General features: G+C 40.6%; 4 protein-coding genes across 4 annotated transcripts; 3 read left to right on the forward strand and 1 right to left on the reverse strand.

Moving 5' to 3' along the window:
* Positions 1 to 17884: 17884 nt before the first annotated feature.
* Positions 17885 to 22467, forward strand: MMP7 (matrix metallopeptidase 7). Its single transcript, XM_064409425.1, has 6 exons — positions 17885 to 18436; positions 18966 to 19189; positions 19296 to 19444; positions 20829 to 20954; positions 21550 to 21711; positions 22251 to 22467. The coding sequence occupies exons 1-6, from the start codon at positions 18320 to 18322 to the stop codon at positions 22271 to 22273; spliced, it is 801 nt and encodes a 266-aa protein (XP_064265495.1). The 5' UTR covers positions 17885 to 18319; the 3' UTR covers positions 22274 to 22467.
* Positions 22468 to 26585: 4118 nt separating this feature from the next.
* LOC135294316 (matrix metalloproteinase-18-like) lies at positions 26586 to 30518 on the forward strand. Its single transcript, XM_064409426.1, has 6 exons — positions 26586 to 26727; positions 27251 to 27474; positions 27581 to 27729; positions 29101 to 29226; positions 29798 to 29959; positions 30496 to 30518. Exons 1-6 carry the CDS (start codon positions 26611 to 26613, stop codon positions 30516 to 30518), a joined length of 801 nt encoding a protein of 266 aa, XP_064265496.1. The 5' UTR covers positions 26586 to 26610.
* Positions 30519 to 40282: 9764 nt separating this feature from the next.
* On the forward strand, positions 40283 to 55372 carry TMEM123 (transmembrane protein 123). The gene is made up of 6 exons (XM_064409427.1): positions 40283 to 40408; positions 45165 to 45233; positions 47292 to 47354; positions 50737 to 50928; positions 52324 to 52477; positions 53570 to 55372. The coding sequence occupies exons 1-6, from the start codon at positions 40345 to 40347 to the stop codon at positions 53592 to 53594; spliced, it is 567 nt and encodes a 188-aa protein (XP_064265497.1). The 5' UTR covers positions 40283 to 40344; the 3' UTR covers positions 53595 to 55372.
* A 3367-nt stretch (positions 55373 to 58739) lies between these two features.
* On the reverse strand, positions 58740 to 68816 carry BIRC2 (baculoviral IAP repeat containing 2). Its single transcript, XM_064409428.1, has 9 exons — positions 68569 to 68816; positions 65206 to 67275; positions 64998 to 65097; positions 63720 to 63798; positions 63125 to 63173; positions 61935 to 62177; positions 60519 to 60773; positions 60323 to 60364; positions 58740 to 59502 (listed from the first exon to the last, which is right to left on the reverse strand). Exons 2-9 carry the CDS (start codon positions 66071 to 66073, stop codon positions 59309 to 59311), a joined length of 1830 nt encoding a protein of 609 aa, XP_064265498.1. The 5' UTR covers positions 66074 to 67275; positions 68569 to 68816; the 3' UTR covers positions 58740 to 59308.
* Positions 68817 to 71300: the final 2484 nt, after the last annotated feature.

Below are 71300 nucleotides of genomic sequence, written 5' to 3' on the forward strand. Positions count from 1 at the left end.
GGTATAGGTTTTCACTGTAATTGGAATTTCCGATTAGTTACTTGATCCTTTCTTCCAGTAAGTGCTCAAAACTACTTGCTGTCCATTATGCAAATGTTCACCCCACACAAACAAGGGTGCACACCTGAAAAGTAAAATCATGTGATTTTTAATGGTGAATCAGAGAACACAAAAGTATCTGTCTTCATTGCCTTTGAGTTCAGCTAAGTCCTTATCAGACACTCCACATAATTAAACTTCTGCATCTTAGAACACAAAACTCAGCATAATTGGATCCCTGTGTTATGCAAAAGTTTCACTGCAGAGCCAGGAAGCACAGCTCATGCACTGAGTGGTGAGACAAATCACACTTGACAAACTCAGATTAGTCAAAGTAAACAGTTTTGAAGCAAACATAGTTTGCTACCTAGTCTTCAACAAGCTGTGAAGAATGAATGCATTCATTAGCAATCTAATGGTTGAGCCTAAGTACACTGCAGGTTTGTATAGAGATCATTTCCATAACAAGGTCATTAAGAACTCCCTAGCCTCATGTTTGTGCAACTTTTGTCAAATCTAGAGTTGAGGAACTGGGCTGGAAAATTTGATTTGAGAATGTGGAGATTCACAGTGGGAAATGTAACCCAGAAATCTATTATTTCAACTACAGAAGGCTGGCATCCTCACCAAATGCTGGTTAACTTAAGTAGTCCTGGGACTTCTCAGGAGGGAATAGGGTTTTGCATGATTAGGTCCTAATTGGAGGAAGTGCTTGCTTCACTGTTTCATATAACACACATAGCTGCACATCTATTGAATTTTCTGGACTGGATTTTAATGAACAACTCTTTGCCATATAATTATTTTTGTTTCCTCCTAGCTAGGCTTTTAGAAAGAGTAGAAGATGAAAGGATTGTTACTCTTCTTCTACTAAATTTGAATTTAAACCTACTAAATTGATGTGCCCCAGTTTCTGTAGATTACATTCTCTTGGCTGCAATGCAGAAAGTAGGGAATAAGATTGTTCTGTGTCTGCTGAGTAGAGGAACATTCAAACAAAAGAACTTGTTTGCCATGAAACACATTGAGCCACATTACGTACATCCAGTACAAATGGTAAATGCAAATATTGCCAATGAAATTCCTATAGAAGAGAAGAGGTGTTGGTGCCTGCATCCAATACACCAAACTGCAGAGAGTTCAAGTTAAGGCTGACTGTCCAAAAATTGCCCTTCTGTGTGGTGTTAGTCTTGCATTCACTATCCTTCCTAATGGTTTAAGACAATGCCAGAGGTACATCCTGTTAATGCACAGGGATGACTCTAAAGATCACAAGGAGTTGAGTATTCAAACCATGTTTTGACATAGCTTCTTGAAGTTTTGACATTCACCTTATCTCATTTCAAAGACAAGGAACTGGTTATACAAACATCAATTTCCAGTCAAAATACCCATTGTCCCAATCAGATCCCTTTAGAAAAATTGTGTACTTTCCTTTTCCAAACATAAAAAACATATTTGAAGGTACATCTTTATTCCAACAAAAATATTCAAATGTCCAAGAATCAAATCCTACAAATATTTACAGTCAGGGTAGCTGCATTAGTAGTAAGATTACCAGATAGGGTGATCAGCTCTAAGTGTTTGGAGCAATATCTCCTCTTGAGTCTCTCATTAACAGGAATTTGCCTTTGGACATCAGATTACAGGTAAACTGGTTTGCGTCAATACTCAAAAAAACACTTTTGTAGGTCTGCTGATGTTTTGGTCAGACGAAATATTTTGTTTGACCTGAAATATTTTATTTGCTTCTTTTAAAATTTTAGATACTGTAGCTTTGGAATATCATGAGTAGCATAAAACTATTTTATCTCAAAGTCGCAAAATAGCCAAATATTTGGGAAGGGCTAAAATTATTTAATGAATTGGGGCTGAGGTCACAAACTGTTCTGTGCAACATGAAAGTGCATTGTTTTAACAGATGGCTCATTTCTCTGGAAGAGTTCAGCCCATTCTGCTCCTTCTGCGATTTGAAATATATTAGCAAAATGCACCCTCTCTGTTTCTGCACTGCAGGTACATTTGCACAAGGTGTATCCACTCATGACCACTTGTTAGTGACAAGAGACAAAGTGTAAATTTGACTGGACAGAATTTTTGTTTGGATTTAGTTATCACCAGTTATGTAGAAGTGTAGAAGAAGACTTCAGTCTTTGAGTACACTCCCAACAACTTTCTTCCTAAAATATTTGATCCATCTCTTGTCATACTGCTATCTCCATAACAGTCTTGGGCTCAGAAGTGGACTCCAGCTTACACAAAAAATAAGTAGACATAAATCACTTACAGAAAGATTGAATCACATCCACAGAGCCAGAGAAAGACAGTGGGGGAAACAGGTTGGGAGAAGAAAGTTCTCTCAGAAGGTAAAAAGATAGCAGTTCAGTTTTTCTCATTTTGTTAAACTCTGGACTGTAATTTTGATTAGACTTGCAATACAAAACTGAAGGAATAACTTAATATGATTTTTCCTCAGCAAAAGGAGATGCAAACTTTCACAACCTGGAAGGCACCAAAATAAAGAAGGCAGGATCTTTGGGTCCCACAAGTGCTATGTGAGGCTCTGAGGACTGCTGCAGACTTTGTGGGCCAGACCCTGATCTCATTGCCCTGACTAAGCTGCAGGACCAAAAGCAGCCCTAGTCAAGCTAATGGAAAAGGGTGGAGAAAGAAGTTATTTATTATCAACAAGAGTTGATGGTATCTATGATGCAGTGCTGTGTTCCTTAGACAGGCAGACCATCTCTTTACGGACAGAGCTGAATAGGCCTACAGTAGATGAAGGGCACTGAATTTACTCCCAGGAATTGATTTGACTCCAAAGGGTTACTTCAGGTTGATTCACAAGACAGCTGAGGCCCTCATAAGTCAAAGTCTGTGGTTATGTTGCAGACATGAAAAAGCAGAACAACATGTGCGTCACCATCAGACAGAAATACCACAGTACTTCTGATCATCCTTTTAGATATTTTGGAATAACCATGGATAAACACTATAGAATTTTATTTTCAAGCATAACCTTAGATACTATAGTTTCCTCAGCTGCATTAAAAGCAGAGTAGCCAGCAAGATAAGGGACGTGATTCTCCCATTCCCCTCTGCTCTCATAAAAAACCACTTGGAGAAGGATGTAGACCTGATGGAGTGAGTCCAGGACACAGCCATGAGAATGGTCAGAGGGCTGGAGCAGGCTGAGAGAGTTGGGGCTGTTCAACCTGGGGAGGAGAAAGCGCTGGAGAAACCTTTGAGACACCATCAAGTACCTACAGGGGGCTACAAGAGAGGTGGAGGGGGACTTCCTGCAAGGCCACATAGTGATAGGACATTTAGGAATGGCTTTACACTGAAAGGGAGGAGATTTCAATTAGATATAAGGAAAAAATTCTTTGCTATGAGGGAAGTGAAACAATGGAAGAGTTACTCAAAGAAGTAGTGAATGTCCCATCCCTGGAAGTATTCAAGACCAGTTGGATGGGGCTCTGAGCATCCTGGCTGGATGGAAGATGTCCCTGGCCATGGCATGGTGGGCTGGAACTAGGTGATCTTCAAGGTCTCTTCCAACCCCAACCACTCTATGATTCTATAAGTACTTGTGAGGTAGGATTTTCTCTTAATGACTGACTTCTGTGTCCTCTGACCCTAACACGTGCCTACTTTCAGGCAGACTGGGTCCTGTCAGTTCCCTGCTGTACTTGCAGTGTCCCTCAGCTCCCTCCAATGCTAATTCTGAACCGCAACTCACATCCAGAAATGGCTTCGTGTCTTTCAACAGGATAGCCTGAGATGTGGGTTGGAGTAGCAAATGTGTGTCTCAGCATGATGTTTCCTCTGTTCCCCAGCCTGCGTTGATAGCAGTTTCACTCATGCTGCCTTCCTTACCCACCACTACTCAGTCACTGTTAATGGAAAATAGAAATGACAAAATTTATATATTTGCTTGTGAATTTGCATTTGACTTTTTTGCCTAAAATACCATTATTCTTAGGTTTTCTTTCAGAGGCAAGACATATTGCCTCTTGTTTTGACTATCTAGTTCCTGCCATGAGCAACCTCTGAACCTGCTGTTTTCAAACAGCAATATCTGCCACAGGTTTAAGGATAGTTCTTCAGGAGGAGCTAAGATCTATGTTCCATGTCTCAGAAATATGACCAAATTAATGCAAACTTTCAGTTTCATATCTCTAGAAAGTTGGATGCTCAGAAACTCACAAAGATAAACAGTCTCACTGTGAAATTTCTGATGTGGAGACATAGCAATTTTCTCCCTCTACTTGGTTTCATATGAATGTGACAGCTTGCTCTTTGTCATCCACATGCACTGGCTGCAGAGCTAATACTGGCTTCATTGCTCTAGAGTTGTAGAATTGTAACACAGTAGAAAGATGTGCTCTTTTGGTAATACGTGGAATGCTTTACTCTGATGAAAATTTAATTGACTAAAAATTTTAGAAACAAAAAAAAAATCTATTCAACAAATAGATTTCTGCACCGTCAGTGTGATTGCCATAGTCATACTCACATAACCTCACATCTTTTGAAATCTCAATGAAACATCAACTAATAAGGGGTCAAAACATACATGCACATTAAATAATGGAAGTGAAAAAGGAAAGAATAACCATGGTGCCCAGCTGAGGACTATGCAGTGTGTCTGTCAGCAGTTTCATGCTGTGATGCCATGGTGTGCTGCTGCACCCCTGGGAGCTCTCTGCTTGGACCTCTCTCATTCCCCAGCCCATTTCCTTCTCCCTGAACTATTTTCTTGGGAATCAACCTGAGCATCACTTCCTGGTCCTGCATTGCAAAAGCATGTGTTCCCATTAGCATTTAATATTTGAATTTTGACCCTCAAAATGGCTGGTCAGAAGACATCAACAACATCTTTGTTTACTTTGTTATTCTGAAAGCATAAGATGATGACATTACCCCAAACATCCATAAAGTGAAACAGACATTTTCCCAGAATTGTCTGAACAATAAAATACCACTGCTTGTAATTCAAAAGCACGAACCCTTTTGCTCTGCCAGCTAGGAAAATGCTGTTATTATAATCCAAAATAAATATTTGAAATAAATCTAACTAAGAATTTTACTTTGACAGAAAGGATAGTAAAAGATAGAGATGCTGAGCATTTTTAGGGGAAAAAAAGCTTTTGACTTTTTTTTTTAAATTCTGCTTCCTGAAGCCACATAGTCAGTCAAAATTCATCCTGGGCCAAGCTTCATTGCTCTGAGAAATTAGACCATTAGGCAATGCTCTTTTAGAACACTCCATTTTATGGTCAATATGGTCATTATGGAACAGATGCAGGCCAAAAAGCATGTGGCCAAAAGCTAATTTTTTTTAACCTATTACCAGATTGCAACCTTTCCTTTATGATATGTGTAGGCTTTGAGCAGTGTTCTATACCTTTGTCACCTCGATTTGAGATTGTAATGCAGCATTACCTTCAGGCTAATAATTGCATATTAAAATAAATGTAAAGAACACATTTTGTGTCATTGTCTTCAAACAATACCTAAAGGTACATTACAGTAACTCTTCAGGATGTGATGAGCACTTGTGGCTTCCTTATATCAGCAGACAATTTTCCCCACACAAAGGGAAATTGCAGTGACAACAGCTTTGGATGTACTTAGTGCTATTTTTATGAGACTTTAAAAAAAGCAGAACTTCCTAGACTGGATAATAAAATATTTGTATATCAATACAGATATTTTTAAACTTTCCTTGTATATAGTAATACAGATGCATCAGGAAGAGGTGACAAATAGTCAAAAGGAACTCTAAGGAACTCAAGGCATGTGACACCTCTAAACTCCTTATAACTGCAAAAGTGAGGACACCAATATCAAAGGAACATTTTCTAAAGGCATTTTATTTCTCTGTGTTTGTGGTTGTTTGGTTTTTAGGTTTTGGTTTTGGTTTTGTTTTGTTGCAGTTTTTCTTTTGTGCATCAGCTTTCAAAAAGAAGGTTTTCTTCTTAGAGAAGTGATGACAATCTTCCTGCTATGTTGATGCCTTAAGTTTTAGCTATCATATTTCCAGATTCTCTACTGCATTAGTAGATATCTCTGAACTTCATATAAAGTGTTAGCAAGTTCTCCTCACAGTTCAGTTAGACAAAACAATCCTTTTCCAGCCTGAGAACCAAGGACACCACTGAAGCTTCAAGCCCAAGAAAGTATAAAGAAAAGTGAATTGAAGAGAGCAATCTGGGACTGCGGAACCTGAAGCTCTAATTGGACAATTAACCTCAATATGTAAATGGACCAAAACTTATAAAAATGTGAAAATTCATGACTTGGTGTCCAACTTGAGTGTAGCCTCAGCTGGGTTCTTGTATTGCCCAAGGTGTATCCTTTGAAAGACTTTTTTATAAATACCTACTTAATTCTTCAACTCTCTCTAGCCTCTGTTCTGGGTAGCCCCTCCAGGCATCAGTGTCACCTTCCCATGCAAGCACTGCTGAGGAAGGACAACTTATTTTGGTCTTAGCATGTACAGGGGATTTGAAAGTAAGTAAAGTTAACAGGGAAGAAAAATACAAGGATTATTATCCTCTAAATTCAAATTACACTTGTTTCTGGTCGAACTGAGAACAAGAACTGCCAGCTAAAATCCAAAATGCATTTTGCTACAGCAACAAGACAACTTTTTCTTTCCATTTGATGGATGTCCTGTTGTGCTAGCACATGCATAAGGATGTGAAGGAGAGGAAACAGGAGACTATACTCACTGAGATGAAGAAGAACTTTGGACACAGACTATGTCCTACAAGATTTGTCATCTACCTCCTACCAGTAAAACTTTTCTGATGATTTCCACAAGCTCTGGATCCTGACCAGAATGATGAAGTGGCAAACCAGGAAGTGTGAAAATCCAAAGCCACTTGCGTTCAGCAGCTAACAGACCTGTCAGTCAGGTAGGTCCACATTGGCCTTCAGTCAAAACTGGGGGTTTTCCACCATGGGTCTTCTACTGCAATATATGCCAAAGGGTTGAAGACCAATCAGTTCAAAAGAATCAGTGGGTTAAAATAAATATGAAGTTGACCATTTTCTTGGTCATGTCCACAATATAGAAATTTTTCAGCACAGAGGAAATGCTACACTTTCTGTTGTGTCCTTGGGCCGGAATACACGTCTTGTATGGCAACTTGAACTGAAATGCTCCCTATGCGTAGGGCTAAACTTCTCTTCCGCTCAAGCACATCATAGTATAATAGCATTTATTCTAATCTATGTATGGATTAGTAATTTGCCAAGGCTTGGAAGTAATATAATAATTATAGGTAAATGGAATATGTGAATGTCCTTTAAGAATATTAGTCCTCATTTAAGAAAAAAAAAATAGCAAGAGTCAGCTTGCCTAGTGAGGACTTCCATGTCCTTTGGAAAATTAGCTCAAGAGTACCTTTCACTGCATAACATTCTGGAACAAATTTAAGTATTTTGGTACATATATAACAGATTGAACAAAAATCCAGAATGCAGAATAATTAATAATTTATATACAGTTATTTTTGCTGCAACAAGAAAAAAAATCCTGCTGTTATGATTACTTGCACAATGACCTTACTGAAAACCTTTAGATTAAGTTCACATTCCTCTTCACAGTATTATTTTCTTCTGTTTCTTCTACTTCCCCTTTAGGTGAGAATATTTACTATATATTGTTGGGAAAGGATAGTTCAATAAACTGTGGACAATGTGCCACCTCTGCAAGCTGGATCCAAAATAATAAATCCCTATTCTGCATTTGGTAAAATTGTCTTAGGCTTACAAAGAGATGTGTGAGCTCTGGCCTATTATTTTTATTTTTAAGGCAAATCTGTGATTTTTCAGTGAGTTTTCATCATTGCTTCAAAGTTTTTCACACCTCTGGGCTCCCACTCTTCAGGTCATCTGTGAATCAACATTCTCAGCAAGCCCCCAGCACTTCTTGACTCTTTCTAACACTACAGGAATGCTCCCAGTAATATGTGAATGAAGGATACAAATGACCTGAGGATCTCTTGGATGATTTTCTAGTAAGAAATACCACGGGAATAGTTACTTGAATATGGGAATAGTTATTTGATTCAGCTTTTTCCATGAGGTTTTGATCCAGTTCTCTCAAGCAAAACTAGATGCAGATTTTTTCATTGTTCTGATGAAATTCACAAAATACTCCAAAGAAATATAGTAATTTTTCTCTGGGATTAGCAGAAAATTCAGGCTTTGAAAGAGGAGGTTGTTGTCAAATGTAATGTTGAGAGAAAAGGTGTAAGTGTAGTAGTTTTTTTACATGTACACTTCACTTTGCAGAATAAACCAACTGGCTCCATCAACCAGCTCTCAGTAACCCCTGTCAATTACTTCCAATGTGCTTGGAACAAAACCATGGTTGTTTTATAATGGCTGTAGACTCTTAAAACTACAAACTGAGGCCACTAACATGCTGCAATCATTGCTACAGAACACAGGGAAGGAAAAGCAGATGTTCCGCGTCCATTTACATTGACATCATGATGGTGTGTGGTCCAGAAAATCAATTCTGGCTGTGTTCCAGCACATTTTATTTCCTTGACCTCAACAATGTTCATAGTCTTACATAATTCATAGGAACTATGAGCAAGTAAAAATCAATTAAGGTTTGGTCAGGGATGTTTCTAGATTTCATTTTTTTTTTTATTCATGACTCTCATGAACATACATACAATTACAAATAGGAAAAAGTCCTGCCTGGATATTAGCATCCAGAAGCATCAAATGGACATCAAATGCATCAAATGCAGATGTTGATATGAATACTGAGCACTCCTTTACATGCATGCAGCTTCAACCACTTGTGTAGTTTGCACAGGTTCTTTCAGGATACTACCACCTCTTGTACTGCAAGAAAATGAAACATGCAAAGTACATTTGGGCAGGAAAGATAGTACTTGAAAAAATCACTCATCTTCTTTTGTACTACAGATCTAAAATTCAGACAATGTAGCTCTGGTTATCTTTCTTCTGTTGGGCTTAAACCCAACTGTTCCTTAGGAATGAAGTTCCAGTACTCCAGAGAGAGTGGTAGACAAATGAGTGGTGTCTTTTAACCCACATTTCTTAAAAGCAGCCTCATCAAGCAATCTGCTGCAACCTCAACTATGTTGGTGTTTGAGCATTTGCCCTACCTGCTAACCTGAATCTATTCACAGCAGACACTTGCTTCCCCTTTGCCAGTATCACTCATGTAGCTGTGGGGTGATTATCACGTCTCTCTTCAACCCTTTCTTCTCTAGAACTAGAAAACCCATTGTCTTCATAATTTCCATGGAAGTTATGTTTAAAATAACATTCCTGTGGCTCAGGTCTCTGCCCCCTTCAGGTGGTTCCCACCTTTTTAGATATATGGTGCACATAATTTTGTGTGAAACTCTCCTCAGAGATGTACCAGCACTTCTTGGGGCAGAACAATGACTTTATTTGTTTCACTTCCGGAATAATGTTTGCCTTTTTCAAATGAGAAAAACACTCTTTTACTCCCATTTAACTTGTGATCAACTATTAACCAGTTACTCATTACGCCTGGTGATGTGCAATATTTAACCACAATCACAGCACATGATTCTAATTCCTTTTAAAACTGCACTGTTTGACTGGATCTTGGAGGTCAAAGGATAGGTTTCCAACTAAAATGTGTATCACGTATCACTGATTTAAAGTGCGACAGCAGATTCTTCAAGTCTCCACTGTTTCTAACTAAGATACTTGTACTTCACATGAAATTATTAATTTAAAAATTAATTATTCATTCAAATTCTCTACTTGATTTTGATTCGGAACTTGACAACTTCTGATTGTCTTATTTTCTGTTACAGTGACTTCATACCAGCTATCTACTACTGTAGGACTCTCCTCCTTCAGTCCCACAGGGATAAATATATTCTATAATCATTAGAAGCTAATGAAGCTATTGGAAAGATGCTGAAATCTGTGAAGCAGCTGATCAAAGTCCTAGTTCACACCAGACCACTTCTAAGTACATCAGAGCAGGTCTTGCCTATCTAGTCCAGCTGCAGTGCTTGTCCACCTTCATCCACCCTGCAGCATAGTAAGCATGCTATAACCCTGCTCTGTTTGTAAGGTAAATATAATTTGAGAATAAATAGTTATAAATATTCAGATTGTTGTATTAGAAAAAACCCAAACAAACTGCTAAGAATCCTAGAAAAACACACCCATTTTGCTCCTGCCTTACCACCAGGCTGCAGCTGCACTCCCTGTCAAACTAGAGCAGATATGTGGGTTTGAGGTCTCTCAGATTCTGCTTCTACAAATCTACAGACTTTTTCTAATTACCAAGTCATCTCATTCATACATTTGAGATCACCTTTAAGTGCTTGAAACATACATCTGATATCTAGTCACCAACCTCAGTCTAGAAGTTCTCCCATCCATGACAATGAAACAAAAGCTGTATTTTATTCTCTTTGGTAATGTTCAAAATATGCCAGTGGCAGGAATGTACGCTTGCCTAGTAGAGATGAAATAAGTAAACCACTCCTCCTCCCCACAAAGAAATTGCACTGCAATGTCATTGTCTGATAGTGGCTAGAAAACAGCTGAAGAAGATACACACTCTTGTTCAAGTGGATTGCCTTCCCAGTTCACTGAGGAAGTGAGGATAGCTTCCTGATCTCTGCAAGGGTGCTTTACATCCCATGTTAGCTCAACAAGTGAAGCATTCACACAGTTCAATTGGTAAGTCAGTAAAGTTGCATGAGGTTGCAACCCTAAAGTGGAAGCTGGCAGAAACTGTTTCAAGCAGATTCATCATTACAGAAATTTTCCTTTTCACAACTCACAAAATTTTTCTCATTAGGCAGAGGCACATTCAGGTCTATTCTCTCCACAATTTCTTCTCCTGTGTACATCCAACCATAAAATCTCATCATTCAAGTAGCATGCTATCCCCTTAGCTGCTCAGTGTATTCATTTCCTGCTTGTTCACCATATGAAGAGTGTATTGCCATCCTGACGTATACTGATGTCACACTTTTTTCCATTCATAGCATTAAAATCGACCCATTTCATTTGCCCTTATATATAGAGTCCTTAATGACAGAACCTCTTTCTATATTGTATATATTCTTCTATTCTTCCATTACACTTGGTTTGCAAGTTAGGGTTGTGCCACTATAAAATTACATGGTGTGAACTGCCCGCTACCATATATGCACTCTATAAAAAATAAGTAAATAACCATATCTTCTAATTTGTTTCTCCTCAGTTCAAGCTCCTATTACAAGACAAAGTTGCGAAGAAATAAGGCACATACAAATTCATAAAAATATTATGTAGAAATTAAGAATCATGGGAAATGTCTGACTGCAAGAGAGTCAAATTTTGTAGAGGTAAAGAGCACACTATAAGCCATAGAATAGGCCAGTTGTACATCAGGCCAAAAACCGTCAATAACTATGAAAAGAGTTGATCAAACATTAAACCAAATTTGCACCTTGAAGAGCTCTGGTTCAAGCATGTGAACTTTGTTTTTATGCAACAATGCTCACAGCTTTGGCTTGTTAGGCATCTCTAGAGCTGTTTTATGATCAGCTGCAGGTTTTGATTGGGCACAGAGGGTTTAGGGGCTTTTTGAAGCCTGGGGGTAGGTGTTGCAAACCATGGCAGAGCTCTCCAGAAGCCCACTTCTGCTCTTACAATTAATGTAATTGCCCTCAGTGTTTTAGGTCAGATGTCCTGAGTGAAATTAGAACAGTAAAGATTTTTATTTCTTTGCAAGGAACAATGATAATAAGGCAAGAAATTAAGTCTATTAATTCTATAAATACTGGTATCACCAAGCACATGATGTGATTGCTCTTTAAAGATCTGTCACTTTTGTCTATATTAAGTGGGAGGAAAGTCACTTTGCTTGCCAAAAACATTCACATTTTTTAAATTGTTGCATATTTCTTGGAATTTGGGAAGCTGTCAGAATCCACAGCACAAAAGGTACAACATCCTATACAGTCCAGTGCTCTGCTCTAACCTGGACAGAGAGCACATCCCTAGGTCAACACTGTTGGTTTTGCTGTACACAAGACATGAATTTCAACTAACTGTAAACTACAGAAAAATAGCTGCATTGCAACTGTGTAAAGCATACTGGATTTGCTTTTTTCCTCCCTCTTTGTCGTGGCACAGCCATGGATCTGTTATTAGTGTGGTGGAGTCAAACTCCTTCCACCATTTTCAGAGTAATAATTGACAACAACCTCCAAAGCAAGGCAGCAGGCTGGAGCAAATTAATTCTGCCTGCAAAGGTGCTGCTCATTTGTAGGAAGAAAAAAAGAAAATAAACCAAAAAAAATAAACAAACACACACAACCCCCCAAAAACATAGGCAAGCAGGCTGGTTTCCTTCTTTCATAAAAATTTAAACTTGCATTATGTAAAAATGCAAACTTGATTTACAGTAAACTTCTGGGACATAGAATGAGGACTGGAGTGAGTCCTCTTTCAACATGCAATCTCCTGTTGTTACACTTTAATGTAATGGATAATTAAGGATTAACATATACAAAAGCCTATTGTTCCTGACCTGTGATCAGCCATAGTCACCTGGCAGTGAAAATTGCCTCTGGAGAAAATGTAATGATGTCAGTTAGATTTTAAAGGGCCAGGGCACTGGGTGTGCTTCCAAGAGTTCCACACCAGACCAGGTGTGTGTTTCCAGCCTTGTAACCATCTGCACTTGTTGCACTTGGGCTCACACCAGGATCAGCTGGGCATGAGCCAACTGCGTCTCTTTCGGATGGTGCTGAGCATTCCACTGAGGATACTCAGCCTGCTGGACCAAACCTGAGCAGGTCTGGGACATTCCCCTCCCACACAGGCACCCAGGCCTCAGCACTCACTGTTTCACCCTCTACAGCCACTTAATGCCTTAGAACAGACAGACACTTTGGTTTACTCAAATGGGGTTTGGTTAAGCAACCACTCAGGCTAGTGAGCAGCTGCATGAAAAAGTTTTCTAAAGTCAGCAAGGCTTCTTTGTGACTCACTCCTCACCATCTCAGTGCTAACAGTCCTTATTTGGCTGTGCACTTTTTAATGGTTGGATTGCTTTTTAATGGTGCCAAAGTAAAAATCCACCATGTTGGAAAACTCAGTGTAATGTGTTTTGTGGGACACAGAGGCTGCAGGAAGGAAAATTTTTGGTGAAAGAGAACGTCAGTGATGCAACCAGATTTACCAGCAAAGTGTTGTCTTTTTTTACTCAGTTACTGGAAACTAGACAGGGCAATAGAAAAGGACCTGTCCCACACGTGGAGTGGTGAGCAGCAAACAGCTTCCAGACATGAATCAGTGCTGGGAATCAGGAATCATTTAAATAGTGACAATAGCATGATGAAACCTGACAACTTCCAGGGAAATGGTGTACAAATTTTTTCACTTGTGTTCACATACAGCTTGTTGTGGTCTTTTGCAATCCTCATGGCTGAATCTCAGTTCTAATACACATGAGATAAATCAAGCTTTTGCACTGATCTTATATTGACTACATTCAAATTCAATCTCGCCTTCTGTACCAGAGTATAACACCATGGAGCTAAGCCTGTAATTCCTCTGGAATTGCTTTACTGCATGTCAATTTGCAATGAAATCTTGTATCAACTCTTTGGTATTTCAGGGCCTTTGAATTTTTGTATAGAAGTAAGATTTTTCAAATCAGGCTAAAAGCAAAATTTTGGTTAATGTCATCTATACTCCCAGCACCTTCTCCAGAGACTTATACAAGTCTATGAGGCTCAGCACATCTCAAGTTCTGCAGTGTCTGTCCTCTCTTTCAAACCCTGTTCTTCACAATCACCAAAGCCCAAACTCACCATGCTGTCCCAGCATGTACAGACCCTTGCAGATCATTAGGGTGAGTCAGGAGGAGCTGCAGACATTGGCTGCTCCTCAGTTTGGGTTACAGTCAGTGTGGACAGGCTGAGCCCAACATGCCTCCCATGCTGTCACAGCTTCTCTTCCTATCTTTGCAAGCACCACTACAAGCTCACTGTGTTTTAGGTGGGACTCTGCAGCTCATTCACAGGGTTCTGCTGCAGGATTACAGGCAGTCTGAAGTTGCATTAGTACAAATGCTAAGTTGGAGGGCTCCTACGTTAAGTAATAGGATTTCATCAAGCCAAGATGCATGCAGTGCTCCAGTTTACATCTTGTTTCAGTCATTTAAAGTATTGAGACAGACATACAAATGGATGGGGATAGCTGACTGTAAAAAGTGAATTCATGAATGAAAGATGACTGTGGGAGGTTATGTAACTTTTCCTACCCAAGAAGGTTTCAAATCATGCTGCAGTGAAATGCAGCTGACTGACCTCTGGAACTCTTCCCTTCCCCATGTCCTGTGCATTGCTTCTGGAAGACAGAATGACTAACTGCATACAAGTAAAGGTTATGTCTTCTATTAAAATGGAGTAAATTCAATTATTACACCGACATTTTTGAGAGATCCACATGTCTGTCAGCTAGAGGAAAAAGACTCCTTATCATTGACCAAAGGACAAGACAAATCTAATAATTGAGGGTGTCTGAAGGTCACACAGGTAGGTTACACTTACAGGAAATCCATTTCCCTTGTGGTTTGTTACTCAAGATTATTATTGTAAAAACTTATCTCTATAATTGTATCTTTTCCCACAAGATGTCCCAATTAAACTGTTGTAAACACAAAGTAATTAGAGAAACAAAGCAAAGCAATTCTAGACACTGTGAGAAGATGGTAAATCCACAAGTTGAGATGTGTTAAGTCTGATTGCTTAACTATTAGTGACATAGATGTGCTAGTTGTCATCACATTGTTTGTGCTGAATCTGAACATTTAATCCCTTCCTCGGGCCTTTCCTTCCCTAAAGCAGTGGGATCTTGCTGAGAAGTATATCAATGCAGCTTGATCCAGCCAAACAGGAGAGAAGAACCGGCTTGTCTTTCTCCTGAGATGAGCTGACGCAATGCCGAGGGGCCCTGGCATGACCCTGGTGCCCGGGCAGGAATGACTGGAGGGTTTTACCATGACCCAGCCTGCAAAAATGATACACAGCCCTGTATCACAGGTGCCAAGGTACTCCTTTGCAGAGAGCCCCCTTGGGTAAAATCTATGGAAATGATCTGCAGAAGCCAGGAAGATTCTGAATCAGACTGCGCCTCACAGGGCTTAGCTTCAGAAATTGCAATGCAAAAAAAAAATTTTACTCTGCAAAGATATTTGCCGTGTTTGAATTTTATTTTTAGTTAGTCAAATTGAATAACCAGATAACAGAACAAAACCAATCATGTGTCCTGCAGATCCTAAGAAAACAGGTCTATCCTGTTTGGTAGGACTTTTTAAATACAATATTGCATAATTCACAAGTGACCCAAAACATTTCTCAGGAATTTTTGGCAATACTTTTTTGCTTGATATTCATCATAGTGGGTAGAAAACAGCCAGCATCTGATCATCCATACAGCCACTTGCTCGCTTCCCATGCACAGTGGGAGAGATTAGGAAGTGCAGACAGTTTAATAAATGAAAGGATGGGGTGGAGGTGGAGGGAAGAGCTGCACAGGCTCACCACCTGCTGCAAAAAGATTGATGTCCAACCAGCTTTCAGGCAATAACCACCTTGGAAGACAACCCTCACTACACCTCCTTCTTCTGCTAGCCCAGTTTTATTGATGAACATGACATTATATCTTATGGAATATTCCTTTGGAGAACTCAGGTGAATTGTCCTGGATGTGTCACTTCCCAGCCACTTTTCCACCCAGCCTCTTCGATACAGTGTGAGAGATAAGTGTGAGCAGAGAAAGTCTTCACATTGTGGGAACACTCTTCACAATACCCAGAGCATGATGGTAGAGCACCATAGATGCTGCTAAGAATAAATTTAATCTATCCCAGATAGATCCAAAACACTCACAAAGATATTTGAGCAGTTCTCGACTTGTATGAACTCTTGTCTGCATTCACACTGGGCAGAATTCAGCTGAGCCTTCTGCCCAAGTCAAATGACCAAGACAGTGATCATTCACTACTGAATCATTCATTTCTACTTCACTTTATCATCCTAGTCATGCTCAAAGGAGACTCTGGTATTACTTTATACGGAAGTATTTTTCTCTAGAACTCAAAAGGTCTGGTGTCTATCAACGAGTTCCACATAGTTTTTATGCAGCATTCCTGATCAGAGCAGGGTACTCTCCTCATGGCAATGTTGTAAGTCTTCTTAACAGAATTTAGAGCAACTTCTGTTATTAAATATCTCTACAGTGTTACTTCAGATCTCCTGGACCTTTGTTTACACAGGTTATACTCTCCAACACAGGTTATCTGCTGAATACGAGTCACATGACTACAATGTCATGTCAAATTATTTTTCCTGACCCATAATATTTTTTATTATTCAAGACCAAGACAAAGCAATAAATTCACACAGCTAAACCTAAAGAAACAGAATCTATTCCTTTTTGATATTGATCTTATCAGAATTTGATTTATTCATGCTGATTTTGAGCCCAAAGTAATGAAAATTCTTTTCACTGAATTTTTTAAATTTCTATTCAAGCCTCAAGTTCTTCAAAATCTTCTCACATTTTTTGAAAAAATAATACCAGAGATGGCAAGCTTCCAGCAGAGAATGAAGTACAGCATAGAGCTTGTCCTTTTTCATCTGGATCTTGTCTTTAAACTCTCCTTTTCAGTTTGCTCATAGCCCAGTCAAAGATATATATAAGTTGCTCAACAGTCCATCAGCTGTGAAGCCCTCAGATTCTTCTTGTGTCTGTGAGGAAATAACCAGTCCCACACACTGAAGTCATGGAGTTCAAAGTGTTTTAAACACATCCTCATCTCCTGTAACCCAGAACCTGGTCCAGATCCAGCTTTATTACCACAGTCAGACATAAAGGCAGCTGTTGAGGAAGAAGGAGGTGAACCTAGCAATAAAATGTTTAGATTTTTTTAATCAAGCCTTAACATTTGGACATGGATTGATTTTCTGTAAGGTACAAAAACATACAGAAATAATTACATGTTGGTAACTAGGCTGTTTTCAATAGTAGGTGACAGCATCAGTACTTTAGTAGCTGTTTCAGACATTGTTGTGCACTGTAGTTCTCTCCTGCATAATTCAGCTGTGTGAGAGATAGACCATCTTTCTCTGAAATGAATTTTTTTTCTGATCACAGCAGTCAGAAGTATATTGGAAACAAACTAATAACCCACAAACACTTCCATACACATTCAGCTACACATATAGCCATAAAGAGCTCTCCTAGTGTGAGAAATATTAACCTTCTTTTCCTATTTATGCAAATTTCCTTTCAGATTAGAGGTAATATGGTCACAAAACTGCACACCCTGAGAAAAAAAATCATAAATCTGTCCATGGACTGGCACTTCCAGGCCTCAAAAACTATCCAGTGGAATTTAGCAGAGTGAAGCTGGGACCAGTGTTGGCATCAGGGGGCCAGGGAGGTTACAGCTGCCATGCTTTGTCAGTGCTTCATGCAGCTTTCTTAGGTTGCACTGGTACAGCAGGAGGTTTAAGATAGCTCCATATTTGTTAGGGAAAGCTCCTCTCTTTCCCCTGAGAGCTTTCACCTACTCTTATAAGCTATATTCTATAACAAGTTCTCAAATGTGAAGAGATTCTTCTGATAGGTCATCCCATTTGGAAAGAAAGGGACAAAGGCACCTGAGGTTCTCCTAGTTCTAGAGGGTGCTTTTAAAGAGCTGTCTTCTGAACTGCAGGAGCTACTGAAAGTTAACAGAATGGGCAGTGCTGTATGGCAGTGGTTTCAGTGAGACACTGCTCGCACCCATCTCCTCTCTGCCTCTACATCAACTGATACAGGCAGGCAGCCAAAGGGCTCTTGCAAAATGCCTTTGTGTATAAGGAACTTGGGAAAAGCGCAGGGTGAAGTGATTACACAGTAACTGTACCGATAAAGTTACAGAAAGTGAATTTCCCTATGACCCTGTGGTTTCACTACTGGAATAATATGAAAAGAGAGAGACAAAGCTGGCTGCTAGCTGTGACGTGACATCAACAAGGAAGTTACAGGAAAGATTTGTTTAACGTGATTTCATTTACTTCTTAGAGCATTGATGACATTACACTAACAAAACCAAAAAGTGAGTCATATGCGTAATTGCTGCTTGGAGCTATCAGGATCTATATAAGGGTTTTAGCTCTGGTCTCGGGAGACAGAAAGCCAAACCCTTTCTGCACCAGCAAGGCTCCTCATCAAGATGGGCACCATGCACTACCTCCTGCTTTGTGCTGTCATCTTCCTGCCTGAGACTCCAGCTTTTCCAATACAACTGAGACCAGCATCATGGAGCAGCATAGACCTGGAGAAAGTAAAGGTATGTTACAAGGGGAGAAACAAAACTACATTATGAATAATCTGATATTTGATTCCATTTCTACATTCCTTTCCTACCTGTTCATATTGTCCCTGTCTCACATTACAACAGTTTTTGCAGATGTGATTTAAAACATTTTAAACGTGCTCACTAGGTAAAACCTCTGAAGGCTGACATAAAAAAGGGACCAAGTTCCAGCTGGTAAATAAAGGGGAGCATGTAATTTTCAAAATAAGTCAAAAATTTTATGTGTACTGTGTTAGAAGGCTGTAGATTTGAATGCTCAGTAAATGGTGGTTACTTGACAGGATTTCTTACTTACAGTGTTTCATTGCTGTTACAATTCCTTTTAGATATGCTGATCTCTACTACTGCGAGAGCAGAATTTTGTAAACTGAAGTAGAAAGATACAACTAAAACATGGCATGGATGATGCAGAATGATGAAACAATTCAAACAAATGTAAAATGCAATTACCAAAACATCACAGATACACGTATTAATCTTTATTTTCCCTCTCTTCTTCTAGAGATATCTTGATACATTCTTTCCAATTTTGTCAAAAACACAACACCTAAGCATAGAAGAAAGGATTAAACAAATGCAGAAGTTTTTCCACCTGACTGTAACTGGAAAATTAGACAAAGAAACTGAAGAAATAATGACAATGCCCAGATGTGGTATGCCTGATGTAGCAGAATACCAAACATTTCCTGGAACTCCAAGATGGGAAAAGACACATTTAACTTACAAGTAAGTGATGCTTCAGGTTTTCTGGGGAAGGGGAATGCTCTGTATTTAACTAGGTGGGTTTCCTTCACAGCCTAAATGAAATTCACCTGGTTTTCTTTGCTAACAGGATTCTCAGTTATACACAAGACCTACCCAGAAAGAAAGTGGATGATGCAATTAGAAGGGCCTTGATGGTATGGAGTGATGTGACTCCACTGCAATTCCGAAGAGTTGACAGCGGCCGGGCAGACATTGAGATTAGATTTGCACGTCGTGGTGAGAATACCTGTCCCTTTTAACATATAATGGTCCATATTTTACTCAAAACATGCATTCTTATAGCCATAACTTTAAGAAAGAACAAAGAGTTGGGAATTAAACCAAAGTCTGCAGAAATTTTATCTTCTTTATATAATGTCACCAAATTTCTATGTCATTAGTCAGTTTTACTCCTATAAAATGTTAGAAAAATCCTTTCAGAGTCACAGCTGTGAAATGAAGGGAGAATTCAGCTCCAGAATGAGACACTTAAAGTTAGATGCTCAAGGGGGTCTTTTTGCCTTGATAAAATGTGCAAACTTCTGAGAAGAGCTCTGTACAGCAAATCAGCAGGTTCTGAAGATCCAGCCTCCATAGGCTGCATTCAAGCAGCTTAAGTCAGGTTTACTTAGGCCTAGATATATCCTGGTTCCCAGAATAAGCACCTTTGATGTTTATTGGGTGCATTATGTTTGGCCATGGAAAGTCTCTTCTGGTAGATTTGCTTCTAGAAGGAATCGTATGTTGCACCCCAAGATTGCACCAAGGTGCAGCAGCCAAAGCGTGGAAATTGGGGTGAGCAGAAGTCACTTCAGAAATCTGTCTGTGTCTATGGACACAGCCCTACCTTGAATGTTTGCCTGGCATGTAAACTGACAGCTTAGAGGAACTAAATGCCTGCTTCAAGGTCTGGGGAAAAGGACACAGGATGGCATCTCATTTCCCAACTACTCTTCACTAAAGCCAGACATTCATGATGAGGGAGAGGAAAATTGTCCAACTTGGTTCAACTATGATCTAGCTAGTGCACTTGAGGCATTAATCATTAAAATTCCACCTGCACTATGACAGAAGTAGATAATAGACCATACCTCAAGGCTGGGAATAAATGAATTTATCTCTTCAGAAACATGGTTATCTATCCCAAATCACCATCCACACTGAAAGCAGTGCAAATGAGAATGTCTGCAACTAACATTGCCCTGCACTTTTTAACATCAAACACATCCAGACATTAACAATAGTGTTGTCAAGCATTAACTATTCATTCTGAAACCATCCCTGAATGCAGCCTCAGGACCACACTTCTGACAAAAGCTCAGGCAAAATATATTCAGCTCTTCCTGAAACATGCAGCAGACCAAACTATCAAAGACAAGATTTGAACTTCAGTCATGAATATGGAGAGTGTTTCCCTCAGCCTCACTTCTCATTTTCAGAACCTTGCTGCCATTGTAAGATTTGCTTAAGGACTGGCAACCAGCAAAACTAGCACAAACCAACAGCATGATTCTACTTGCTGAAGTTAAATATGACAACTGATCTCATTAAATATGACAACTGATCTCATTAAATATGACAACTGATCTCATCTGATTACATTGATTTATTTCAAATGCAGCGCATGGTGATGGATCTCCTTTCGATGGAAGAGGTGGCACGCTGGCCCATGCATTCGCACCTGGAGATGGGATTGGTGGAGATGCTCATTTTGATGATGATGAGAAATGGTCAGATATCAATCAAGGTAAAGCTCACATGTGTAGATGAAAGGGGAAGGCAAATATTGTACATGTTGGAAGAACACAGCCACAGGAACTGCTTTCCATTCCTCTTCATCCTTCAGTGCTACTTCAGTACTAATATTTCTACCCTTTTCAAAGTTACCTTTATAACTATATATATATAACTATATAACTATATAACTATATATATATATATATATATATATATATATATATATAAAACTATACCTTTTAAAGTTACCTTTATAACTACTGGTGCTTTATTACCATAAACACCTACATAATGCCTGTTCGGTCCATCATTTAAAGCACTTTTTGCAGGCTAAACATGGACTGTGAGTCCCTGTTTCCTACATAAATTTTGAACAGGTAGATTGACTTGCTTCTAGGAATGAGGTCGACCATATGCAAGGACTCAGGAGATGTTTAATAAAATATTACTGTAATATATGAAAGCTTAATGATAATGGATAAAAATTCTGGGGTATCATACCAAGACAGATTGAAATATATAAATTCTCCTGCACTTTCAATTAATTGTATTTCAAAAAGAAATGCTATACCTTTAACATCTATTTATGTGTTTCTGTGCTGCAGATGTCAATTTGTTCCTCGTTGCTGCTCATGAATTTGGCCATTCTTTGGGACTTGCTCATTCCAATGTCCGTGGAGCTCTGATGTACCCACTCTACTCATACCAGAACCCACAAACCTTCAGACTTCCAGCTGATGACAGGAGAGGAATTCAGAAGTTATATGGTAAACTCACAAAGAAATTTTAATTCCAAGACAAAGCTTACTGGGGTACAGCTTTCACTCTCCCTGATTGCTAGGGCCTCATCAAACTACCAGAAAGAGAGAAAGTGAACCAACTTGGGAAAAACCAACTCCTGCATACTCTGTCCACCCACTATGTTGCCCCTGCAGTCTGTTCCCACTGCAACCAGGAGGTGACAAAGCAGCAGTGCATGGCCTGCTGCTCTGTCCTCCCACGCACCTGCATTCTGCCAAGCAAATCCGGTGGCCCTTGCTCTGAAAATGAGCTCTTCCTGTGAGTGGTGCTCCTGGCAGGAAAGGAGAGGTATTGTGCCACTCACCAAGTTCAGTAAAGGCAGAAACTCCTCAGCAACAAGGGAACATAACTAGAATTGACCCCACAGGACAGAATCTGTCAGGTTTGCTTTTCTTTAGGCACTGCCCAACTTAGGGCATGCTAAAAGAACACTAGGAATAAAACACAGCTGTCTGCATTGGCAATTTTCACTAGGATCTCTATGTTTTGTGCTTCTCTTCCACAGGGAAAAAGCCATCAAACTCTTGAAGAAAGTTCCTAATGATGATCAAAGAATTCACATCTCATTGTTTTGGTCTTCCAAAACAATTTTAATCCTCCAGCAAATTAAGATGGTAAACTCCCTCGGCTGCACTTTCTCTCCCTGAACTTTACATTGATTTATTTGCACTTTACACAATTTTACCTAACAAAAATAATAATAAAAAAATGTTTACTCTGTTTTCTAAGGTGTTCTCTTTTTAATTCTGGCATTTCACTGAGGGATTAAGTTACTCCTGCATGCATGATAGACAGTCAGACAAGTGTCTTTGTTGATAGGTTTACAGGCACCTAAAGAGCCCCTGTACATCAACTGATGTCAGAACAGAACAGGGTTTGTCCTTACATCAGTGGCTTGCTTTCAATTCCCATGCATGTCCTGCCACTTCACAGTATTGACTCCTCAGAATCAGTGAGCTTCCCATGTGGCTCTCACATACAGGAGGTCTCCACAGTGCTTCCTTCAGTATGGGCTGGGATGTTTTCCCAAATGGAAAAGCTTTTCATCATCATGTCCTCTCTGACTCTCCAGAGAAGCAGGTTTGAGAAGCAGTGCACCGCCATTCCCATGATCCTTTGTGCCAAGCTTCCTTGAGTGTTTTTTAATGGATTAAAAAAAAAAAAAAAAAAAGAAACAACAACAAAAAACCCCCAGGGATGCTCCCAAGGACATTCAAAGTCTTCAAAAATCACAAGGTAGATGGTGTATTTATGAATAGTTTCCAACAGATGGCTCCCTGTGCACAGAGATGAGGAGCACAAACACCAGCTCAGTGTCACTCCCAGCATCTTCACCATCTCCTAAACCAGTGTTACCCAGTACAAGGAACGACCTTCAGCCAGCCCCCAGAGGGAATGTGGTGCTCACAGCAGGGAATATGGTGCTCACACTACAAAACTCAGAGAACACACAACACCTCTGAGAGCAAATATATCAACACTCTGACCAGTGACTATTGAACTAATACTGTGGATACTTATAAAAAATTTGGTTTAACATGCTCTGGTCAGATCTGTTTTTATCTCAATCCTTCCTGCCTCATGTTGCGTGGTCCAAAAAGGACTGACACCATTCAACCTTGACAGGTAACCAAGCACCACACTCACTATGCACCCCTCAGTGGAATGTGGAGAGAAATGCAGAAAAAATGGTAAAAACATGGGTGGAGACAAAGGCAATTCAATAAGACAGAAAAGGAAGGGGAAATAAAAATAAATAGTCAACACAAATAGAAGAAAGCAAAAGAAAGTAGAAGAAATGTCAAGGGAGAAGAATATGAAGAAGAAGAGGAGGATGAAGAAGAGGAAGAAGAACAAGAACAAGAAGAGGAAGAAGAGGAGGAAGAAGAAGGGGAGAAAGAAGAAGAAGAGAAAGAAAAATAGGAGCAAGAAGCAGAAGATGAAGATGAAGAAGACAAAGACAAAGATGAAGACAAAGACGACAAAGAAGAAGACAAAGACGAAGACAAGGAAGAAGAGGAAGAGAAATAGGAATAGGAATATACAAAGCAAATTATGAACAATGCAGTGATTCACCACCCACAGACCAGCACCCAGGCAGTGCACAAGAAGAAACCTCTGGCCAGCTTTCCCTCTAGTTTTTACACCGAATATGACATCCTATGGTATGGAATATCCCTTGGCCAATATGGGTCCCAGCTGTGTCCCCTTCCAGCTTCTTATGCCCCCCAGCCTGCTCACGGCTGGGCTGCTGTAAGAAGCTGAAGAGTCCCCACTGAATGTAAAGGCTGCTGAGCAAATACCAAAGGATCAGTGCAATATCAACATTAGTTTGAAAATGCTCCCGTCAGTAAGCAGCCATTTCTTCCACACAAAGGTCAAAGATGAAGTAGCTGGTGCTAAGTGTGGATATTATTCTGGGGGCACAGCTGTCTTCAGGTGAGAAAAAACTTGAAGACCCAGAATAGAGAGATAAATAGCCTTAATACAGATCCAATCTGTATTAAAGGCTATGAAGAAGAGCTCTCTAGGCTATGCGGATGCTCAGTCCAAATGGGTTGACCTGGAAAGACGCAAGATTGACAGAAAATACCCTCTGTTCCCTTGGCCAAAGTCCCCACAGGGAACCAAACACAAAACAGAGACACACCATGATCTTTATCAAGCTCAAGTCACTTGCTAAAGCTTTATAAAGAGAAAACAGCCATGGAAAACAGGCTTTATCAAAGACTCTCCAGAAAAAAACACTCCTAAGGCCACACAGAACAATTCATGTACAGTGCTGGAGAAGAGACTCTATCAAATGAAGCCAGGAGAACAAACACTTGACTGAAAGCAGCTGGTTTGTTTTCTAGTGTAAAATTAACATCCTTATGAATTGAGACAAATGCAGTAGAACCCAGAAGTGTATTCCTAGGAATACTATCCTGGCAATGGGACGTATCTGAGAGACAGCTTCCTGCGACCACATGAGGTGACTGGCCTGCAGTAGGGCCAGCACTGGTGGCAGTGAGGCACCCTTGTGTCTTGAAGGATCGATCTCAAGAGAGGCAGCAGCCCCCATTTAGCATCACCACAGCAAGTGAAATAAAATAGAAGCCAAGAATTTTGTCCTCAGAGACAGCCACTGACGAGGCTGCCAGCAGCATTTTACTGCCTGTTGAGCTCCTGTTGCCTTTCCATCCCCATAAGGGACCTCTCCTTTGGGGAAAAGCGCTGCCATCGGCACACCGAACCCTGATCAGCAGAGGGGAACTGCGCAGCATTTGCCTCCGCCTAGTGGCACCGCTCGGCAAACTGCTCTGGCTTTGCCCGCTGGTGTGAAGTGTGCCTTGTCTGCCAGCACACAGCTGGGCAGGCACTACCACACACACCATCGCTGGGGGAAAGCAGAGACAACAGCAAATCCAGCAACCTTCTTCTTCCCTTTATCCCACTGCATTCCGTGTCAGCTTTTACATGCTCTCTCGAATACACGTCTAGGCACCTTATGTTACTCAAATAGCAACTTGTCCCTTCTTTTCCATACCAAAGAAGAAATGGCTAACCACAACATATTTTGGTTCGTTGGGGATTTGAATCTTTACTTGCTTTTACTACTGTTCTTTTAAATAAAATGATTTTTAAATTCTTCTTTGCTGTTCCAGATAGTACAACAAGCAGCAAATGAATTCTCAAATGTCTTAACATTTCTCATGGGTCCTTTGACCATGCATATTTAAAGGTTAAGCTCTACTCCTGCACTATCTAGAAAAGCTATTTTGGCAACTTACCCAATCACTTACGTACCCTGAGCCCACTCCATCAACATGGACTGATATTCTGAGAGGGCAAAATCAATACCTGCTATACCTGGTATTAACAAGGGAATAAGATCTCAGAAAAAGAAAATTAATTATATCATCAGCCTTAGCAATGCTTATTAAAGCTGCTACACATGAAAAGTTCACAGATATCGGATGGGAATTACCTGATGATATGAAAAAATGCAAGTATGTCCATCCCCAGTGATATCCTCTTGAATTTTTCTTCACAGTGTAAACTGCAAATTTAATCCCAAATCTTTCATCTTCTAATTTAAAGCATATGAATATATATTTTTCGTTTTTATTTTTTTCAAAATTATATCTTCAACAAAACAGGATACTCTTAATGGCATCATTATGCTTTTTTTCAGTTTCAGCAATGCCTCTAAGAAGTGGCTCCATTAATATCAATGGAATTATTTGGGATTTATCTCTTAGAGTAAAAATGTTAGCAAAGGACTAGAGAAAATATTATCTATTTTGGTTATTTTTTTACAGCAGGAACCACCACAAGCCAGGTAATCACTCTTTGTTGAAGAAGGCTGAGGAAAATTATTAAGGGGTAAAAATTGTTACTGTTTTCTCTCAGCCCTAAAAGTAAAGTTAACAGACAATAAAACAAAAATCATAGAGAGAAGCAGCAGGCTGCTCAAGTGTACAGAACAATATACACAGGGAAAATATCCACATCAGGAAAATAGAAAATATTAGAGGTCTTCTACTTGGCCACATGAAATGATCTGACAGAGCTGCTGTACTGTGAGCACTAAGAGAGTCACTATTTCTTGCAACTCAAAAAAAACCACTATCCCAAGAAAATCTTGCGGAAGATTTTCAAAGAAGAAGGATGTATTATCACGTAGCAAGCAAGACAACTCTGAAATTCAATCAAAGCATATTCAATGGAAATGGTGACACAAATTTATACAAGGAATTTAGAAAGTGAGTCACATATAAAATTGCTGATTGGCACTGTCAGGATCTATATAAGGGTTTTAGCTCTGGTCTTGGGAGACAGAAAGCCAAACCCTTTCTGCACCAGCAAGGCTCCTCATCAAGATGGGCACCATGCACTACCTCCTGCTTTGTGCTGTCATCTTCCTGCCTGAGACTCCTGCTTTTCCAATACAACCAAGACCAGAATCGTGGAGCAGCATAGACCTGGAGAGAATAAAGGTATGTTACAAGGGGAGAAACAAAACTACATTATGAATAATCTGATTTTTGATTCCATTTCTACATTCCTTTCCTACCTGTTCATATTATCCTTGTCTCACATTACAACAGTTTTTGTAGGTCTGATATAAATAAACTCACTGACTAGCTTAAATCTCTGAAGGCTGACATAAAAAAGAGACCAAGTTCCAGCTGGTAAATAAAGGGGAGCATGTAATTTTAAAAATAAGTCAAAAATTTTATGTGTACTGTGTTAGAAGACTGTAGATTTGAATGCTCAGTAAATGGTGGTTACTTGACAGGGTTTCTTACTTACAGTGTTTCATTGCTGTTACAATTCCTTTTAGATATGCTGATCTCTACAACTGCAAGAGCAGAATTTGGTAAACTGAAGTGGAAAGATACAAGTAAAACTAGACATGGATGATGCAGAATGATGAAACAATTCAAACAAATGTAAAATGCAATTACCAAAACTTCATAGATATACATATTAATCTTTATTTTCCCTCTCTTCTTCCAGGGATATCTTGATACATTCTTTCCAATATTGGCAGAAACACAACACCTAAGCATAGAAGAAAGGATTAAAGAAATGCAGAAATTTTTCCACCTGACTGTAACTGGAAAATTAGACAAAGAAACTGAAGAAATAATGACAATGCCCAGATGTGGTATGCCTGATGAAGGAGGACACCAAACATCTCCTGAAACTCGAAAATGGGAAAAGACACATTTAACTTACAAGTAAGTGATGCTTCAGGTTTTCTGGGGAGGGGGAATGCTCTGTATTTAACTAGGTGGGTTTCCTTCACAGCCTAAATGAAATTCACCTGGTTTTCTTTGCTAACAGGATTCTCAGTTATACACAAGACCTACCCAGAAAGAAAGTGGATGATGCAATTAGAAGGGCCTTGATGGTATGGAGTGATGTGACTCCACTGCAATTCCGAAGAGTTGACAGCGGCCGGGCAGACATTGAGATTAGATTTGCACGTCGTGGTGAGAATACCTGTCCCTTTTAACACATAATGGTCCATATTTTACTCAAAGCATGCATTCTTATAGCCATAGCTTTAAGAAAGAACAAAGAGTTGGGAATTAAACCAAAGTCTGCAGAAATTTTATCTTCTTTATATCATGTCACCAAATTTCTGTCATTAGTCAGTTTTACTCCTATAAAATGTTAGAAAAATCCTTTCAGAGTCACAGCTGTGAAATGAAGGGAGAATTCAGCTCCAGAATGAGACACTTAAAGTTAGATGCTCAAGGGGGTCTTTTTGCCTTGATAAAATGTGCAAACTTCTGAGAAGAGCTCTGTACAGCAAATCAGCAGGTTCTGAAGATCCAGCCTCCATAGGCTGCATTCAAGCAGCTTAAGTCAGGTTTACTTAGGCCTAGATATATCCTGGTTCCCAGAATAAGCACCTTTGATGTTTATTGGGTGCATTATGTTTGGCCATGGAAAGTCTCTTCTGGTAGATTTGCTTCTAGAAGGAATCGTATGTTGCACCCCAAGATTGCACCAAGGTGCAGCAGCCAAAGCGTGGAAAGTGGGGTGAGCAGAAGTCACTTCAGAAATATGTCTGTGGTCTGGAGTAGTCTATGGACACAGCCCTACCTTAAATGTTTGCCTGGTATGTAAACTGACAGCTTAGAGGAACTAAATGCCTGCTTCAAGGTCTGGGGAAAAGGACACAGGATGGCATCTCGTTTCCCAACTACTCTTCACTAAAGCCAGAGACTCATCATAAGGGAGAGGAAAATTGTCCAACTTGGTTCAACTATGATCTAGCTAGTGCACTTGAGGCATTAATCATTAAAATTCCACCTGCACTATGACAGAAGTAGATAATAGACCATACCTCAAGGCTGGGAATAAATGAATTTATCTCTTCAGAAACATGGTTATCTATCCCAAATCACCATCCACACTGAAAGCAGTGCAAATGAGAATGTCTGCAACTAATATTACCCAGCACTTTTTAACATCAAACACATCCAGACATTAACAATAGTGTTGTCAAGCATTAACTATTCATTCTGAAACCATCCCTGAATGCAGCCTCAGGACCACACTTCTGACAAAAGCTCAGGCAAAATATATTCAGCTCTTCCTGAAACATGCAGCAGACCAAACTATCAAAGACAAGATTTGAACTTCAGTCATGAATATGGAGAGTGTTTCCCTCAGCCTCACTTCTCATTTTCACAACCTTGCTGCCATTGTAAGATTTTTTTAAGGACAGGCAACCAGCAAAACTAGCACAAACCAACAGCATGATTCTACTTGCTGAAGTTAAATATGACAACTGATCTCATTAAATATGACAACTGATCTCATCTGATTACATTGATTTATTTCAAATGCAGCGCATGGTGATGGATCTCCTTTCGATGGAAGAGGTAAAATACTGGCCCATGCATTTCTACCTGGAAAAAGGCGGAGTGGAGATGCTCATTTTGATGATGATGAGAAATGGTCAGATGTCAATCAAGGTAAAGTTCACATGTGTAGATGAAAGGGGAAAGCAAATATTGTACATGTTGGAAGAACACAGCCACAGGAACTGCTTTCCATTCCTCTTCATCCTTCAGTGCTACTTCAGTACTAACATTTCTACCCTTTTCAACTACCTTTATAACTACTAGTGCTTCATTACCATGAACACCTGCATAATGTCTGTTCTGTCCATCATTTAAAGCACTTTTTGCAGGCTAAACACAGACTGTGAGCCCCTGTTTCCTACATAAATTTTGAACAGGTAGATTGACTTGCTTCTAGGAAGGTTGACCAAAAGTAGAATCCAAAAGAGACTCAGGGTCTCTAAATACATATGCAAGGAATCAGTAGATTTTTTTATAAAATATTACAGCTATATGTAAAATCTCAACAATAATGGATCAAAAGCCTGGGGTCTCATTCCAAGATGGATTGAAATACATAAATTCTCCTGCACTTTCAATTTATTGTATTTTAAAAAGTCATTTGAAGCAATTGTAAAAAGTCAATTGTAAATCAATTGTATTTCATAACTTTAACATCCATTTATGTAATTTTATGTTGCAGATATCAATTTGTTCCTCGTTGCTGCTCATGAATTTGGCCATTCTTTGGGACTTACCCATTCCAGTGACCGTGGATCTCTCATGTACCCTTACTACTCATATCAGAACCCGAAAACTTTCACACTTCCAGAAGAGGACAAGCGGAGAATTCAGAAGTTATATGGTAAACATAATTAAATTTGATTTTTAACACAAAACTCCCTGAGGTACAGCTTTCACTCTCCCTGATTGCTAGGGCCTCATCAAATTACCAGAAAGAAAGAAAGTGCACAAACTTGGGAGAAACCAAGTCCTGCATACTCTGTCCACTCACTATGTTGCCCCTGCAGTCTATTCCCACTGCAACCAGGAGGTGACAAAGCAGCAGTGCATGGCCTGCTGCTCTGTCCTCCCACGCACCTGCATTCTGCCAAGCAAATCCTGTGGCCCTTGCTCTGAAAATGAGCTCTTCCTGAGAGTGGTGCTCTGGCAGGAAAGGAGAGGTATTGTGCCACTCACCAAGTTCAGTAAAGGCAGAAACCCCTCAGCAACAAGGGAACATAACTAGAATTGACCCCACAGGACAGAATTTGTCAGGTTTGCTTTTCTTTAGGCAATGTCCAACTGAGGTAATGCTAAAGAAACACTGGGAATAAAACACAGCTGTCTGCATTGGCAATTTTCACTAGGATCTCTATGTTTTGTGCTTCTCTTCCACAGGGAAAAAGCCATCAAACTCTTGAAGAAAGTTCCTAATGATGATCAAAGAATTCACATCTCATTGTTTTGGTCTTCCAAAACAATTTTAATCCTCCAGCTAATTAAGATGGTAAACTCCCTCGGCTGCACTTTCTCTCCCTGAACTTTATGTTGATTTAGTTACACTTTATGCAATTTTATCTAACAAAAATAATAATAATAAAAAAATTATACTCTGTTTTCTAAGGTGTTCTCTTTTCTTCTGGCATTTCACCGTGGGATTTAGCTACTCCTGCATGCATGATAGACAGTCAGACAAGTATCTTTGTTGATAGGTTTACAGGTACCTAAAGAGCCCCTGTACATCAACTGATGTCAGAACAGAACAGGGTTTGTCCTTACATCAGTGGCTTGCTTTCAATTCCCATGCATGTCCTGCCACTTCACAGTATTGACTCCTCAGAATCAGTGAGCTTCCCATGTGGCTCTCACATACAGGAGGTCTCCACAGTGCTTCCTTCAGTATGGGCTGGGATGTTTTCCCAAATGGAAAAGCTTTTCATCATCATGTCCTCCCTGACTCTCCAGAGAAGCAGGTTTGAGAAGCAGTGCACCGCCATTCCCATGATCCTCTGTGATAGTCAAGCTTCCTTGGGTATTTTTAGATTTATTTTTAAAAAATGAAAAAAAAAAAAAAAGAAAAAAAAGAAAAAACCCAACAGGGATTCTGACAACGACATTCAAAATCTTCATAATTCTCAAGGTAGAAGGTGTATTTATGAATAGTTTCCAACAGATGGCTCCCTGTGCACAGAGATGAGGAGCACAAACACCAGCTCAGTGTCACTCCCAGCATCTTCACCATCTCCTAAACCAGTGTTACCCAGTACAAGGAACGACCTTCAGCCAGCCCCCAGAGGGAATGTGGTGCTCACAGCAGGGAATATGGTGCTCACACTACAAAACTCAGAGAACACACAACACCTCTGAGAGCAAATATATCAACACTCTGATCAGTGACTATTGAACTAATCTTATGGATACTTGTAAAAAATTTGGTTTAACATGCTCTGGTCAGATCTGTTTTTATCTCAATCCCTCCTGTCTCATGTTGCGTGGTCCAAAAAGGACTGACACCGTTCAACCCGACAGGTAACCAAGCACCACACTCACTATGCACCCCTCAGTGGGATGTGGAGAGAAATGCAGAAAAAATGGTAAAATACATGGGTGGAGACAAAGGCAATTCAATAAGAGAGAAAAGGAAGGGGAAATAATAAGAAATAAGAAACACCAGAAGGAGACAGAAGAAAAAAGAGAGAAGAAAGAGGAAAGAGAGAAGAAAGCAGAAAGAAGATGAAAGAAGAAAGAAGAAAGAAGAAAGAAGAAAGAAGAAAGAAGAAAGAAGAAAGAAGAAAGAAGAAAGAAGAAAGAAGAAAGAAGAAAGAAGAAAGGAATACAATCTCAGAAAAATAAAATTAATTATATCAGCAGTCTTAGCAATGTTTATTGAAGGTGTTACATATAAATGTTCATAGATATGTGAGGGGAATGACCTAAGGAACTACAAAAAGTGTAAATATGCTCTGCCCCCGTGATGTCCTCTTGAATTTTTCTTCACAGTGTAAACTGCAAATTTAATCCCAAATCTTTCATCTTCAAATTTAAAACATATGAATATATAATTTTCTTTTTTGTTTTTTTTATAAAATAATTATCTTCAACAAAACCTGCCTCATACAGGATGCTCTTAATGGCTCTCATTATGGTGTTTTCAGTTTCCAAAATGCCACTATGAAGTAGCACCATTGACATCAATGGAATTATTTGGGATTCACGTTAGAGTAAAAATGTTAGCAAAGGACTATAGAAAATATTTTCTGGTTTGGCTATTTTTACTGCAAGAACCATCACAAGCTACAGGTAATCACTCCTTGTTGGAGAAGGCTGAGGAAAATTATTAAGGGGTGAAAATTGTTACTGTTTTTTCTCAGCCCTAAAGTTTACAGACAATAAAACAGGAATCATAGAGAGAAGCAGCAGGCTGCTCAGGTATATAGAAAAATATGGAAGTCTATGCACATCAGGAAAACAGAAAACATTAGAGGTCTTCTACTTGGCCACATGAAATGATCTGACAGAGCTGCTGTACTGTGGGCAGTGAGAGAATCACTATTTCTTGCATTTCAAAAAGAAACACACTCCCAGTAAAACATTGTGGAACATTTTAAAAGAAGAATTAGGTACATTTTTACACAGTGAGAAATTCAGTTATGGAATTCATTAACACATAGTATTCAATGACAGTGGTGACCCAAATTCATAAATGGAATTTGGAAGGTTTAGATATATTTTTGTAGCATAACAGCTACTAAGCATGAGGCTATGGTAGGAAGTAGTGCCTCACTGTTTTGCTGAATTACAAAGGAAGGATCCATCTAAATTGACCCGGTTGTGCTAACATTGCAAGACTTTCTACAGGGAAAAGGAAGCACCTTGTCTACTAAGGCTGGTTAAGGAGTGCATCTAACATTTCAGTGACTGTCTCACATTAGAAGATCACCTGGATCTACTTATCTACCAAGATTTCAAGTTCTTTTCTTGGAAATGACTTGGGACAGAAACACTGCCCAACACCAAGGCACACCACCCTGTTCCAAAGGCCATAATGAGGCTGAAAGGGATCTGTGGTACTGCTGTGGGCTTTCTCTAGATGAGTTCTTGCCTCAAAGCAGAGATATCTAGGAGCAAAGTAAGGTGGTGCCAAAAAAGCAGTTTGCATTCAACATCAATGGACACAGTTCAGGCATGAGTTACAGAACACAGTATGAGTAAGCATCCTCACAGGAATGCCAAGAGCATCGGAATACCTTTCCATTAACTGCTGTTTGTGCAAAAATCCTGAAGGTAAAACTGAATCTCTAATGTTAAATATCTTTTATTTTCAATTACAGGATAGCATGGTAGTGCTCCTGACTGCATACTTCTTTAGACAATAAATTCACTCCAAGCTCAACCAGTACTCTGAAATGAATGGTTCCCCAACTAAAAATCAATTTGTGCATTACAAATATGAGATTCATAAAAGATCAAAACCAATGTTCTTGTCATTTGTGACTGGACATAGGATGAGGAACAGCCTGAATCAGTACAGTCTCATCTTTCCTTAAAGGTAATCACTCTCATTATAATCGTAGTGTTTATGCCTAACAGACCCTTTCTTTCTCAGAATGGTTACAACAACTCACAGCAGTTAAGGATGAAAGGCAAAAGTATTGCAAAATACACTAAAAGATTTCCTAGTGTTACTTTAATGCTCCCAATGTGGCTCTATTTTTGAATATTTGGGGGAATATGCAGTATGAACTGACATTGCTTTGAGCTTGAAAAATATACAATAATGGTGGTGTTGTTGGTAATTTGGCTCAGCAGAGAAATTTTTGCCTCAAAATTCTTGTAAAATTTTCTAGGTGTTCCAAATATGGATGGAAAGAGCAGTAGAAGAGGTGGGAAAGAATCATAATGAGCTGAATTTAACTTTTTCTTTCTGATTATGTTATTTTCTTCATTCCTACCTTCATTGCCAGAAACAGGAATAAGGATTGATTCTTTGCATAAAAATATTAAGGCTTTTACCTCCTGGGAGCAAAAAGTTAGGTAATAATTTGAGAAGAAGTCAAAATGCTGGCACTACTCTAATACTGGCACAATATTCTTTTAAGTGTGCCTTAACTTTGCAAAAGAACAAAACCACTGAGTTCTCCTTGAGAATTTTCCAAATCATTAGGTGATCATCCAGTCCTGATTCAAAAATACACAATTTTAATTTAGCAGTGAGTAGAATACTTTATGATAATAAGAAATATGATCAAGGAAAAAAATCACTTTTCTTATTCATGTTTGCTATGGGTATGAAACAGAATGTTTGTATCATATCACTATCAGGCTGCATCCGTAGTTCCAACAGCTCAGAGTTCATACACACTGCAAATCACCATCAAAAAGGATGGATGATTAATGGTAAGTACTTCCCACTGAGCTATTTGCTCCCACAATATGATGTCTACAGTGCAGAAATCTGGATGTGGGATGCTCTGTACACACTCCCTCTATGGAAAATAAGGAATGAGACCACCTATTTGGAAGTGTCTGCCAGCTGTGCAGATCTAAGCTGCTTGCCAGGTCAGCTCAATAACTTCTCCATGTTCTCTCATACAACCTTTAGAAAAGCCCACACAAATTCCACCTCCCATTACACTGCCCATCTTCATATCCTGGTTTAACACTGGGTTTCAACAAAAAGGTGCTTAGGAATCCAGCACACCTATCACTTAATGCACTAATCCTAACCTTTGTACGCTGTCAACCTGAAATTTTTATTACCCTACTATCTCTTAGCTCTTATTTCTGTTGTAAATCTTTCAGTTGTTAGCTGTGCTTTCGTCATGTTTATATGGTACCTAAAATGATTTGCCCTCTGTTCTGTTTGTTTGGCCTCCTTGCTATTACAGAAGAGGAAGCAGTAAAAAATAATATTCACCCCTTTCCCACAAATTAATTACATGCTAGAAGTAGTACCTTGGCACTAGTTTATTTAACAATCTAAAAAATCACCTAGCAAGAACTTCAGTGTGAATACCCTGGAAGTGCCTGATCAGACCAAACACTGATATTAAAAGGATCCTGTATCCAGAGTTTTTTGTCAACCTGATTGACATTCTTCCAGACACCTGTAGCATCTGCACTTCACATGTAAAATGCTGCCACTATATCTATTTGAATAAAATATATTGCAGCGCAATCTACCCATTCATTCTGAGAATACCACAGTTTTTTCACATCTTTAATTCCATTTATTACTCATGAGGTCAAAGTTCTATTTTACCAAGCAAACGATGCACTGAACATGCATGAAAGTAACCAGAAGTTTTATAAATCAAGCCTTAAGTGCCTAAATGCATTTTTTATGTCAAGCAGTAATTTAAAGAGTTGAAAAAGAAACATCACCTGGTAATTTGTGCCATTTGAGAAGTGCAAACTGTGAAAGTTACACTATTCCCTGTTGGCACTTCATTTCTAGGTTATGTCTATAAAGCACAGGAAAATCTTTGCAATTACTTCAAATTTAATTTCAGGTATCAGATTATATAAACTGTGCATTCACAAGCTGATGTGCATCATTCAGAGCCACAGATGCTTCGAAGTGTACCTGCTTCAGCATCGGCCACAATCCCTTCCATAATCACTGCCATAGTGGCTTTGAGATATGTTCTGCTGGGCACTTGGCCACGGTCACAGGTGTTTTGGGGTGTCCTGATCTTGAATGGATTCATCCACAGGTCACAGTCCCTTCAATCCGAGTTCCCAGTGGAGATCCAGCCCGTCCAGCACAGCCATACAGAGAGCAGCGATGCTCAGGCCACCTGCTAGCCCAGACACGTTTCCATTGCTGCTATCAAACTGTTCCCAGGCACAGCAGAGCCAGACGACAGCCAGCAAAACACTACAGCAAGCAGCAAAAGTAAAAAGCAGCCATTAATGAGCACTGGGCTCTAATATACAGTCAGGCAAGCCAGTACAGGGGTCTGTCAATCAATAGCTAAATAGCAAGAAGAGCTATTAATTCAATCTCACACATTCCAATGAAATCAGTCGTTATCGCAAACCCTTTGAGCCCCCCCATTAGGTGTCAAAAAAGACTGCTGTCATTTAACCTCAGAGGATTTCCAGGAATTTGTGTCAGCAAAAGACTTAAATGAAAAAAGTGAGAATAAGAGAGGATGGATGTACAGGCAGCCACAGTGAGAAGTTCGGATATTTGGAATAGTTGTCTCAAAGTACCAAGTGTTACTGATGGAAAACAGCTTCTTGTGATACTGGTTTTTCCCTTCTTGAGTCCTGCAGCACATTTTTTCAGTTCAGGACCACAGTCTGATATTTCACTCTGGCTGGTTGAGGAGAATGTGCTTTCCAGCTACTTTGTGTCATTGCTACAGTATTGGCCATGTGTGCCAATATCAAGGTACTCACAACGAGCAGTGTATCAAAACCCCAAACGAGTTTGCAGCTCACAATCTGTTAATTCCCTTAAAGGTGACCCAAAAAATGATGGCCCGACCAAACTAATTCCAGTATAAATATTTCATCGTACTATTATGGTAGATTTGAGCAGAAACAGAAGTAAATCCTCTGGAATGTAAAACATTTACAAAATGAAGACTCACATTGCAGCAGTGACCTAGTTCACTTGCATTTTCATAGAAACAACAGACATATCTGCAGTATTGGCCTAAAATACATCACTCATAATTACTACCTGGAAAAAAGGATTCAGTTGAAGTGGATGAAAGTATTTTAAGACCATCAATACTGAAAGCAAAAATTTAAAAAATCAGTGAGCATAAGCCAGCCTCAGCTCCAGTACAAATACAAGAGAGCAAAATACTCCTTGCAACAGCAGCAGTCATGCATGACCCGCAAAAGCCAGAATTAGGGCTCAGGCTCTTTTTGAGCTGATGAAATTGTAATTTCAATTACAATTGAATTGTAATTGCAAAGCCAAGCCAACAGATTGGTAAGAAAATCAGGATAGTTTAGCAATGAACACTGTAAGGTACTGATGCTTCATGTGGCCACTGCTTCTTAAAAAAATACGGCTAATCATGGTTGTGTAAATATAATTTAGAACTTAATTCCTTACTTAAAAAAAAAAGGCATGAAGAATTCCAGATTTGCTAACGGTCTGGATTAAGGAGATTGACATTTTGATCAACTTGTGTTCTTATCTCTCCTTCTACAAAGCTCAAGTGTTAATTTTATATTGCAAAGAAGCAAGGATTAAAGCTGTTTTTGCTAGTATTTCAGCAAAACCCATTGCATCTTCCTGTATTTTCCTGATTGAAATAATTTGCTGTAAGCTAGCAGTGTTGCTGTAACTCCAACATCTAAGAATATAAAATTTACATGGGATGTGAAGCAAAGTGTCATCTATTATGTTTGGAATAAGACATTTAGGGGTGGAGAATAAAAACTAATTTAAAAGTGGGACCTGTACAGAGCAAACACCAAGCCAAGTACAGCCTGGGAGTGACTTCTCTGGTTGTAACTTAAATTAACATTCCTTCAGAGAGCAAGACAGCTCATCAAGTATGTCAGCTAGGAGAGATGAGAGATTATAGAAGTGAACTTCCATGGCACAACAATGGTTTACCAGCTGATGAGATGTACAGAAAACTACAGTGCTCATAAACTTTTACTGATCAAATACTGAGTCCAGAGTTTTGTATATTGACTGGAACTGGCATTTTGGGTTCCCAGGTTTGCCTTTGTAGGTCTTTCCTGAGGAGCAGGTTTCACCATGTGAATAAAAATAGTTTTCCTTCTTCAAACTGGGTGTTCTGAGATGTTTATGTTTAGGGTGTTTAGGTTTTTGATAATGTTGTTGTGAGGCTTTAATTTATAATCCTTGTGTGAATGTCCTAAGAGTTACACATCTACCTCAACAACACAAGAACAACTCTTACCAATCAAGGACATTCCTCTAAGAGGTCAGATTGTACCTCTGAATGAACTGCCTTCAGGCACTTCTTTCAGGGCTCTGAGTGCTCTGGCAAGCCAAAACCGGTAACAATGAGCCCTGAGCCCTGACCAGTCTCACCTGTGACCTCCGTGCACATGTCTATGCTCATTCTCTCAGCAGCTCAATTTCAGCTCTTGCCTGAGCCTTCAGTCCCTGCCTGAGCTGCAGTAGTGCCTGTCCCCAGCTGTGCAGATTTAGAGACCGGTTTTGCTAAAGGGACCCCAGACTGACAAAGGTGGTAGCCTTATATCGTATCCCTTGGAATGACATTAGATTTATGACATAGCCTTGTTTCTAAGCCCTGTCCTGCTGTTCCTTCCCAACTGGACTCCCAGGATCAGGCTCATCACCTTGACTGGGGATGCTGTTGGACTCTGTCATTATCACCATCCTGCCCTGCTCAGCTCCTGTGGAAATGCACCAGGTGAGCTCCTGTGGTTACCCTCAGCACCCATTCTCACTGCTCCCTGCCACTGGATATCATACAAAATTGGGGGGGGGGGGGAAATTCACCAGTTGTGTCTTTATATGGGAATCTGTATGGGAAATCATTATTTACACCACGTACCAAAAGTGTATGATTACTCCTATTAAGTTTTCCCAGAATGTTTCCTTCACAGTGTAGGAACAACTTCCAGCTATCCCAACACTTTGAAATTCAGCTCCCACAAAACAACAAACACCAAAATGAAACAAAACCACACAAAGCAACCAACACAAGAACTTCCAGCACCTCTGCCTTTACACAGCAAAGATTCTGTGCAACTGTGCCTCAGTGCCTGCTAACTCATCACTTCTAGGTTAACTACACTCCTATCTCCCACAATCCCATGCCTGCTCTTTGTTCCATCTATCTTAACTACTCTTTTCCTGCAGATACGCAAGTTAAGCAATGTTAATTAGGGTATTCCCAAATAAATTGTTTCCAGTCTGGTTAAGCCTGATATTCACTGGAGTTGTGCAAGAGCTGAAAGACTTAGATATGTTAAAGATATGGATATATGTTATATAGAGATATATCCTCTAAATGTATGTTAGTTTATTAAATTACTATTGTTTTTCTCACTCTAAGTTTTGCCTCTGTAACCAGAGTCCCTTATACTAAGTAAAAGATGGATTATTAGTATTTCTAAGCTTTTCTGGAATTAGACTAGCTGGAGATACTAGTCCTACAGCCATCATAAAGAAAAGTTTTGGAGGATCATCTCAGAAAATCCACAGTAAAAAGGTGCATACTGATCCTTGGGTACCTTAGTCATGAAAACCACACAGGAAGCTCTGCAGAACAAAGACATAAGAGAATGCTGGAAGTATAATGCATGCAGCTATTTTCTCTGAATGCAGACTGAGGGGCCTGAGGAATAAAATATCTATTCACCACTTTCTTGCTGAGACTTACAGAGTAAATACATGTCTGCCTGCAGGAAAGTGAGCTAGGTTTTACAAAGTACCCAAGTACAGCTTCACAACCTGCCTGTGAGCTCCCAGGTGAGGCACTTCACCCTCTCGACTCTGATATATGGCTTAACATGAGAACACCGCTGTGCTGCACTGAACATGAGTGTAGTAGTACATGCAAAATATTCTACTGTGGCTTTGCTGCTGATGCTTAATTATCCACATTAAAAATGGTTATTTCCTCTGATAAATATTTTTCAAGTTGTTTTCACTCTTAAGAACATAGTGACATAGCCCTTTGAAAAATAAATTCCCAGCACCACTGTTATATTAGAAGTCCTCAGGAAAAATTTAAAGAACTGAGCATAATTGCTCCCTTTCACTTTTCCCTATCGCCTTTGTAGTCGGTTTCACAATTTTCCAAGTACATTGGGAAATTTCAGGCACCTCGGAAATTCACATTCACAGGCGTGCGCAGTGAATCCAGGTGTTGGTTAGGTGGATACGATTAACAAGGAAGATAAATCCACGGAGTTGAGGCTCTGCCGGCAGATGTTGAATGGTATTTGGAAAACAGCCTGACATCGCCAGCCGTGAGCGCTGCTCGCAGGCGGCGCTCCTGGAGCTCGGCGCTGTTTCCACAGGTGCTCGCAGACCGCCAGAGCGCCGCTCGGGTGTGCCCTCTGTAGCACCTGGTGAAGCACACACATCTCTCCCCTTGGGGGTACCGCAGCCTTTTGCCGCCCAGCTCGCCGGAAAACGCTGGGAGAAGGGAGAGAGGGAGAGGAGCCCACCTCGCCGCGCCCATCCCCGCCCCGCGGCCCCGCCCCGGCCCGCCCCTCGCCCGGCAGCACAGACCGCGCCCGGCGAGCTCCGGCGGCCCCTCCGCGGCCATGCGGCTCCTCGGCGGCGCCTCCTGCGCTCTGTGGGCGCTGCTGCTGCTCGCCCGCGGCTCCCGTGAGTAGCGCCCGCGGGGCACGGGCCGGGCCGAGGCGCTGGGGTTTCCAACCAAGAGCCGCTCTGCCTGGGGCTGCCGCCACGACTCCGCTGGGCCCACCCAGGCCTCGTCCCGCCGCTGGCGGCCGGAGCGGGGCCGGGGCCGCACCCTGGCTGCCCCCGAGCGCCCCGGGGAGCGGCGGCGGGACGGGACGGCGGTCACTGACGCTCTGCTCCGAGCGGGAGCCGAGGTGGCCCGGCCGGCGTGTCCGGGAGCTGTGACAGAAACGGGGAGGAGGAGGGGGAAACACGGGGGGTGTTTGTTAAGTAGAAACAGCAGCGGCAGAACCCCCGAGGCGCGCTGGGGTCGGGGCGCGCCCGGCCGCGGGGATGCGCGGCTCGGCTCCGCCCCGGGAGCCCCCGCAGGGCCGGGCCGGGCTGGGCAGGGCCGCTCCCCGCGCCCTCGGGGCTGTGCTCGGGGCGGGGGCTTGGGGCTCGTGTGGCGGGGCGGGGGGCACGGCCGCTGCGCTCTGTGGCGCTGCTGGCAGGCGCTCGCTGCGGTGCCCCTTTGTAGCGGCCGGTTCTGGCAAATGCACAGCCTTGTGCTCGGGACACCACAGCCAGGGGATCAGCGTTGACAGGCGCTCAAATAAACCCAGAAACATACAGGTCTGAGCTGCCGGAGCTGCCTTTTCGGAAGACTGAAGTGTCCCATAAGATGCCACACAATTTTCCAAAGTAAAGAAGCCAAAAACGTGATGGGTACTGGAATTAACCTGCTGTAAATACTGCCGAGGAATCTCAGTCCAGCAGTGTTAATATGCTGTTGTTTAATCTGGTGAAGTTGTAATATAAATTGATTTTTTAATGTAAACAGCTTTATAGTTACCCTTCCAAAAAGAAGGGCAAGTTCTTTTTAAAAGTTTGAGTTAACACGTAACCTGTTTATTGCTTTGCTAAGATCTTATGGCCTCCCTTTAACAACCATAGCCTGTCATTTCACGTGATATAAGATTGCACTGATCTGTCTTCTGTCACGCTGCTTCCTGAGTGCATGTGGTGACCTAACTCAAAATAAAGTCACTGCTGTCTCCTGGGGCAGGGATGCTCTCATGTAACTCCTCAAACTCAGTTGTAGTCCTTCGTCTGTACGTGAGCTTCCTCCGGAGCTCAATTATGATATGCTGAAAGAAGTTGTGCCCTTTTAAGGCTCAGTTTAATGTATCTGTTGAAATAGCTTTTTTTTTTCCCCTTTGTCCACGTAGAAACTTCCAGAAAGGACTGCTGAGATTTGTGTTGATTTCAGCAGAGATTTGTGATTATCTAATCAACGCTACAGGAGGAAGTGTGAACCCCATAAAACACTCCAATATGCAAAAAGTGAAAGTGGCAGATGTGTCTCACTCCAGTTAATATTTTTGTGTTATTTCAATGTAATGCTGTTCTTTTACTCTGCCGGACAGTTTTATTTCTATTTGTCAAGTCAGTGAAAGAAACGTTATTAACCAAAATAATATGGTTTACTAAAAATCCTTCCCACTATTATGTAAAATGCATCTGGAGTCCTGGTACCTGAGTAAAGGGAATCCCCTCTCCATGTCAGGAAGTGGCCTCCACCCCTTTCCCGTTGTGTTGAGAAAAGATAGCTGGTGACATCTTCTAAGAGCTTACTTGTATACAGAATTACTCACAGTAAAAAAATCAGCAGCAGCAGCCTCCAAGCCTGAAAACAGGCATGATATTTTGATTTTACTGTATCATCTTCTCTTAGAAGAGGTTACATTCATATTGCTCTAAGATCTCTTCTTTAACTATTCCAGCACCTCAGCTCTTCCTTGTCTGGAGTTCTTAGAGATTACTGAGCAAGTGGGTGATCTTTCTGATGGACTGCACATTGTCAGTGCTTCTGTACTTTTGGGGTTTTAAACCAACAACAGGAGAATGATTTGGGCATGAAACTCCTCTCTGTGCCTGCTATGCATTAAGCTTGAAAAGAGAAAATGCCCAGAGAGAGTTTTATGTATGACTTTTGTTATGTCCCCAAAATGAATACGTAAAGCTGTGCTTAGTAAAAATGAGCGTTTAATATACCACCATTTTCTGCAGTGTGAAGTTTAGCCACACTAGACATAAAATGTGTGAGTCCTTAGAAATAAACTTATCTTTTATGTGGCAGTTGGAGTGAACAAATTGACCTTTGTCACATGCAGGTAGTTAGTTGACTGACTATTGGCAATCGTTTGTGTAGGTTCCTTCTACCAGGGTTCAGCTATGGAGAATAGTAATTTGGTATGTGTCTAAGCTGGAGACTACAGATTCCAAAGAATCTGTGTTGATTTTCTGTTTGTTGCAGAACCTGGCAAAATCAAATCTGTTTAACGTCCTGTCCTTTTCATTCTTAGCAGGTATCAGAGCTATCCCTGTCACTCACCCTGTATGTATTTGTTTAACGCACAAGGACAAATCTTCTGTCTCTGCCACTTTAGAAATCCCACTTCCAGCTATGAAACTGGAATAACCAGACTGATTTTGCCCTTTTGAAAGTTTGCATACCCAAATTGTCTCCAGTTTGTGACTTTTGACTCACTAGAGCAACAAAACCACAAGAGGCCCTGAAAGCCCTCAAAATGCCAGACTCTGACAGGGCCTTTCACAGGAAGCACACTTGCCTTCAGATACACCCCAGCCAGCCACAGGTCTGTGTTTTTTTAGCTGTATCTATGCCTGATCTTAAACAGAGCAGAATGGAGTTGTTGGACAAAAATCATGTTGATCCCACATCTCTGTCCTTTTCTGGTATCCAGTTTTAAGTTCTGATCCAGTTTTAAGTTTGGTATATACTTGTGCTGGTTTCTTTTAATTGTGAAAAATGAAAAGAAGAGATTCTTTCTGTTCCCTCTCTTCTGGGTCACAGGGAGAGTAGACCTCAGCACAGCGTTTCTCTGCTGAACATTCCTAGGCCTGATGTTGCAGCTGATGCTGTGGCTCAAGAGCTCTGCTTCTGCTCATGCACGGGATGCTGCAGCTGGCTGCTGGCTCTCTCCCCGCTTCCTTCCTGTGCTAGCCATGTGTGTCTACACCTGGGTCAGTGTGGAGTTCTGACCCTTGCACTTCTGCTTCCGGGAGAAGGCCAGAACCCCTCCCTGTTTTGCTTTGGGACAGTTGAACTGTGAAGTCTGTGGTCTGGGATGAGAGGTTCTACTTGTCAGAGCCAACACTGCATAAAAGCTGTGGTGCTTTTTGCCTTGCTTAACCCAGGAGTCCTTTCTGCCTCTTTTTGAAGTTTCCTTCTTGCCACTGCAGTGATACATGCAGTTTCAAATTCAAAGGCACAGTCTCAGGCTAGAGAACACTTTGGGAATAGTATCATTTTAAGATGTTCTTTTATCTCCCTGTCCCTTTCACTGCCATGTGTTCCAATGTGGAATATGTTTATGCAAAACCCCATTTAAGGAGTCTTTGTATTCTGGAGCCAATGCACATTATTCAGACTAAGAAACTTAGCAGTGTTTGAGTTTGTTTAAGAAGCAAAAAAAAAAAAAGGAGCATCTTTTAAGCTGGATAAGGTCCGTGACATATTTCAAGGTGTGCAGTCCAAGCTGATCTGAATTAAATTAATATAGTCCTGCCTTTACTTCCACCTCTATTTCCTGCCCCTCTCTTTCAGCCAATAATATACTGAGCCCTTTCTACTGGTTAAAAAATTTATCTCCGGAAAAATCATTGTGTGCTGTTGAAGAAGGATGTAATGTCAGTTTTGTGGTGGCTTAGCTTTCCCAATCAGATAATTGTTTAATGTGGGGGAACTTGCTGTGATATAGAAGAGTTTCGCAGGATTGGGTCCTTTCTGGGGAAGCTTAGTTTAGCAGTGTCCCATCCTTTGTTTGTCTGTTTTCTCTAATCTCACTAATTAAACAGTGTAACATACTTTGCAGTGCTGCCCTTGGTCTTGATATTGTAGGGATGAGATACAATGAGTTATTTTGCCATTTGTATTTGGAAACTTCACCATTTTGAGACCTTGACTAAGGTTTTGTAAGCATGAAGAAAATGCCCTATTTCTGTGATACTCAGTTCAGGTTATTTGCTTGTCTTTTACACAGTATTAGGTGATCAAAACTAAACTGCTTGTCAAAGGCAGAATCCACAACTTATACACACTCTTGTATGTGTGTGAATGTCAGTCTACGCATCCTCTGTGGTTTGTCTTTAAATTTTATCACTTCTTTGGAGGTGTAGTCATTCTAAGTCCCATTCCCCCACCTGCCAAATGCTCAGTGGATGCATTAACATGCTCTTAGTCCCAAACTGGATAATGTAACTTCGTGGTGGAGCTAATTGTGTTATGATGTTGTCCATTTAGGGCCAGATAAACATCTGTGTGCCTGAAAAGGCCTGGCACACTTCACAGGAAGAGATATAAGTGAGAAGTTCTTTCTTTTCTGCTGTGGGTGATGTAGGTCAGATGTTATTACTGAAGGAAAGTGCCTCTTTTGGTTTCATTTCATCTAAAGGAAGATGAAAACTTGGGATGGGGATGATGAAGACGGAATGGGAGGAGTTTCAGTTCATTTGGTGGTTGGGTAGTGTAAATGATGTCACTTCTGATGCACTCAGAGCAGGCTATTGTGCTAACACGCTTTTATGTCATCATTATGACTGACTCCTGTCCATGGCAAATTAGTCATTTATATGCCCAACGCAAGTGGCAGATGCTGTACCTTTTTTTCTTCTTCCACCTAAAACGATCTTGTTATTCCTGTGTTTTCTGATGTAGGTAATGAATACACAAACAGCTCTAAAGATGTGAACAGCACTATTACGATTCCAGGCGGTAGGTTGCCAGGTAATACTTTTGACATTTCTGTTGCTGTTCCTCAGTAGATTAAGAAAAGCAATATGTATTATTGTGTGTCTTAAACTGTCTTTAGTCATTTGCCCTTTATTGTATTTTATTGAATTGTGAGCAGCTGTAGGGCAAAAGGGAGGTACTCTGATTTCCACATCTATTCTGGGACAACTAAAGATGTTTAAGGGGAATGGTAAAACCCAATTAAATTCTCATATCCTTGGGTACCCCAGAGTAACAGAGAGAGGAGAAGTAAAATGGGAAAATATTGTGTATAGAACTAGAAACACCTGGCAACGTCAATTTACAGTTAAAAGGAGAACCAAGAAGTCTGCTAGATTAGAATTCAGTGATCTTCAGATAAAGACAAGGCATTTTTTCATTTTAGTCATTTTTGCCCTGTACTACTTCAGTCATCTCATTTGCTGTTGGCCAACAATACTCTGCTCATTAACTCACTCTGTCTTGTGTTATTTGCAATACTGACTCACACCCAAATTCCAGGCAGTAGATGTGGCTTCTTTTTACCTGTATGAACATGCAGTCCACATCCAGAGCTGTCCGAGGGTTGCCAAAGTAAGCACTTAAAACCTGGGGAAAACTGAAAGATGTGTTCTGGTTACAGTGTTGGGCCTGTGTGGAAAAAGATGTAACCCCAGGCATATCCATGGCTTATGCTAGGATAAAAGGCAACATATGCAAGAAAGAATGTGTTTGTAATTGTACAATCATAGACCCTTTCTCAAAGGCAGTTAAATCTGCAACTTAATGTCCCAGTTATGTCAGTATAAGGGTTGATTGTGCAGTACACAGTGTGGCTACTTGGCTATGATTACACCAAAAGCAAAGTAATGCCCTCTTTAATTTCCAACCCCCCTACCATTTTTTGGTATGAAGCTGTAAATTTGGTGCATTTGTTCTTAACCTGACCTTGCTCATAGTGTATGCAATTGCAAAGAGTTTTAGACTGGACTTCTCCAGTGGTAAGAACAGCAGATCCATTCAGAGGAAATAGGTGCAGGTCTGCTTCTTGATTGCAGTAGCTCTGTTGCTCTCCTCTTAATCTCTAGGTTAAATGCTTTGTTCTTCAGCCATGCTGAAAAGCAGCAGAGCTGCTGCAAGGCACATAAGCCTGCCAGTGTGGGAAGGTGCTGTAAAAGATGACTTACTTCAGAGAAAAGAATGATCACAGAATGGGCATTCACAATAGTGCAGAATGAAGGGAGGAAGGTATGGGCAGTGACACTCCCAGGAACAGCCCAGTAGATCTTTGCCAGGAGGAAGGGGCACTTAATCCATGAGAAATACAAAAGGGAGATGCAACAATATGGAGAGAAGTGAGTGGGAGGGTGCCTGAGAAGCCTAGAGGTAGGGGAGGACCATAAGGAGGAAGGAGGGACAAGAAAATGAGAACTGGAAAAGGAGAAGTGAAACTGAGGAGAGAGACACAAAAACACTAAGACTGGGTTGCATTTTATGTCTGGAAACAAGTACATTCTTGGGACTTTTTCTGTGTGGGGAACTGAAGTATGCAGTTAGGTGTTTCTCAAAGTATCTGTCTGCCCCTACTTGACTGCAGTATATTCCCAGTATCATCCCAGTTTGCAGCAGAGATGCAACAAAATGAAAGAAAAGATGAAGGGACAGAAATGGAACTGAAATAGAGGAATAAAAATACAAAGCTGCTTTCCCTCATAGTGAATAAGTAGGTTAAGAAAGTTAGTGACAGTATGGCTATTTTACAGCAAATGGAAGAAAGCATGACATAGAAGTGGAAGGCAACAGAGGATGTGTAGAGAATCAGATGCAAGCCATTTGGGAACTGCTGTGCATACAGTGTTAACTGTGTTCTTGATGCACTGAGATCTGGAAGCATTTTGCAGAGGAGTAAAAACCATCTGCTTTGGGATGGGCTGCCCTCTGCTGTGTTTCCAATTGTAGTTTCCAGGCACAGACACCCTGAGGACAGTATTGTGTTGTGGGTACTTTAATTATAGTATGTTAAAATTAAAATCAAGAATACTGATTTTCTTGTTGCCTTTTTTTTCCCTGAAGACAATAGCAGTTCACCCAATGCTACTGCATCATCCACACAACCTACAGCAACATCTGCAGGAGGTATGTATCTGTGCATTAACTTCTTCTGTGAACCTAGAAGTTCGTTCCCAACCTAACCCTGATCATACTGAATTCTAAAGAACAGGTCATCAAAAGTGGGTATTTGAGACAGGTGTTACCATTTTAAGGCTGGGAAGCAATATGTAAAACAGCTCTGAAAAGAAGCTATATTGTTTCTCAAATTTAGGTACCATACTTCATCAGTAATTATATTTGTGTTGTCATTTAAACACAGGAATCAAAATTTACCTTTGAGGAAGAATTGCTAGAAGTTGGGGTTTTTTAATGTTTATTTTCATCTTTAAGCAAGCTTCTTCCATTTTCATGAAGTAAAGATGAATAGGTTGTTATGCAAACAGTGCATATCTGTGTAGTGTTATTTCACAATAAACAGATTTAGGGTATAATGAAATCCTGGGAGCTTGAGTTTCAAGAGTAGGACTCCATTTCCTTTTACATAAGACTCACAAAATCACAGGATAATCAAGGTTGGAGGAGGGCTTCAAGATAGCTGTCCAGCCATCAGTGTAGCACCACCACAATCACCCCTAAACCCTATCCCTATGTGCCACATCCAGGCTTCTGTTATTTTTTCAGGGGAGGTAGGAAGCTCTTCGTGAAGGAAGCAAAAGTCTTTTTCATTCGATCATTTTCCATGCAAGAGAAAGTATTTGTTTTAGGAAGGGCATTCCATAATAACCTTGCATGTTAGCACAGTGCTTGCACAGTTTGAGTTTTGTGCTCATTCTTGTTGAGTTAGCAGCACATGCTACTACTCCTTTAGTGCTCTGAGGATTCTTATCTATATGCTATATTTTTTTTTTTAATTGATGATTATAGCATAGCTATTTAATACTTGAAGACAGGTGGCAAAGTATGTAAAGTACTTGTCTCTTAAAAACAAAGCATCATAAGCCTGAACCGTATTACTGGCATGCATCCTTTTTAAATAATAAAAAATAACTCAGGCAGTCAGGGTTTGTTTAGTGCACTTTTCAATGAAGTCCAGCTGGTCTTTTGGGGGAAAAGTAAGTAGGAAAATAAAATATAAAGGGACAGATGTTGCTAGCAAATATTCTTTCATCTTCACTCTGTTTGTAAAATAGTACAGGTAAGATTTTTGAAAGGTGGAGAAGATCAGATTCGTGCCTGATTGATGTCAGCTTCCCAAATTCTCCAGCTGCCTCAGATAGCCTCCCAGTGATGTTTTGAAATGACTGATGCTAAATACATCATGAAAGATAGGTCTAGAGATTAGACAGATTTTGCTGTTAAAGTTACATCACCAAGGGCTGTAATCTTGATTAAGTGAAAAAAAAAAAAGGGTTGCTACTAGAAAACAGAGGGGGAAAAAGTAATATGCAAATGTGCTGAAATTCCTCATAGATGTTTGGATTTTTTTCATCATGACTCACGTGTTCTGTAGGGTAATGTAATACCCATGGAATGAATACCAACTTTGTGTAACATCATTTTATAATGTTACACATATAACAGTTAGCCATTGTACTGCTCAGAAACAGAAGGCTCTTTGACACTCAGAAATCTCAGCTCAAAAACAACCCACAGAGGACTGCTTGACACTTGCATCCACATTGGTCCTTTTTTGGTATCACTTATGTTAGGAATGTGTTTATATTTACCAGGTGTGGTTTCATGACGTGTAACTGTAGATGGTTTCCATGTAGACATTTCCTTGCTTACTTCCTACAATGAGGAATCATTTGATATTTATTGATCATTGTGCCTTTGGGGAGTTTTATCTGTCAGTATTAAAACATGCCCTGAATTTTATCTGATGTATTTTACGCATGCTTCATAGAGGAGCTGAATTTTCGTAATTGTAACAAGGTAAGCAAATGAATATAGTGTTCCAGTTGTTCCACCTCAATGAATGCTCATTTCAGAAGGTTTTCTGGGTTTATGGCACAACACAGTTACAACATTAAAGAGCAGGAAAACAAATAACATTTACAAAGTAGTCTCTATTTTGGTATTTTAGTAGTTTTAATGCTAAATGTCTCAGAAGTGTTTTGTAGGCTAGTTACTTTCTGCATGTTTCCATTGTTATATTGATGAGTTTTTTTAAGTTTTTGGTGCTCATATCAGCACTGGAAGCTGTGATACTTAGATTTTAGCAAAGGCGCAGTTTTGTATGTAGTTCTTCATGTTTTACACAACAAAAATTTTGTTCTACAGAAGCATTTTAAATGCTGTATAAACAAAAGGCAGGAATTGAGTATCAAGGTTACTCTAGAATTGAGATGAAACTATCCTCCAATTTTTCTAATTTTAGACAATTTCAAGAAAACATGGATATATTTAGATATTTGAAATTCCATGTTGAAAAGCTTTTGAGGTGTGTAAAATGAGCCCAACTTGTGTGAAGCTATAGAAACAATACAGAAGTAGACAGCTGCAAAGGAGCTGTTTCTGTCTAGAATTCTTTCATACATAAAAACTATTTGCATACTGCTGTTTGCTTACAGAAATGTTAGTTGCATAACAGACTCGTGTTTCTTGTTAGTTCCTTCTTAGAAAAATAAGTAATTGTCTTACAATCATTCTATCAGGCTGCCTTCCATGAAAGTTCTAAGGATTTTGCTATAAATAGCAATTTCTATTATTCTTGAGTTTTGTATAATGGTATTTTTATTCTGAACAGTTCATTTGTGTTTTCTGAAGAGGGAAGGGGAAGTGTAAGGTAAAAGTAAAGTAAAAGACACTACGTCAATGAAACTTGAGAAAAAGTATTCCAGCCTTTGTTTTAACCTTGGCAAAACTAAATAAATTACTTAAGCAGTACTTTTACTTCAGTTAAAGTTTTATCATGTTTTATCCTTACCACATAAATTCAGAATTCTCTGTGGTATATTTTAATGTATGGAGCCCTATTAATGCTAGTGTTTCATTCAAAAGCAAATGAAAGATCAAATCATTACTAAAATTGGAGGGTGGTGTTTTCATGTAAACCCTGTTCTTATAAGAAGAGCTTTGTTGCCTGAAAATGTAGGCACTTCAAATCAAAAGTAACTCTTGATCCAGAATTTTATTGCATTTTAACATCTTGTCAGTTAGGCATGATTCTGTGGAGCTGGATTGTTACCAAAAAAAAAAAAAGCTGACTCACCTAAAAGTCATCATATATTGTCCAGGTTTTCTTTATAGCCTTTCCTTTAAAGAATTCTTAACCTTGAGGCCCAGAAATCAGAAGTTAGATCTTCCCAAAGGAAAGTCTGTATGCAAGCCTGGATACCATGCAGTGGCATTTTCATTGTTACTCTGTCATTCTGTTTGGGCATGATAAACGTGGTCTTACTCAATGAGTGTACAGTTGTTTATTTTTATTAATTTTTCTGCGTGGTATCCCAAAAATTTCCAGGTGTGTCCAGCAATACTACTAATCTGACCAGTACCAGTCAGCCCAACACCACCACCACGTCTGTGATCCCGACAACTCAGCCCACCAAAACCAACCAGACAGCAACACCCACCACAGCCTCACCAGTCACATCGCCACAAGGCAACATTACAGTGGTGACCACTTCTAAGACTTCCTCCACTTCTGTAACAGGTGAGTTCGCAGCTCAGGAAGCTCAAAAAGGCTTGGATGGACGTTCACATGGGTTGTGGAACAGTTGGGTTTACAGCAATGTGGAAAAAAAAGGAAGAAAGAATGCATTTGCATTCCCACAAGACTAAAGTGAGAATTCCTTACTAAGCTGGATACAATAATGTTGCTCTGAGCACTCCGCTTACTTAAAACTCAACCTGAGAGGTCTGACAGATTTAGGGAAAAGGAAAAAAAGTGCAAGTGGTCTTATCCAGCAGCCACCAGCAAGGAGATCAGCAATGCAAAGGAGAAAGCCTTGGTTTTGAATACAACTTCTGTGTTTGTTCATCTCTCCTTTCTGCAGTTTATTTGAACTCATCTCTGATACTTCCTTTTTCACAGCTGACCTGTATCTCAAAATATGTCTACTGGCTTGTAAAAAGACTGAGTTCTGTTAGCAATGTAATGAATTTTACCCTAAACAGAGAGTAGAGCATGACTGTGCATGAGTCACCCCTTTTGTAAAAGTTGTCAAATACAGTTTAACTGTACATGGTAATACAAAACCAGTGAGTGCAGAATTCAGTATTTCCTTGCACTTGGCTGTGTTCCCATCACTTCATGCTTGCACTTCTGAACACATCAGGAGTGCTCACATATCAGTGGAGCATCATTGGTGAAGGTGTTACCAGAAGAACTTGATCATGTAACACTGTGTGTAGCAAGTACAAATAGAACTGGGCACAGACTGGTCTTTAGGTGGGAGTTTGTAGCAGATGTAACCAGTTCTAGCAGCGAAACAGCTATGGCTTATCTGAGGCCATGTTGTCTGTGTCAATGTTTGTGTCGGCCTGCAGAGCTGATCTCACTTGGGACTGTGAGGGTACAATTCCATGAGACAAGGTAAAGCAATACCAACAGCTCATTGCCGCCAGGTTTTCTGCTCCCACTACAGTGATGGACTTGGAGGCTGTTGCAGCCCCTCTTGCAGGATGGCTCAGTATGCTCATCTGAATGAAAGCAGCTTCCTTTTATGCTTGGGTTCATTTCAGGCCACCTTAGTGGCTCGTGGAGGGTATGAAAAACACTAGAAGTGGCCTAAGAAGGGCAGGAGCTCCATGTGTAGAAGGAGGGGAGAGAAAAGGGGAAAAAAGGGATGTGGAGAGAAGGAGCAGTTGGTCTTTCAGAGACAGCAAGTAGTTGGATCAGCTGTGTCCATGTCACCAGAATATGGCACTTAAAACCAGAGCCTTATGTTTATGTGCTTGGCTTGTATCTTGTCAGTTGATCTTGGTTAAATTTGTCTAATTGGATATTTAGGTGATAAATCAGTGGTGAGGGCAGGATGTAGAGTAGTCCCTCCAAACATAATTTTTCAAGCTCTGTAAAATGTGCCTTTTGTTTTCTTCTTTTCAGCCACATCAAAATCCGAGGCTGTTGTAAACACAACCTCCAGATTTGATGTGGGCAGTTTTGTAGGTGGCATTGTGCTGACTCTTGGAGTCCTAGTCATTCTCTACATTGGATGCAAAACTTACCACTCTAGAAGAGGCATTCAGTACAGAACCATGTAAGTTCCCAAGGGGTTGTGCCTTGGCCATTTATTACTTTCTTGAGGGGGAAAAGGAAAACCAAATGGGTAGAATGAACTCTGATACATTTGTTTAATGTACATTATATTAATATCATTAAGTGATTTAACTCTGATGGTTTTGTCTTTCACCACTTCTCCCATTCCTCATTAGTATTATGCCTCTCTTCTGTCTGTTTTTTTCTCTGATCTATTATATAAAATAATTCTATTCCTTTTAAAAGGATCCTTGTCTTTTAGCTAGTCCATGAATAGTTAACATTTCATTGAAACTTTCTGCAGTTTGCAAGATTTCTTTTTTCTCCTAGACTCTGTCCTTTCTTTCATGTTTTCCTTTCCCTTTCCATTAATGTATAGCAAATTCTAATCAAAGTTTCTTATCTCTACCAATTTCTTATCTTACCATCTCACTGGCTCTTTATGCTCAGCTCTACTCCAGGCTTCAGGACTCATCTAGTTTAAGAACTAGGTTGCTTTTCTTTCCCTTTTCCTCTTTAGTGCCATCCATCTCAGTCAAGAAGTTTGTTTTAATTGAGGTGATGTCATTAGACCTGTTGGGATACTGTGTTCAGTATCAGGTTTTTTTTCTCTCCATCTTGACTCCTCCTTACTGGTCATGGAATGAAGCCAGTCCCTGCTGCACCTTTACCCAAAGTGGTGTTTGTGAATAGATATTGTAAAATTCCCATCAACAGCATCTTCAAAACAAAGGGGACTTGCTGCTGAGCTTGTGCAGTGGCTTTGATTAACTGTACTACTGGTTATAGGTAAGACAGATACGATAAACAGGCCTGAGTAGCAGCTGATGTAAGAATACACGAATGACACGTGAAAGACAAGGTGTTAATGAGGCCAGTGAAGCTGGAGGAGTGTTGACAAAACAAAACTGTTCAGCTAATGTCAGCCTTGGCTCAGAGAGGTCTGTAATGCCCAGATCAGTGTGTCCTTACTCCTTCCCAGCAAGGCGTGCTCTGCTCACAAAATAACCTTCTCAGCAGCATCTGGGTGGCTCTTTCTCATGTGGACTGTTGCTTGTAGTGCAGAACATTAATTACTGTGTTTCTGTTACAGTGATGAACACGATGCCATCATTTAAAGCAGACTTCAGAGAAGACAGTGTTGGAAACCCACCCTGTCACAGCTGTTGTAACTTCTGAAAGTTTCTTTCATAAAGATTATCTGTCTTGGGTGTTATCCTGCAAAATGTTGAGCTTTTAAACATCTTGACTTTTTACATTGGGTCTTGAAAGAGGAACTCAGCACTTTGTAGAGACAGTATTCTCTTTTTCCAGTACTTGTAATCAGATTTAGAGAAAATCACATATTGAGTCATTTTAAGGTACACAGCTCTCTGAAATAGCTAATTACTAGCACAGGCAATTGCATCAGTGCAATTCTAAGTAAGTTCAGGGGTTTTTTTCTAAAATTTTGTATTAAATTGTATTTATTTTGAAGTTTGATGTGAAATTTAGTTTAGAAATTTCAGGTTTTGAACAACTCAGTTAATTTTTAATAGGCTTCAAAGGAGTTGTGGTTAGATAACTGTATAGAAAGTGATAATGAGTACTCTAAATGTCAGTCATTAGCTCGTGAGTGAGCTGCAGATGCTTTCCTTAATAGGCTGTGTAAGGAGAGTAGCTGCAGGAAGCATAGACAGAATGGAAGTGTCCATCCATAACCCTTTTCTCTAAAAACTGCTTTCTTTTCTAGCAGGTTGTAAGGAAGCTCATGCAATTGAAGATTTAATGCAAATGGAGAAAAGTAATTTTGCCATTATAAAATAATTCTAAAATTGGCTTTTAATTTGAAGGTAGCAATCACTTAGCTCTTGGTTTTTATTATTACGAAGCTGTCTGCAGTGTTTTAGCAGCATTTTTGATAATCATTCAAAGTTATATAGAGAAGGGAAAATCTATAAGACGGCATTTTAGCAGACTATAAACTGCATTTTTACAGCTGTTTTCAGAACTTGGTCTTGCTGCAAAGATGTACAGAGTTCTGGTCAAAAGCCCAGCCGAAGGCACTGGGGCATCTGAGCACACCTTTAGCTGAAGGCTCAGATGCTCTTGGGGTCCTGTGCAGGATGGCTGGTGCTGTTCCCATGTCTCTTCTGCAGGTTCACTCAGGTAAATCTGCTGTCTTCAGTAGCTGGTGTCCTGACTTACACTACTGTAAGGAAAACTAGGACAAGGATCAGGAAACACAGGCCTGTGTCTCTTTAAGTCACTGAATGATTGTTCAGTCTTGCTCAGGCTTCACTTGTAGACCTGTCCCCACTGAGGAGGGTTGGTGTGTGGGGTTTGACTGTCCTGGTTACTGCTGGCACCAGTCCCTCATGCTGGGCACAGGGGAGATGGTGACAGGTGAGGAAAGTCACAGTGGGAGCTGCACACAGGTCTGTTGGGGAACAACCCATCAGGGAAAATGTAACTACTCTGGAACAGATTATTTTCTTAAGCAATAGTTTATTTCGACATGCACTGTTAAAGTGGCTATATGGGGGTTTTTCCATTTTCACATGGAATAAGTAAAACTGTTTGCAAGGCACAGGCAACTCCAGCAGACCATGACTAAAGAGTCATCTTACTAGCTACTCACCTGAAAAGGGGGTAACAAGGCTGTTTCATTTTTTTACTGCATTTGAGGGTCAGGGCAGAGAGAGTGATCTGAAGTAACTTTTGTATTTTTTCTTAATTGTTTTGTGTGGTGGAATATTACTGGATTTGACTTGAAGAGTTATGGAAACAATTATTTCATAGAACTGTAATTCCTTACTTTGTAGAAATTAAGATAGTTAAGTGCAACTCAGTTACTGGGATTGTCTCACCTCTGCTGTACAGACAAATAAAATTAAATCTTTGGAGTTACTATTAATTTAAGTTGAATTTTTCATTTATTAGCTGATTTTGTAATTCTCTCAGTCCTTTCCACAGTCATAACCATTTGATAAGAAGGATCCACTATATATACTTTTAAATGCTAGAATACCAAACCTAGTTCATTTTTGCCTAGTTCAATAATTTTTAATTTTTTCTGTAATCCAATTATTACAGTAAAGCAAAAGTATGTGCTTAAGACTTCAGAAGTGTCAGTGCAAACATAAAACCAGACCTCCTTTCAGGTGTTTGGAATCTAGACAAAGGGCAGTGCAATTGATGAATTTTACCTAATCTTTGCTTTCCAACAGGAAGTGAAACCCCAGCTTTGTTACTGATTTATAAAGGGAGGTGATGCTCTGGTCCTTCAGCCCTTCCTTAACTGAGTTTACTAATACTTGTAAAGATTATTCAGTTGTTTCTAGTCTGTCCACTGTGTGTGTGTTTTTGTTCAGTGCTGGTGGCCAAGCAATGCAGTTCCTAATTCCATCTGCCTTAGGAGCCCCTCTGCTGACACATCAAGGAATTGCATTTGCAGGGTCACGTTTTAAGCCCGTTACCAGCATTCGATTCATTATTGCAGCTCTTCCACACAACCCTTATGCAAACATTCTACCCTTCATATTCATGGTTTGTGCTTCATGTTAAAGTGTTTCTATTTAATATTGCAGGCTGGGGGAGTCACTCACTGACCAGAACATGGCCAGTTTAAGTTAGCTTTCATAAATGTTACTTTTGCCCTTCATTATAGTCATATCTCAGGGCTGCAGCATTCTGCCTTCATCTCACAGGTCTTTCCTTTTCATGCAGCTCCTTTAGCCTGTATTCCAGTACCAAATCATAGCATCATAGCACTTCCAGCTTAATTGATTTGATGGGGCTCTGCATCAGAGGCTTCAAGGCAGTCTGGAAATGCAGTGCTATACTTTTTATTTAAAAAAAAAAAAAAAAAGCCCATACTGTTAAAGCAAGAGCATGTTGCTGTGATAATATTCAGTAGCTTGAACATTATCCTTCTGTAAATATTTCATACCTTTTTTCATTGTTCAGAGCTCTTACATACTCATGCCACTCCATTTTTGCCCTAAAGAGTTACACAGCATTCTTAACATGCTTTGTTGAAAAAGATGTAAGCAACAATGTGACAGTATTACCAAAAGCAAAGTGGAAGGGCATCCGAGACTGGAAATTGCTTAGAGAACTCAAGAGGGTAAAAATATAGCTGTGATATGGACGCAGAGGGAATGAGAATGGACCTGTGGAGGAAGTAAATGCATTTCCTAGCCAGTACTGAAGGAGTCCCAGTTGGTGGTCCTCACAGCTGCTGTGTTATTTTCAAAAAGTTTGTGCTCCAGCTGGGAATACTGCTGTGCTCTGGACATAGGATGTATGCAGTCTATCTGCATATATCCTTCTATCTGCATCCCACAGCAAGTCTGACCACTAAACTCCAATGATTCTGAGGTTCACATCCTCCACACCCTCTAAGCCTTGCAAACACACGCTGTCACCTCATGACAAGCCACGGGGCTGAAACACTGATGTCCAAGAACTTGAGCTGCTCAGTCAGCAGAGCTGCACAGGATGCTGGGGGTAGGGGCTTTATTTATTGTTTAACCTGGTCAGAGCTCTGGAAAAAGAAGGAAGTTGATGCAGAATGAAGTGTGAGCATGGTCAGCTGGTTCACAAGTGACAGAAGTCACTTGACCCTCTCCCAGTGAAGCACTGGACTGTTAGCCATGGTTTAACCTTTTGCCAGGGTTGTTTGCAATGTGCTGCAGACAAGCCTGACTAGAGCTTTCTTGGGCTTAGTCCTATGGAGAGCATAAGTGCTCACATGCACAGCATTATCAATCAGGACACCCAGTCATTACAGCAGGATGTAGCAGAGTCATAACCTACATCAGCCTTCCTGCCAAAACTAGGTCACAGAGTTTTACCCATTAGTTTCTAGATCAAGTTCTTCCACTTCTCAAAGCAATTCAGGTGTCTAGTGCAGAGACCCAGTTCTGTTTGCAGCTGCTATTTGAAGGGATATTCAAACATTCAGTGATGGGCTGACTGGTGTGTTACAGGACCTGAGGGAGATACAGGCATCACAAATGACACTGAACACTTTTTAAAGCCCTCACTATCCTCTCATCTCATTTATACGTAGTTAATTGCAGTGTCTGAAAAACTCTCATCCCACACAGTTCTGAAGAAAAATTCATTGCTTAAAAAGTCTGCCTGCTAGTATGTTTTTTTTCTATCCTCTTCCCTGCTAAGAAATAAGGTGTACCTGCTAGCAACTCCACACTCTTCAGGTGAGCCTGACCTCCTCAGCTCCCCCTGCAGGTTCATCTTAATCTGGAGAAAGTACACTTGGTTCTAATATTACTAATTTCTCACCTGGAACAAATTAATGGAATTTCAAGTCCTGAGCTTTCTTACTTAAAAGTTGTCAAAGGTTGTGAAAACTTCTTAAATTGTTACACAAAAGAGCTTTTAGAGGCATTTCAAAACAAGGAAAGGAAAAGCACATTATGTTTACATAATAGGTTTGAAACATTTACATTTTTAGTAATAAAAATAAATGGAAGACATGTACATGTAATAAAGTTGAAGAAAAGTCTGCATTTGAAAGAATTACAGCAAGCCAACCTACAGGTAAAGAATCCAGGTCTAGACTGAAGACTTATCCACACTCAGGCTCTAAGTGTGGGCAACTGTGGACTGAAGATGCCTGACTCTCATGTAATGTCAGACAAACTGACTCCACCACTGCAGGACCTGTTGCCATTAACTTGGCAGTATTCTTCCAGTGACTGACATGAAATCCTTTCAAACTACCTGTGTACACCTCTCTTTGGAGTTATCCACCATGCAAGCCAAGGGATATAAAGCTGAAAAAGGTAAAAACCTCTAAGGGAATAGGAGCTCCCAAAATATATCAGTTTATTAAACAAAATCCAAAATTTCAGAGGTGCCTGGGAGATCCTATTATTTAACTGTACAATCCCTATGAAGTTCCAAACAGAAAAGTAGCTTTTACATTTAATTCCTAGCACAAACTATAGCTACCCTCTGTCTTGTCTTTAAGGTCACAAGGACCAGAACTTCTGTCATTTGAAAAATCAATTCAGAAGGAAGTATCAGACGCTGCTGGGGTTTTGGGGAACTACTGTTTGTTTTTAAATAAAGAGGAAATCACCAAACAGCAGAGAAGTTCACTTCCCTGTTCAAAAATGAAAGAAAGACAAATGAAGTTTCACTGTACTTTTGCAGGCAAACAACCCAAAACTTTTGTCAGGAAAAGACAGCATTCTAATCACTGCAGTCTACAGAGAAAGGCCAACAATGGCAACAAAGTAAACAAGCCCAAGTTTGAGAAGTAGAAATATTTTAATTCAGTCTTCATAAAAACTATTAGTAATATACATTACTATACATTACACATATCAAGACATGAAAAAACTTTAGAAGTCCTGCTGTTCCTGCAACAGTTAGTCTCTTTTCTCCTTAAGTCAAGAAGAAAGCTACACCAGAAGTAGCTGAAGTTAATTAACATTAACTATTAATAACAGCAATTTTAGTATATTTCCTCACATCCACATGGAGGAAACTCATAAGAAGAGTTATGACAAACACCATTTTAGGATCTTAACAAAAAACTTCTTTGAATAAAAGTGACACGAGTGAAACTACTTTCCTTACTCAGAAAGGAACGCCACAAAAACCTCACCCTAATATCGAGTTAGTTTTATGAACGGAGAATCTTCGAAGGCCTTCTATACACACATCACAATTAGGTTACACTTTACTATCACAAAACTTTGTTAGGTAGTTGATTAATCTTCTTCTGTACCACAGCTTTCCATTCTTAAGATACTGCTGTGTTAAGCCTCAGCAGCTGGAGCATGGCAGAACAAAGACATTTTGCAAATTTCCCTCTTTACGAAAGAAATGTCCGGACTGTACCCTTTATTGTCCCCCTGCAAATAGGGCATTTCCTAAGGGATGGTGCACATTCTTTGCACACCACTAAGTGACCACATGGAATAAAAACAATAGAAACTTCTCTGTCCATGCAAACTTTACACGTTCTTTCCTCTTGCAATCTTCTTAATTGTTCTTCCATAGGTAAACCTGGAAAAAATAGTTACATTTTTGTCAGTTGAATATATGTGAATAGATCAAAATGTATTTATTTAGAGTGTAGCCATGTCCCTTTTCACCTTTTTATTTCCCTACCTATATTGACTAAATACAGATAGCAGTGAGCATTCTTCAGAGCTCAGAAAGCAGCATGCAAGGAACTAGTCTGTACTTGCCAGTTCTGTGAGATGATGGACACAGCCCAGGGGTTGGAGGCCAACCAGTGTTTACATTTTAGCAAATGTTGTACTTTTCTTGGTTGGATATCAGAAACACAAACACAGCCTGACTGGTGGAAGTGGGCTATATCCAAGCTTGTATAATTTTCTGCAGTTTATTAACAGATTAAACTGCAGGACCAGAGCAAACTCAATCTCATGTCTGACAAGTTTTTATCTACACATCTGTTGTCAAGCTAGATCTCAGGACATCTACACCCACTCTGGAAAAGCGGAGTTCTGAAATGCTAACCATTTATTTTCCAGGCTTTACCAAATGCCTGAATGCTTGTATCAGGATCAAGTCCAGCATGTGCTTCTTGAATTGTTGAGCTCCAGAAAGCTCTACATCCTGTGATGTGCAAAAGCATGAGCAAGGCACAGGATACAGATTAGAGCTGATAGACTTACTTCCAAGTATGCACATACACTTAATTTTTGGTTAACTTTTTCAGTCCATATTACTAAAGCAGAATTAGAGAGGGGGTAAAGCACCAAACCTTTTTCTTTTTTTCTTAACCGAAGTAATTTTCTTTTTTATGTTAGCTGTTTGTTCTACAGTCTTTAAGATAAGAAGGTAGAATTTAAGGTACCTGAAACATCTTCTGTGGGAACATACTTGATGGTCTTCTCCACTAGAATAAAAGGAAAAAAAACCCTTATCATTTAACTAATCTATGTTCAAACGGCATCTGTTTGTTTCTTTTTCTTTAGACTGTTGTGAGAGCACTGGCAAGACTTCTATAAAAGGATATCCTTTAAAAACAGAAGGAAACCAGAGAGACATACCAAATAAATCCTTGTAAAGCACAGGGTCACAATCTCGTAGACAGTTCCTGAAGATGCTGGCTGCTTCATTTCCTTTCACTAAAATTGTATCTATCAGTTCCCTTGCCTGCAATGGTATCTGAGTCTTCTGCTTAATAACATCATGCTCAACTTCTGTTATCACTTTAGCCGACAGTAAACTGCCGAGGATTGGGAGTACACATGTTAAACGTTGGAATAAAGCCATTCGATTCTTCTGGATCAGGTACAAATCATCTGGAACATAAGGGGGAATTAGATAAAAGAATTAGGAACACACTACTCCAAGCTGCACTTCTTTTTAACAATAACTGATACATTCTTTAAACTCTACTTGCAATGTTTGCTTATTACACAACATTAATAAACACTAAGCAACTTTCAGTGTTATTTACGTAACGAACAGACTTAAGGAAACCACATACAAGCAGCTTCTGAGCCAAAGCCTGTTCAGCAAGGAAACTTCCTCCTCCCACCTCTAGGTTAAATGATCAGAGAGGATCTTCTGTAATTCCATATTAGTGAGATTTACACTCTCTGGACGATTGCAAAGAAAAAACTAACTCCTCGACATGCCAGAGGTCAACTTTTGGCAGTGCTAGGCTGTATATAAAAGAAAGCTCTTCTACAAAGTGTCCAACACAACTACCCACAAGCAAACCAGAAGTACAAACAACCAGACTCTGGAGACTATTTTAATACTCTACCACAAATAAGAACAAGAAAACTTCCAGTAGAATTATAATGCTGAATCCATCTATGGTTTTTTGAGAGAAATACAACTAAGAAAGAAGCATCCTTAATTCCATTTATAATTGAAAAGTTTCATTATGCTTCATAATGAAAGAAGACTCAAAATCAAAATTATTTCTTCAGGCTTCAAAACTTACACAGCACTGAAGCAACAGGAAATGTTGAAGACACATCAAATAAACAAGTTGCTGACACACATGGGCTGAGTCAGACAGAAAAGCAGATCTTTGGCCATCTTACAGAATCTGAATTTGTAAAAGTTTATGGCTTGTCCTTAGGAGGTGGATATGGTGGCCCACTGATTCAAGCAGCTTAAAGAGCAGGCAAATTTGTATAAAAATAGTAGTGTACCAAGTGTTTCATTAACAGCAATACAATGGCACACAAATCGAAAATAAAAGGTTTTGGGAAGGACCCTTGGTCTCTGCTATGAATCATTCTCCTAAAATGGAGTGAAACAATTCTCAGACTGCTGGTTCCATACAGATATCCTGACAAGGCTTTTAGAGAAGCTGATCCTAGCAGCAATTAAACTAAATCACTTAGTGCATAAAAACAAAACAAAAAAAACCAACCAACCAAACAAAAAAGTATACATATTACTAACTGCTGCAGATTTCACTTTTATTTATGCCTGATGCCTACCTGATGCCACTTCTTCCAACTGCTTTTCTTTCTCTTCTTCAATCTTCTCATCTTCAGCCGTGAGCAGATCAGACACCAGATCATTTACAGTCTTGTAGTTTTCTCCAGTGGCCAAGATTTTACTTTGCACTGTTTGCTTTATTAGCCTTCTACTGAATCCCATCTCCAAGGCAGCTTTAACCACAGGTGTGTTCATCATGATTGCATCTTCCGAATGGCTCTCTCCAGGTTCAAAACGAATAACTAATCAAAAAGGAAAATCCTCATGTATAATATAAAGAATAAAATATCCATACGACCCCAGAAGTCATACACAGTCAACAGTACCTACACACATGGACACTGAGCAGTAAAAAGTTTCAAGAAGAATTTTTTTAAGTAGTTTTAAAAATGGAAGCCAGTGACTCAGTCATGGATTGAATCCAAAATAAACATCAATCCATGTCAGGCCTTTGTTAAAACCTATGTTAATCCAGAGAAACCACTGAGAATTCCATTGTGTCCTAGCAGCTTTTTTTATACTTAGTTATTTCTAACTTCAGCCTTGAAAAATGGCCTGGGGGTGTGCCAGCGGTGGGGGAGGGAAGTCAGAGTTTATAGTACAAACAATTGCTCTATTCCAACTCTTGATCAGTAATTTGCATTCAATTTAGTAAACACCAGACACATGGGATTCTGAGTCATTGTTCTCAGTCAGCAGGGACTAGGACAGCATAACTCCCAGAGGGTGAGTGGGTTTTTCCACCATAACTAGAGTCCAGCCTAGAAAGGCTTCACTGTACCTAGGCTTGTCCTACCGTCTTCCTTAACTGCTGCTGCTCAGCTCAGAGCATTTACCTAGTTGGGTGCCTAGAGATGGAATTGCATAACTGCATAGTCATGACACCCTCTAGCAACTGTCCCACCATGCTCAACACTTGCTTTGCTTAACCCAGCCCTGAAATGAAAAAAAACCAGCAACCAAGTGCGCAAACCCAAAAACTTCAGTATGAGCTGCTAGTATGAAAATAAGGAAAATTAAACACAAGATCTCTTAGAAGCGTTTCCTCGGAGTTTGTCAACACAACATCAAAATTATCAAACTTTTAGGAAACAAATCTAAGAATTGGCTATCCAAAGCTAACTCACTTAGCAATCATCAAGTTTGCAAAATGCTGAGGGAGATCAAAAACATGCTCTAATATACATACTTGGAGGATCAAGGTTTTCATCTACAGGCGGATCAGAGGTTGACAAGAGCTGTAGAATACAAGAGAACTACATTAGTATTGAAGTATTGCTCTTCCCTCTATGTACCTTTCTAACATATTGTTCATCACCAATCCTGCTAAGCTTCCTATCCATTAAATATTTCACCTGCAGCTATACAAGTCTGCAAATCTGTGCAACTGTATAATCAACACAAAGCTAGTGCTGACCACTTCCATGAAGAGGAGTCTGGTTACTCTTGCCATGAGAATACAAATAAAAACAATTCACATTGTCCAGGAGTGATTTCTAAAATAATAATTACTGATCTGCACTATTTAGTATATAATCAGAATTTCCCTCTGCTAACACAAAGGAGCTCACTGCTTCATACTCTCCGTAAGTAATCTGCAGAGGTTAAACTCTACTATTCCAAGACTAACCATGGTTCAGCACTAGCTTCTTTTATGTGCTCATGAAGAGCATTCATGATGTTAGAAACCCAGGAGAAACATACACAGAAATAAGGCAGAGAACGAACATAGCACTCACTGTTCAATAAAGGAAAATCAAAGTTACAGGACAGTAAAAGTTTACCTGTTCAAGGAGATGGGGGAATCTGGCCTGAATTTGATTTACAAACTCTCTTCCTTTTACACGAAGCAGATACTCACACCTGAAACATTGACAAAAGTGTATCAAATATACTTTCTACCTGCCAAAGGAAAAAACAAAACATAGAAGAACAAACAAGTTTAAACCCAGTGTAAGTTAAATACATTTCTCTTCCTTCAGAAGAGAAAGAATACTCTTAATTGGAAGCTTGGTGCATCCTAGTGTCCAGTGACACTTAGATAAAGTTTTTCCATGACATCCAGCTGTCAGTAGGCTTATGTACATAAATGCAGCAGCTTTACATTCTGCTGCCACTTGTGATCAAAATGGCATGTCATGAGAAGTGATACTGTGTCAAAATCACTACAAAGTGCAGTGATGAACTATTTCTATCTTGCATCTCACCATTCTTATCTCCTACTCAAATCATTCAAAAGAAAGAATTTAACAAAATAGAACACAATTATCAAAGCCAGACCTGCTTTACTAACATAGGTTTATCTCTTATGTACATATATTGACAGGCTTAACACAGTAAGAAACAGCAGTGACATTTAGCCCTACATACATCATAGAGTCCAGCAGTAGCTGATAAATTGCCCATGAAAGCCTAGCTGGAGATCTACAATGAGAAGAACTATTATTAGCTTTCCTGAAATTAAGTGCAGCTATTTCTGTAATGGAGGTGGTGATTTCCAGGGGCATAGATAGCAATTAGGTATGAAATTGCCATTTAATTATAGGTGACATTAAAAAGTTATTTCTGTCCTTTTTCCAGTAGAGACATACTAAAGAGCCACTGAAACCTTCTTCACAAGCCCTTCTACATATAGGAAATGAAACTGCACAAGCAGAAAAACTGGTTCAAGAGCATTCAGGGCACAAAACCAGAACCAATGAGTTAAACATTCCTTCTACTTCCTTTCTCAGCAGCCTTTGCTCCCCTCGATCAGCTACTGACTGCTTCTCTTACACAGAAAAGTATGCTCATTAACAATGCAGTCTCAGTTGCTGTTAGTGATCTGACAGCTTTTAATAATGAAGGAGAAAGCATTATATGCTACGGTTAATGAAGAAATGTTTTAATTACACCCACCCACACTCTCCAGAGCTTTTAGACATACATGCAATACATCCAAATGAAAGAGTGAATCTGTACATCAAATAAAGTTAAACAAAACTATTAAGTGCAGTACATATCTGCCAAAATTAAACCATTTAGGAATATGAACAAATTATGATAAAGATTTTGCAAGTTACCTTGGAAACCACTTTGCATGCTCGATCCATGGATCATCTCCAGATTCCCAGCACCTTAACCCGCCATCACAGCAAAAACACTTCACATCATCATTGCGACCTTAAAAAAAACCAAGGCAAAATATCTAGCAAACCTTGACACAACTTACTTGAAAGTAAATGCTGACATGGCAGTATGAATAAAACTGGAGAAGTCTGGGTTTCTTACCTACATAGTAAAAGCCAGCATCTGCAAGCTGTTCAGGCTGAACTGGAATTCTGGTTGGCCAATTTACGAATGTTTTAACACGTGCTTCATGGGTTTGCATGCTCACATTTGAAACATTGAAACTCTGCTGCTCTCGGATAAGGTTTTCCACAAAGGGGCAGTTCGGATAGTGTCTCCGATGCTCTGACACGGCATTATCTTTTGGTTCCCAATTACACAGCTGACCACCACAGGTAAAACAAGCAACTTTGTCTGCTGTCCCCAGGTAATAAAGTCCAGCCTTTGCCAGATCAGTGGGTGAGAGAAACGTCAGTGGCCATGACTGAAAGGTGCGTAGCCTAGCATCCTCTGTCCTCATAGAATGATTGTGAAGCTTAGGGCTCAAGAATGGAAGGTCTTCAGCTGCCCTAGTAGTTACTGGGTCTTGAGGAAAACTGGAAAACGAGCCACTGAAATATCCAACCTGTTCTAAACTTGGAGAAAGTGCTATGGAATGTAGAGACGGTGGGAGACTGTTAGAGTGTGAAAAGGCAGAACGAGATGACAGTCCAACGTTGCTAACTGAAAGCATTCTTTGAACAAAACTGCAGCCAGGATACAGCTGCTTATGTTTTTCCATAGCATTATCTCCTGGCTGCCAGTTATCCAATGTCAAGCCACAACTGAAGCACTTAACTTTATCTTGCACACCCGTGTAATAAAACCCAGCCCGGGCAAGGCTGCGCTCTGACACTGGCGTGTTCGTGGGGAAGGTCGAGAACGTTGACATTCTGTAGAGCTCACAGGACAGGTCATACTTCAGCTCATCACACAGAGCACTCTGCCTCATCATGCTAGCCAAGAAAGGGCTATCTTCCACTATGTTCATAATGGACTGTTTTGGGAAAAATGGGACAAGTCTTCCTCTGGGAGGTAGTTGTGTGCATTAAAGGCAATTTGGAACAACCCCAGCCTGTACAAAAGCAATAAATACTTTAAAGTGTAACTTCAAATGTGCATATGAATAGAACTGACCTCATGATTTAACAGCCTATAAACATTTGGCAAGTTCTTGTACCTTAGTTTAGCAACTGCTTTCAGTGCAAAAGCTTCTCCATCCCATTTTAACAATTGAAGAAAGCATGTTGAAAAGCAATTTCCACTGAATCATATAAGCATCACATACTCTACTTGTTCTGTATATCTGGGAGAGCAGTAACAATTTGTCAGGCTCGTGGAGGTCGGATCAAAAGAGGAAAAACCGCAAATGGGTTTATCAAAATCCTTTGTTAATAAAGAAACTAAATGGAGGGGGGGAACTAAAACAATATTGCTCTTATCCAAAACATATGTTAGGTGATTTAAGGACAAGATTTCACCCTAGACAGCTGATAAATATATAGCTTATACACACACAAAGATTTTAGTTTGTAAAACCTCACTAAGAGGCTGAAAAGAAGGGTTTATCAAGTTCAAAGAACACACAAAAAATAGACACCCTGAACTGGTGGTACTAAACTGATCTTAGTATATTTGCTACTACTGAACTCCAAAAAAAACACCTGTCAAGTTCTGCATATTGTTGTAACAAGTCTAAAGAAGTTAGTTTATACTCAACTTCACACGTACAGAATATTCAGCTATTAGAGAAACAAATCCTATAACTGTCTCAGACAAGGATGAACTCTCTTTATTAACAAACCTGGGACAGATTTGTCTACAAGTCAGCACCAAATTAATAGAGCACTTCAGTTTTAACCTGGTGCCTTAGTTACAAGTACAGAATTATCAAATTTAACATTAATTAATTGCCTTGTGTTGAGACATTCTGATGCTTTATCCTGTTGAATTATGTTTTTCCTGTATGCCATGTTTATGACATACAGAAGCAAACAGAACTCTCAGATTAAAAAAAAAAAAAAAGTATTTGATGCCTTAGTTTCTTTATTTCTGCACAGAACTACCTCCCAGAGGTAAGACTGAAGTCCCTTCTAAGGTGCCTACGCCTCCATACTGGTATTGACTGTCCTCAAGAAGAAACTGTAAGTATCTGTAGTTTCAATCCTTCAAATTTTTGTGGCAGAACAAAACCTGTAAGGAAGAAAAAGTATTTTAAAATACACAATGATGAGGTGCATGCAATCAGGTGATGAGGTCTATGCAAAAAGCAATTACACAATTTGAAACAGCACAAAGCTTTTTGCAATTACAGAATGTTAAGGGTTGGAGGAGACCTTAAAGATCATCTAGTCCCAACCCCCTTGCCATGGGTAGGGACATCTTCTAGTAGACCAGGCTGCCCAGAGCCACATCCAACCCAGTCATGAACATTGCCACTACTGGGGTGTCCACAACCTCTCTGGGCAACCTGTTCCAGTTCCTTCCTAATATCCAACATCAACTTCCTCTCTTTCAGTTTGTACCCGTTACTGTTTGTCCTGTTACTACAGACAAAGAATCCCTCTCTGGCTTCCCAGCAGACCTCCTCCAGACTCTGGCAGGTTGCTATGAGGTCTCCATGCAACCTTCTCTTCTCCAGGCTGAAGAGCCCCAAGTTCCTCTGCCTACCTAATGTCAGCCGGAAAGTCTCAGGGAGTCAACTTCCCACACTGTGATATGGAGTGATTTCACACACTTCATTTCCCTGTTATTGACGCATATGCCAAACTGTTTTACCCACAAGAATTTTTTGGCAGATGGATTAATCAGGATCAGGCTACTTAATCACAAGCTGTATTACTAAAGGTAAGATCCTCTACTAAAGAAATTGCATCCATTTAAATTGGTTTAAGCTTGCAGATTCCCAAACAATGGAGACACAGTTTTATAACACTGACATAAAGAGTACTGGACTTCCTCAAAAATTCAAGGACGGGCAAACACAAAGTTCAAAGGGTTGTTATGTACGTAGCTATGAATTAATATAAAATTAGATATTTAGTAGTCTGGTCGATCGGTTTTCAAACAGTTTTTCCAGGAAAGACTCAGTCACGATGACACAGCACTGCAGAAACAGTCCCCTGCGCTAAGGGACCAGACCCTGAGCACCAGACCCGCATGGCGGGTCCCGAGCGCGGCCCCAACCCCGGCAGCGGCAGCCCCACGTTCCGCGTCCCCCGCGGCTCCCGGGCCCTCCGCTCCCTCTCCTCCCGCGGGGCCCGGCCCCGCTCCCCGAGCGGCTTCCAGCGGGGCAGCCGCGCTCGCATCCAGCGCCGGGGGCCACAGCCCGGGGCCCCACAGCTCCTTCAGCCCCCGCCGGCGACGCCCGACCGGGCACAGGCACAGAGCACAGGCCCAGGGCACAGGCGGCCCCCCCGCCCCGACAGCCGCGCCCTCCCGGCGGGGCCCCAGCCCGCTCCTGCCCGCAGCACGCCCCGTACTCACGGCTCCGAGCGGGCCCCCGCCGCGGGCCCCAGCAAGGCCCAGCCTATATGCGGTGCCTGGCAGGGCGCGGGGGGAGCGGAGCCAGCCCCGCCGGCACCGCCCCGCCCAGGAAACTCCGGCCCGGCTCGCCCGGGAGCGCCGGGCGGCGAGGGCCGGCCGCAGACAACGCCTGACGGAGCGGGCACAGCGCCGCCTTTCCCCGCGCCCGCCACCGCCCTCGTACGGCTCCGAGGGCCGGGCACCGGGGCTGGGCCGGGCACCGGGGCTCCGCCTCTGCGGGGGCGTAGCGCCCTGCAGTCAGCGGGGAGCTTGGGTACTTTCCTCGGCCCTCTTCCTCGGGCGGGGGAATCCCGAATGTGCTTCCCGGTCGGGGGAAACCCGAGTGTGCGTCCCGAGCGGGGATTTCCAGGCCCGGGGCTGGCGAGCAGCCGGGAAGGGAGCGGCCGGAGGGGCGCGGGCCGGCCCGGCCCCGCGGAGCCCGTGCTGGGCCGTGCGGGGCCCGGCGGTGCCGGCAGCGAGGCCGGGCTGGCCGCAAGCGCCGCGGTTTCACCCTTGCTCCCCGACACCGCCGTGCATCGCAGTTGGCTCGGCCGCACTTCCTAATATAGGCAGCTCTGCTGCCTGTGAGAGGGGAAACAACATGACCGGTGAAAGCCTTTGGTCACTTGAAAGCACTGGGGAAGAACAAGGGGAAGACAAAATAACACCATAAATTTCCACTGGAGGGGTTTAAGGCCGTATCTCTGCATATCGAAATCTCAAAAATTTCCGTAGCACCTACCATAACGCTGACCAAAAGCTCAAAATGTCCCAGCAGAGTCATGGTCTGGCATTTCCTATGAACAAACAGCAGATAAGAGATTTTAAAAAGCCCCGTTTTGTGATGACAGATTGGTAGCAGGGTGTTTACACAACTGAGAACAGAAGAGCTAAAACAAGGAAGTGTAACGATGTTATGACACTGGGGGTAATTCTCTGTATCAGAGTTCCAGTAAGATGAGTTTTAAAGAAACTCATTCATATATTTTCTAAAACTCTTTCAAAATTCCTGCTGTATGTGATGACATTTATCATATATAACAATACTGTCAAATTTGAACTGTGGCAGCGACATCTAGTACAGCACAGCTTCTACTGTAACATACTTAACATTATCATATAATGATAGAGAGAAAAACATTTGCTTTGCAGCAGTTGCAGAAAAAAAAGAAAGAAAGTTTAAAACTTCCTTTTAAAGATTAAAATGGTTGTCAGAACCCTGATACATTGTTTTAAGGAAGCTGCTGACACAGGGAAGAGAAGGTTCAAAAAATGGACAGCTGGTCAAATAGCTTATGTGAAGAGTGCTGAGGTGTGGTTTTGTTTGACATCGGGAACTGTTCAATGTCACACAAGGAGCTGACTCTGGATTTTTGTGTGGCTTTAATTGCAAGTGCTTAGAGATTTACTTTGACTGATTAACCCCTTTGACTGATTAACTGATTACAGTTTTAGAGCTTCAAGCAGGACTCCCCAGATGAAGTTATGCTGATCTATTATAACAGATTCTTGACGTTTTATCGTACATTCTCCCAAAACTAGTTAACCCAGTGTTCCTCCTTAACTCTCCTCCCTCCCTCGCTCCACACCCAGCCACTATCTGCCCTTGCCCCTCCGTACCCTTGGCCTCTTGCTAATCTGGCAATAGAAACTGCTATTTCCTTCCCTCCCAGGCCTTGAGGCAGCAGTTTCAGGTTCTCCCTTTGTGCTTGGCAGCTTCATGTCGCAGTGGAGGAAGGGAGGCAAATAAAATAAAAAGCTGAAGGCTAAATAAAAGGCTAAAATTCTTGTGATAGGAGAAAAAGAAGTGCAGCTTCCCTGAGCTGTGGGGTGCTTTCTGCTTGCTTTGCCTCATTCAGTACAGTAGCAGCCCCCCATTCCCAGTAATGCCTTAACTTTTCAGAGTGAGAAGTTAAGAGGGAACTTCCCCCACTTAGCTGCAATGATGGACTGTACTTTACCCAAAGGACATGAAGTAAGAATGTAACTAAAGGGTTCTTCTTAGGACTGAAATTACTGAGGAGCAATGCATTATCATTAGTTCTGTATCCAGCTTCAGCCTGGGGCCAGGGTAACTCTCCAGAGGCAGAGTAAGAGGACAGCAGTGGTGCTTAAGCCCTACCCAAGCTAAATTCGGGCTTTGGCTTTGGTTCTCAGGCTGTGGCATACCACTAGGACTGTTCCTTATTCCAGCCCTTTCATCTACCTTCCATGATCAGTCTTGACCTGAAAACTAGTGAATGGGTGGGTAAAACAGGACCCTCAGCTCTGGAGAGGGAAGAAGAAGGCGGCTCTATTCAGATAAAGCTGTCCTCAGCCAAAGGGAACCACAGAGGTCAAAGTGCTAATAAAAATGCCACTGCCACATTACCAGGGTTTGTGAAAATAAACCTCGTGGTAGTGTTGACTGAAGTAGCAAAGGTGAGAGAGCAAATTTCTGGAGGTGGAAGGCAGTGACCTGGCAGCATGAGTGCATTGTCACACCAAGTAGCGCAGCCAGCCCTTGAAGTACCTGATGCAACTGCCAGTCAAGTCCAGAAGTCTTTTCTCAAAATCCTGCTGAATGTCAGTCTCCCCATGCTGTCGTCGTTCTCTGATGCATTCTCCAGCTTACCAGCTTCCACATCATTAAAGTGTCTGGCTTTAATGGTGCCTCTCTAACACACTTCTAAATATCTATGAAGAGGAGAGAT

The sequence above is a fragment of the Passer domesticus genome, chromosome 2 (genome assembly GCF_036417665.1).
Source record: "Passer domesticus isolate bPasDom1 chromosome 2, bPasDom1.hap1, whole genome shotgun sequence".
Lineage (NCBI taxonomy): Eukaryota > Metazoa > Chordata > Aves > Passeriformes > Passeridae > Passer > Passer domesticus.

Bases quoted from the DNA above. Each gene is read 5' to 3' on its own strand.
- LOC135294316 (XM_064409426.1), top strand. From the start codon at position 26,611: ATGGGCACCATGCACTACCTCCTGCTTTGTGCTGTCATCTTCCTGCCT. The intron at 26,728-27,250 runs GTATGTTACAAG...CTCTTCTTCCAG, and splicing joins TAGACCTGGAGAGAATAAAG to GGATATCTTGATACATTCTT. The intron at 29,227-29,797 runs GTAAAGTTCACA...TTTATGTTGCAG, and splicing joins ATGGTCAGATGTCAATCAAG to ATATCAATTTGTTCCTCGTT.
- MMP7 (XM_064409425.1), top strand. From the start codon at position 18,320: ATGGGCACCATGCACTACCTCCTGCTTTGTGCTGTCATCTTCCTGCCT. The intron at 19,190-19,295 runs GTAAGTGATGCT...CTTTGCTAACAG, and splicing joins AAGACACATTTAACTTACAA to GATTCTCAGTTATACACAAG. The intron at 20,955-21,549 runs GTAAAGCTCACA...TCTGTGCTGCAG, and splicing joins ATGGTCAGATATCAATCAAG to ATGTCAATTTGTTCCTCGTT.
- BIRC2 (XM_064409428.1), bottom strand. From the start codon at position 66,073: ATGAACATAGTGGAAGATAGCCCTTTCTTGGCTAGCATGATGAGGCAG. The intron at 65,098-65,205 runs GTAAGAAACCCA...GTTTTTTTTAAG, and splicing joins TGCTGGCTTTTACTATGTAG to GTCGCAATGATGATGTGAAG. The intron at 62,178-63,124 runs GTATGTATATTA...CTTTTTGATTAG, and splicing joins TGAAAACCTTGATCCTCCAA to TTATTCGTTTTGAACCTGGA.
- TMEM123 (XM_064409427.1), top strand. From the start codon at position 40,345: ATGCGGCTCCTCGGCGGCGCCTCCTGCGCTCTGTGGGCGCTGCTGCTG. The intron at 50,929-52,323 runs GTGAGTTCGCAG...TCTTCTTTTCAG, and splicing joins TTCCTCCACTTCTGTAACAG to CCACATCAAAATCCGAGGCT. The intron at 52,478-53,569 runs GTAAGTTCCCAA...TTTCTGTTACAG, and splicing joins GGCATTCAGTACAGAACCAT to TGATGAACACGATGCCATCA.